This window comes from Rutidosis leptorrhynchoides, chromosome 2 (assembly GCF_046630445.1).
Source record: "Rutidosis leptorrhynchoides isolate AG116_Rl617_1_P2 chromosome 2, CSIRO_AGI_Rlap_v1, whole genome shotgun sequence".
Taxonomy (NCBI): domain Eukaryota; kingdom Viridiplantae; phylum Streptophyta; class Magnoliopsida; order Asterales; family Asteraceae; genus Rutidosis; species Rutidosis leptorrhynchoides.
In genome coordinates, this window is record NC_092334.1 from 667,832,228 (window position 1) to 667,904,316 (window position 72,089).

General features: G+C 32.5%; 3 protein-coding genes across 3 annotated transcripts; 2 read left to right on the top strand and 1 right to left on the bottom strand.

The window, feature by feature from the left end:
- The first annotated feature begins 15,772 nt into the window (after positions 1-15,772).
- LOC139893906 (protein ACCUMULATION AND REPLICATION OF CHLOROPLASTS 6, chloroplastic-like) lies at positions 15,773-21,142 on the top strand. Its single transcript, XM_071877107.1, has 6 exons — positions 15,773-16,329; positions 16,561-16,785; positions 16,866-17,126; positions 17,367-18,324; positions 18,774-18,907; positions 20,576-21,142. Exons 1-6 carry the CDS (start codon positions 15,814-15,816, stop codon positions 20,864-20,866), a joined length of 2,385 nt encoding a protein of 794 aa, XP_071733208.1. The 5' UTR covers positions 15,773-15,813; the 3' UTR covers positions 20,867-21,142.
- Positions 21,143-21,500: 358 nt separating this feature from the next.
- On the bottom strand, positions 21,501-27,448 carry LOC139890244 (kinesin-like protein KIN-7F). The gene is made up of 13 exons (XM_071873139.1): positions 27,241-27,448; positions 26,747-26,836; positions 25,979-26,079; positions 25,569-25,682; positions 25,404-25,485; positions 25,191-25,258; positions 25,041-25,106; positions 24,785-24,909; positions 24,165-24,495; positions 23,773-23,935; positions 23,052-23,737; positions 22,361-22,599; positions 21,501-21,831 (listed from the first exon to the last, which is right to left on the bottom strand). Exons 1-13 carry the CDS (start codon positions 27,446-27,448, stop codon positions 21,501-21,503), a joined length of 2,604 nt encoding a protein of 867 aa, XP_071729240.1.
- Positions 27,449-29,434: 1,986 nt separating this feature from the next.
- Positions 29,435-36,238, top strand: LOC139894647 (coatomer subunit alpha-1-like). Its single transcript, XM_071878051.1, has 5 exons — positions 29,435-29,554; positions 29,651-29,886; positions 30,759-31,253; positions 32,250-35,240; positions 35,876-36,238. The coding sequence occupies exons 2-4, from the start codon at positions 29,796-29,798 to the stop codon at positions 35,195-35,197; spliced, it is 3,534 nt and encodes a 1,177-aa protein (XP_071734152.1). The 5' UTR covers positions 29,435-29,554; positions 29,651-29,795; the 3' UTR covers positions 35,198-35,240; positions 35,876-36,238.
- The last annotated feature ends 35,851 nt before the right edge of the window (positions 36,239-72,089 follow it).

Here is a 72,089-nt window from a genome sequence, read left to right on the forward strand (position 1 = left end):
TCTTTTGAGAACAGAGTGGTATCAATTGTTCCAACTTTAAAACCTATACTAGTGAGATACACATGAAGTGTCTTATACCATGCTCTTGGAGCCTGTTTGAGGCCATAAAGAGCTTTGTCTAGCTTGTAGACATGGTCTGGATATTTACTGCTTACAAAACCAGGAGGCTGTTTGACATAAACTTCTTCTTGCAGCTTCCCATTTAGAAATGTAGATTTAAAATCCATCTGGAATACCCTAAAGTTCATCTTAGCAGCATATGCCAAGAACAATCTGATATCTTCCACCCTAGCCACTGGAGCATATGTCTCTCCATAATCCAATCTTTCTTCCTGTTTGAACCCTTGAGCTACCAACCTAGCTTTGTTTCTGATCACAATTCCATCTTCATCCATCTTGTTCTTGAAAACCCACTTGGTACCAATGATCTTCTTAGTTTCATCATCAGGTTTAGGTACCAATGTCCAAACCTTATTCCTATCAAACTGGGAGATATCTTCTTGCATAGCTCCTGCCCACCTTGGATCTTTGATATCTTCATCAGGACATGTAGGTTCAATGGTAGACACAAAATTTACATGCATACAAAAGTTGCTGGTTGCATGCCTTCTTGTTTTAACACCACTAGCCAGATTACCAATAACTTGCTCAATTGGATGCTCTTTTGTCCATCTAGTGTTATGAACAGGTGAGCTTGTCATGGAACACACAACATCTTGGTCATCAGCTGGTTCAAAGGTATGAGCAGCAGTTGGAGACAGCTGTTCATTATTAATGTAACCAGTACCAGCTTGTGATCCATTAATACACCGGCAAATCTATTCATAAAAGTTTAGAGTAAGGAGCAAGATATTCATTAATAACTTCAGCAGACACTGAATCATTTGGATTCTTTGAAGGCAGGTTTAGTCTTTGTGATTTGTCTACAGCCTCCTTCATAGTTTCGCATAATCCGCTTTTCGGTACCAACTTTTCTGAGTTTTGCTAACATACTATTCTTTATCATCAAACCTCCGACGACTAAGGTCGTTTACGGTTGTCTACAGTTTCTGCTGCTTCTTTCAGCTTTTTCAAAATTTGGAGTATTGATTCGTAGACTGGGTGCTTTTCAAAATTTCAGAATGGAAAAACATAATTCTAAGAGATAAAGGTTATATGTATACATATAACTGTTGATGTAGAAATGCTGCGAGATTCCTAATACTGTTTGCTGATTTTCGGTAATCGGTATGGCAATTCTCGTTACAAAATGCGGATGAGTATATGATAAGGTTTTAATGAACAAATATAATGGTTTTTCAGAGAGACTCAAGCCAATGAGTAATGAAGTTGCTGGTAAATTTACTGCTAATGTGATGGGATATAAATGGTTCCCCGGTAACGACGACGAAAGGCAACTTATATCAAATTTATAATAAAGCTGATCCAAATGAAAGTCGAAGTTGATTTGCTGGAGCTGTGATAAAATTGGCTAGTTTGGATAGGGATTGTAAAGTGATTTTCGGTAATAACAATGCTAAAGAAACTAGCACATATACATGTTAAGCCTTTACTCAGGTTCCGAGTGTTTTCAGGTGCACAACTATATGCATCAATCTTTTCTTCCGTAGATGAAGTGCGATTGGTTCATCCTCTTGATTGAGGTGTTTTCAAGAATCATGAAAGGTTTGAACGCAGATTGTAATCGTCAAGATACAAATGAGGTTTAAGATGAAATCAAGTGGCAAACTTGAAGAATTGTTTAGTTTCATATGTTATAATCAATATTTTAATTCATTTTAATTGTCCAATATTTGTAGTCCACAGTTAGTAATTCAATAATTCATATGTAGTTTAATATATAATATTCGAATTAATTAATACGTATCGTGATCCATTGTATACATGTCTCAGACTTGATCACAACTCAAAGTATATATATTATTTAGAATCAACCTCAACCCTGTATAGCTAACTCGATCATTACCGCATATACAGTGTCTATGATTATTCCAAATAATATATATAGATGCGTCGATATGATATGTCAAAACATTGTATACGTGTCCCGATATTTAAAATGCGTAAATACCAGTATTTAAATGACGATAAATAAAGTGCGTAAAATAAATAATAGTAATTAAATGACGATAAATAAAATTGCGAGAATTAAATTGCGATAATTAAAATGTAATAAGGAATTAACAGTTAGCTAGGAACAGTTAGCTAGGATTTTGTTAGCGTGGATTATTTATAAAATTTCTCATAGTTAATTTGTTTGTTTCTAACAAATTTTTATTTTGTCCAATGTTTTCTTCATTATGCCACTTGTCGGATTCTGATAGGTCAAAATCCAAATATGAAATTGAATGAAAATGGTTATTCTGCGGTGAACGGGTACGTGTATCGGTGGATGTAAGTAGGATAGTAAATAACTGTTGAATCAGATTCGAAGAACGTACAGTGTAACTTATTAATGTAAAATTTAAATATTTCTAGGGTATTACCTACCCGTTAAAATATTTTCCCCATTAACAGTTTGTACAAAAGAATTTTTCATTACAATCTTTATGAAAACATATATACATATATATTTTCTTCAGATGTAATCATGGATTTAATGAGTCAATATGATATTAAACTCATTTGATTTACCATTAGAACAAGAATATATAATCTCTAAAATACTAGAGTTTACATAATCTCCATGTCGAACGAAGATAACTGATGTAGAAAGTCATGTAGAACGAAGATAATCGATGTAGGACATCATGTAGTATGATGATTATGCTAGAGGTGCAGACTGTGAGTTTGAGGCGTGTAGTGTTGAGGCTTGTACTGCGGATGTTGTTGTTGGTGGTACTGGTGTTGCCGGTGCTGTTGTTGAAGCTAGTAGGTTTTGCACCACGTTTTCCAAATTGATTACTCGAGCGCGAAGCTCGTTGACTTCTTCCATTATTCCGGGTTGATTGTCGGTTGGAACGAGTGGATGAATAAGGTTTAGAATTGTGGATAGAATATAATCGTGTCGAGCTACTCTAAAAATGAGGCTGAAAATGGTGTTTCGGATAGGTTCGCCGGTAAGTGCTTCAGGTTCTTTACCAAGAGGTGAATTCGTTTGGTGGAAGGGATCTCCTTCTTCGAGTCTCCATTGATTAAATTGACTACGAACCCATTAGATGAATTGGGGATGGCTGATTGGTTGATTCATTCTGGTGACGCTGCTTCCAGAGCTTAGGTGAACATCCATGTCAGAATAACCGTCGAATTCCGAATAGTGGCGAGTTCCATTTAGTACGATTGAATAAATGATTTTTTGATATGAAATGATTTTTGGCTATCGGATGGTATTCTAATTATATATATATATATATATATATATATATATATATATATATATATATATATATATATATATATATATATATATATATATATATAGAACAAAAGATTTCGTAGATTATGGAGGAATTTACGGAATATGTCAGGCAAGGTTTACAGTAATAGATACGTTAAGATATGAATTTTGTCTATACACTGTTCATGCAATCAATGCAGTAAGATGTGTCTAGACTTTAAGGATGATAAGCAAGTAATTTTTGACACGAAATGATAAGCAAAAATTTTGACATGCAGATACGGTCGAAGTCCAGACCCACTAATGCATCTAAACAACTATCAATTAGACACACTAATGCAAGACCTGGTTCGCTAAGACCACCGCTCTGATACCACCTGTAGTGACCCGTCCAAATCCACATGGACAATTACATTAAATTTGGTTTCATTGCGAGGTATTTGACCTCTATATGATACATTTTACAAACATTGCATTCGTTTTTAAAAGACAAACTTTCATCACATCGAAAGTTAACGGCATGCATACCCTTTCATAATATATCCAACTATAATTGACTTAATAATATTCTTGATGAACTCAACGACTCGAATGCAACGTCTTTTGAAATATGTCATGAATGACTCCAAGTAATATCTTTAAAATGAGCAAATGCACAGCGGAAGATTTCTTTCAAACCTAAGAATAAACATGCTTTAAAGTGTCAACCAAAAGGTTGGTGAGTTCATAGGTTTATCGTAATCAATTATTTCCATAATTTTAATAGACCACAAGATTTTCTTTATTCAATAATCATACACTCGCAAGTGTTTAAAAATCATTCATATGGATTGAACACCTGGTAACCGACATTAACATAATGCATATAGAATATCCCCAAAACATAAATCCATCTGTATAATATAAACTCGAAGTACTAAAGCATACCATTTTCCAGTATGGGGGGAGTTAGTGCCCATAGATCTACCTTTAGGATTCGCGTCAATTAGGGTGTCTGTTCCCTAATTCTTAGGCTACCAAGCTAAAAGGGTGATATTCGATTCGATAATCCAACCATAGAATGTAGTTTCGATTACTCGTGTCTATTTCGTAAAACATTTATAAAAGCAGCGCATGTATTCTCAGTCCCAAAAATATATATTGCAAAAGCATTTAAAAAGGGTGCAAATGAAACTCACTATACTGTATTTTGTAGTAAAAATACATATGACGGCATTGAACAACTGAACAATGCAGGGTTGGCCTCGGATTCACGAACCTATATCATTCGTATATGTATTAAAACGTATAATCGTAATCGAGCAATTATCTATATATATATATATATATGTATATATATATATATATATATATATATTATTACTAATATACTTGTTATTTTATATGTTATTTAGATAAATTTAATATATTTAATTTATATGTTTTATATAACTATAATTCATTATCAATAATGAAACTGTATATTAAGATTTATATATGGTAAAAATATATAAATTGATATCTTTTATATACAGCTTAGTCAATATCTTTTTATTAATAAAAATATAGTGTAATATATTTTTTATATAAAAATATCTATTTGTAAAAATTTTGATAGTTTTAGTGATAACAAAATAATAATCTTAGTAAAAATGATAATAATGATAATAAGTTTAATAATAACAATTCTAATAATCATATTAATAATAATAATGATGATATCAATAATAATACTTATTCATATGACAATAATAATAATAATTATAACATTAATCACAACAATAGTAATAATAATAATCCTAATTGTACTTATACTAATAATAACGATAATGATAATACTCTTAATTTGATTAATGATACTTCTAAATATTAGGATTAATAACAATTATCATGATAATAATAATAATAATAATAATAATAATAATAATAATAATAATAATAATAATAATAATAATAATAATAATAAATAATAATAATGTTAATAATAATAATAATGTTAATAATAAAAATATATATAAAACTACCTTAGAAGCCTATGTTAAAAATATTACACCAAGCCGGGCTCGAACCCGAGACCCCTCGTATAACACCAACAACTCAAACCAGCTGGGCTACTGCCCATAATCCAAAATAATACAGAACTCAAAAATATTTAACCCGAATTTTAGTGTTTCCCTTTTTCTTCTTCCTCATAAATTTCAAACGATCAGGGGTGAATTCCCCATAACACGAATTGATTGTTAACTTGATTCAGGAATTGCATTGATACAGATACGACCTAACTACAATGGGAATTGGGATAAAATAAAGATAAAATTAAAAAAAAATGGAATCTGTCGTGATGAACACTTCAAGAACTTCAAACTTGATTTTTATTTCCCGAACATTTTGACTCATAATTCCAACATGAAAAAGGTTCTAAATCATACCTATAAACTTTCTCAATCATCAATTTGAATGGAGATATCAAAACGATTTCGAATTTCTTCATGAACTAATTTGTTGACTTTTTGAAAATTTACTTTGACTCCCAAATTTGTATTCGATATTAGAAATTAGGACTTGAAACTTTGTAGATAGTTTTAAAACATGATTTCCAACCTATCTGCATTAATACATTTTGAAGAACGATTCAAATTCGAGTTTTTGACAAAAAGTTGAAAGTACAGAGGTTTCGAGCTTGTTTCTATATTTTTGTTTTTATTTCTTACAATGCAGTAGAGGATAGTGGTATTTAAGGATGGTAATCAAATAATTGGAACAACAACATGATTTGATCGAGCATTGTTTTCTTGTGAAAGTTAAGTCGACATGAATGGAAGAATTAACAGATAAAGAAAAAAAATTAAATTTTGATATTGATATCTAACAGATTTCGTAATTAACTATATTTGATTTGTACGATTGAATTTGTCATCTAACAGATTTTTATTTTGTATTAAGGATTTGGGGTCGACAGAATCATAATCGGATTAAAAGCAGTGGTTGAATTCGTCTTTATCTATATTATTACTTTTAATTCATAAATATAAATATATTAATAATAATATTAATAATAATAATTATTATATTAATAATAATAATAATAATAATTTTAACCACTATGATAATAATAATAAAAAATGATATTATCAATGATATTTATAATAAATTGTATTATCTTTATGATAATATTAATAATGATTTAAAAATAATGGTAATTATAATTATAAAAGTAATAATTTTAATCATAATAGTATTAATCATAATAACTAATAATATTTAAATTAAAACTAAATAATAAATTTAATCATTCTTATAGTAATATTTTAAGTATTTATTTTGATAATGATAACCTTAATTTTATAAAAATTTTAATCTTTAATATCTAATATTGATATTAATATTAATAATAATGAAAGTAGTAATGATACCAATAATATTAGTAGTTAAATGTATTCAATTATATATATATATATATATATATATATATATATATATATATATATATATATATATATATATATTATAATAACTACTTCACATAATATTTTTCTACTATATTTGATTTACAATATATAATTATTTACATGTATAGTTATTTACATATACATTTCTATTTACGTTTAAAGGTTCGTGAATCGTCGAAAATAGTCAAAGTTTAACTGAATCCATGTAAACAGTTTAAAAATTTTGAGACTAAACATTACAGACTTTGCTTATCGTGTCGGAATTATATAAAGATTAAGTTTAAATTTGGTCGGAAATTTCCGGGTCGTCACACTTCGTGTGCCAAAAAAGCTTCAACCTTCGTCACACTTTTTCACGTTATGACACAAGATGTCACGTTTGATCCAACTGATATCACCATTGGTGACAATATGTCACCAGATGTGACCATGCTCTATACACTTGTCTTAATTTGCTTCACATCCAACAATTAATAATATAAATCACAATTCTGCTGCTCTCTTCATTATCCCTATTAACTTATTGGTTAATTTATATTTAATTAAAGTTTCTTTTAGTAAATATGAGTGTAAGAATTAATAATATTCTACTGAAGTCTTTATCGCCAATCACTAAGTGGTACGAAATTCTTCCTAGCAAACTTAAACTTAATATGTTTATGTGGCGTTTTGGTTTGGACAAGTTTTTATACTCGATTTCTTGCCTTACTTGTACCATTTGTTGTGACGACCCAAAAATTTTCGACCAAATTTAAACTCAATCTTTATATAGTTTCGACACGATAAGCAAAGTTTATTAAACTGAGTCTCAAAATTTTTGAACTGTTTCATGAAATCTTTTGACCTTCGACTATTCCCGACGATTCACGAACCATTATGTGTGTGTATATATATATATATATATATATATATATATATATATATATATATATATATATATATATATATATATATATATATATTAATTATTATAAATTAAAATATTATATGGGTTAATTAACTATGTAAATAAAATAATATATGATATTAAAATAAATCTATATATATATATGTAAGGTATATTGAATGTATATTTATATGGTTTCGAATTTATTTAGTAAACAATAATAGCACTCGTTTGTCAGTCGATTAATATTAAGCAAGTTAAATTTAAACTTTTATAATTTTAAAATAAACGATGATCCGAAAATGAGTTCTATAAATTTTAGGCTTACTATAAATGTATTTAGGATCTAATTATTAAATTTTAACACTTATATTTCACCCATAATCGAGAGGGACAGTTGATGTAATTTTTATTTAATAAATTAATGATCGAATTTTATACCATAATGACCAAAATAAATAAATATAGTTAATTTAAAAATATGGGATTTTTTCGAAGACTTTTATCCGCCACTGATCAACAACGGAGTACGATAATAGCATTCCGTAAAAACTGTCGGCACAATATTACAAATAAGAGGGCTGCTATGTTTATTTAATATTACTTTATATATAACCCACTTGTGCAATTCATCCGTAAGGTTACTGGTTTATGATTAGAATTATAATTGATTAATGTTTCTAGTATTATCTATCTATGTTTATATATAATTACATATACATAGATTCAAGGAATGACTCAAACATCACCAAAACCTTCACTTTATTTGATTGAATTATTTGTTTGAGATTACTATTTAAAATTTTTGCTTTCAGATTCATATCCCTATCATCTATGTCTATCAATAATATATATATATATATATATATATATATATATATATATATATATATATATATATATATATATATATATATATATATATATATATATATATATATATATATATATATATATAGAGCTTAGATTACATAATGAAAAAAAAAATCAACCATCACAATTATTTCACCACCTCTCTTATTCTATCCTACCATCTCTCTTCCCGAAAACACAACGAACCTCTCTTAATCTTTATATACAATCATACATATATGTATAGGTATCTAGCTGTAAGTGTAACAAAGAAGGAAAATTCAACAAACCAACATTTCCATCATCAAACCATACTCAAAACTACCACATCGCTATTCCGTTTTTGTTACAATCAAACCCACGTGTTTCCATCAATCTTCCAATTTATCCTCAACATCATAACAACAACAATAAAAATATATCAATCTTCCCAACCCCAAAACACCTCTTTAATTCCTGTTCGTGAGCCATTGCTTGTTACCCTTTCTTGTTTTAAACACGAAATAACCATATCACCTTCATTGGTTGACTATCACCATTGACAACCCATACCATCATCAAACTGTCACCATCCACCACTACACAAACCCACCACCATTTTATTTTGATGAAACCCATCACCTTTATCATTACTGCTTTCGATTCACCATAAAACATCATCACCATCAACTGAGAACCCACCTTGCTCCTGCTGCTAGTTAATTTCCAAACAATAAATTCATTTTGATCGACCACTTGATGATGCCATTGTTCACTGTTGATGCTTGCTATTGTTACACAATTAACCATCATGACCACTTGAAGCTTTAAACCACCACTTGGAACTTCTATTTATTTTCTGTCATTGAACAACACATCACACACACACCATCAAAATTACTTTGTTCTATGCTCAACACAAACCACAACCCTGCTGTTCCATGAAAACTCCAGACCTGACATATACCGTACAACCTTTTCCAAATAAGATCTTGACTAGTGTAATTTTTAAAAGAAATGCTTCAGATGTAAATGCTAAGTTTTCAATGAAGTCAAACTAAACTTACTTTAGGTTCTGGCAGTTGCAGTTGCTGCTGCACTATTATTTGCTTTCTGTTTGAACCTGCCCGACCACCAACACAAATATTGTTGCAGGCCTTGTTACTGTGGTAATACTTCCTGTTTCAAACTTTAACCCAAATCAAAACCAAAACCCATTGAAAACCACTCAAAAACGAACGACATTAGCAACCAAAACCCATTTATGCTGATGTTTGATCTTTGTTATTCACTACTGCTGCTATTATTAACCTAAAACACAATTAAATCGTTGATTATAGTCGACTACTACTAAGAACACCATTCATTACTATTCGTTTTCGATTCAATTAAAAGTACGAATTACATATAGGGGGATGAAGAAATTAAAAGAATAATTAATGAATTGATTACTTACTTGAATCAATTGATTGACCGATTAATGGATCGATTGATGAGGGATGAAGACTGATGATGACAATGAACAATGATGATGATGATGAATCGATGACTTACTAAACAGTTATGATTTTTTTTTGATTGATTGCTGATTAATGAATCGAAGAACACTTGAATCTTGATTTTTTTCCTGCGTGTTGTTCTGCTACCTCGATCTGTTTGAGCCGACAACCAAAGCAAATTCCACTCTTTTATTAGGTACAGAGTATATAATTATCAAGTATTATTATTATTATTATTATTATTATTATTATTATTATTATTATTATTATTATTATTATTATTATTATTATTATTATTATTATTATTATTAATGTTATTATTAAGTATTAATATTATTATTGTTGTTAGTATTATTATTAAGTATTATGAATAATATAGTTATTATTATTATTATTATTATCATAATTATTGTTATTATTCTTAGTATTATAATTATTAATATCTTTATTACTTGTATTATAATTATTAATAGTATTAATATTATAAGTATTATTATTCTTATTATTATTATCATAATTACAAATAACAAACTAATGATTTTTTTATACTAATCATAGATATATGTATATATAGATATATTAATATAATTAAACATATAGATATTAATCATTTTAAAAATATATACAAAATAAATATATATAACCTATAATGCAACAATATAATATAAGTATACGTTTTAAATGAAATTTAGTATAAATTCTATATAACTACAACTATATAAACAATATATAAATAAAATTACGTGACTTCCATTATAAGTTTTAATGGTTATACAATTGATATAGGTTCGTGAATCCGAGGCCAACACTACGATGTTCAGTATCGTCGTATGCATATTTTTACTACAAAATATCATATTGTGAGTTCATTTGATTCCCTTTTACTCTTTATATTTTTGGGACTGAGAATACATGCGCTGCTTTATAACTAATTTACAACTGTTTTATTCAATGCTTTTACAATCTATATTTTTGGAATACATGAGATGCTTTTATAAATGTTTGACGAGATAGACACAAGCAAAACATTCCTCGAATGAATTATTATGCAGACAGAAGTTCTGTGGATTATTATTGAATTAGTTGGACGTGATAATTGCCACTAATTATTGTGAATATTTTCCCCCGATTATTATTGCTTGGTAACCTAAGAATTAGAAACGGGTATGGCCCCAATTCACGCGAATCCTAAAGGTAGCTACCGGGTTTAACACCCTCACCCAGAATGTTCACTAGACGGAAGGGATAGTGGGCGTGGTGTTTAGTACTTCGAAGTTTATATATTATACAGACGAGATGTTCTGTTTTGGGGATATTATTGATGCACATTATATGTTAAGGTCAGTTATCATGTTGAGCAATGAAATCAAATTGAATGTTATGTATCAAGAGAATGATTTTTATACACATGTTATGTGTATTAGTTTTGTGCACGAGATATGTGTACGGTTATTTAAAAATCGCGAGGCAACCTACGGGGGAGAAATGGATACGAACCTACTCTGCTAAGCATTATGAAAAATGGTTTTGTACACGAGATAGGTGTACTGTATTTAAATCTTGTGGTCTATCAAAATGATGAATTTTATTGCTTATGATAAACCTATGAACTCACCAACCTTTTGGTTGACACTTGAAAGCATGTTTATTCTCAGATATGAAAGAAATCTTTCGCTGTGCATTTGCTCATTTTAGAGATATTACTTGGAGTCATTCATGGCATATTTCAAAAGATGTTGCATTCAAGTCGTTGAGTTTCATCAAGATTATTATTAAGTCAATTATAGTTGGATGTATTATTAAATGGTATACATGCCGTCAACTTTCGATGTAAAGAAAGTTTGTCTTTTAAAAAACAAATGCAATGTTTGTAAAATGTATCATTTAGAGGTCAAATACCTCGCAATATAATCAACTATTATAATTCGTTTATAATCGATATGAACGGGTTATTAAATTTGTGAGATTGGTTCATGGCTTGAAATATTAAAAGAGATGAAGATTAAGTGGTATATTAGCATCACTACAGTCATATGGATCAATTAAAGGTTTCTTAATAATTTTATCTTTAATTCTGTACAAACTAAGACAAGTAACATTTTTGATTTTATTCACATTTATTGTTTTTGACTTAAGAATAAAGGTAAAGTGAGTACTTGTTTGAATTTTGGTTAGTTGTTGGAATTTTTGAAAGAGTTCAAGTTTCACCTCCACTCATTTCGAGCTTAATACATTATGCTCGAGCTCAACTCGTTTGACATTATACAAATTCAAGTTCATCTCGTCTAAGAATGTATATATAACTGAAAGGCTCCTTTAAACTCGCAAGCTTCAAGCTCCTTTAGCTTTACAATATGTTCGAATTCAGACTTTAAATTGTTTAAGTTGGGTTTAAATCGAACTCTTTACAAGTCAAGCTCAAAAGATTTTTGTGAATAGCACGACTCATTCGATAAGAGGCTTGCCATTTGCATACCTCATTTGCACTTTGCATACCTTAATAAACAAAGAGACTATCTCCAAGAAGGCCAAGGTTAAAAAGTTTCTGCTCAAATGCAAAGGGCGTATTTCGACTTTTAGAAAAATGGGCACGTTTGCTGGGGTTGTCAAATGTGTCGATTTGGATTCGTATTCCAATATTCTTGCGATGGGTTCGGGGTCCGGTTTCGAGATGGTGGTTCCTTTCTCTCCAAAGGCTAATGAGTTTTTAGGTTTGTTTGGGTTGAATTACGAGGTTTTTTGGTCAAGTATACTTATGACGACAATATTAAGAGAGTTGCTAGCAGTGTGGGTACGGTGGTGAAGGTGGCTCAACCCTCGTTCGATTTATCAAGCATTGGATCTTCGTTTGCTTTTATTGAAACTACACGTGTTAAAATCTTCATGAGCTTGTGCCAATGGCGTTAATCTCTTATTCACTTGCTAAAGGACAGATCTGGGTTATCGAGCTCTCCGACGCATCGGTTGTGGAGAGAATACATGTTCTTTTTTTTTCTTGTGATTTTGTACGGGAGTTAAACGCTTATGTTTTAAAGGATGTACATTCGGGTGATCTTCTAGGGGAAACAGGAGTTTGTTTCGGTTCCTCTGCTTTGGGTGGTGTTGGTCGACATGTTGATATGAGTGTATTAGTTGATACGGATATGCCGTCGAGTTATGTGGTTCATTCCGAGATCTTTGCTCGCGGTAATGGCAATTTTGTGTTTGACATTTTTGAAGTTGGGGGTTCTTCTAAGGTGAATACGGGTCCTCATACAAGTAGTAGTAGCATTGGGTGTAAACATATTGATTATGCAGCTTTTGGTTTGGATCACTCTCCCTCGGTTACGTTTTCTGTAGACAAGGCTCAAGCGGATTTAGATTCTCATGGTTTTCGCAGTCGCAAAAGGACTCGTTGTTTAAGTTTAGGGGATGATGATGTGGTTTCGGTGAATGTCAATCTGGATAATGGGCTTTGTGGTTCGGATCGAGTTCCTGATGTAGTGGAGGTGAATGGAGTTTCGGATGTTCATCTGGTTTGCAACGTGGTGATGGTTAAGGATGGTGGTTCTCGGGTATATTTGAGTCAAAAAAGGCAGGGACTTAAGATGGGTCGGGAGGTAGTTGTGGGTTCTGGGAGTCTTGATGGGACTGGTCCTGGTTTGTTGGGCCTAGATGCAGGTAAAACTTTAGGTAATGTGTCTATTTTTTTTTGAGGAGGTGGCGAAAGATCTTGAAGGATGCATTAGTGTGGAGGGTAAACTGCTTAATTCGAAGGCGCTTTCGAAACAAATAGTGAGGAAGGGGTTTAATGTCAAGAAAAGAGGTACTATGAAAGGTTAACGTTGAAGGTTATTCAAGTTTATGTTTCGGGTCTCAGTCTGAGTTTTGTTGGTGTGCTTGTGTTTTAGTTTTTTGATTTCTTAGGTATTTGACGTTATCTTGTTAGATTTCTTGTAATGGTTGTTAATCTTGTTTGGGCCTCATTGCATGAGTTTGTTTCTTTGTTGCGAGTTTTCAGTTTTTTAATAAAGTTCGAGTTTAATAAAGTTAATGTTTTTTGCTAAAAAAAGAAAAAAAAAGACTATCTCCTTAAGATCAAAGTTGCAACATACAGCTTACAACTGCAACGTATATATACACTGTACTCGAATATATATATATATATATATATATATATATATATATATATATATATATATATATATATATATATATATATATATATATATATATATATACATACATACTAGTGAAATGACCTGTGGAACCACGAGTTTGTTTAAATGAAACAGTTTAATGATATGTATTAAATTAACGTAAATGCTAAAGTTATTTAGTTTTATGACCTGTGGAACCACATAATCCGACTAAGAAACTCGTCAGCTGAGCATTTCATCAAATACCTAAAATGCATATTTAACAATCCACATCCAATTATAAGAGATAATATTGGTTGTCATTTTATTTTAAAAGTGTAAATCAAAACATAATTGTAGAATTGGTTTCCATCTGCCTAACTTTTATATGTTCTCGTACTTAATTCAAAATAATTTATTAAAATAATTTAAAAATATTTAATTTTAATAATTAAAATAGTTATTAATAAGATTTAATAATAATAATTAATTAGTAAGATTTAATTTTTAATCAGAATTATTTAGATTAATGACATCACCCACCATGCTTAGATTTTTTTCTTTTTATTTTTTATTTTTTCATAACAAAGGAATTAGCCTAATAATGACATCATCATTTTAGCAATATAATAGAAATTATATATATATATATATATATATATATATATATATATATATATATATATATATATATATAGGCAGGATCAATGGGGAAGTAACCAATCGGGGGGAAGCGGGGGGAAGCAAAATATATTTTTTTTTTTAGTTTTTTTTTTGGAATTTTTTTTTCCGGCATCAAGATCACACGAAAATATGAACATTTAGAAGAGACACTTCGTGATGAATGTTATTATTTACGCCGAAAAACGATCGACAAAAATAACATTCAAGATAATATTGTTCGTGAAGAATATGAACGTTTTTTTCTTCATGTTTTGTGAAGTAAAATTTAGCCCGATTTAGAGTTTAGGGTTTAGGGTTTGGTGTTTTGGGTTTATGGAATAAACCCAAAACACCAAACCCTAAACCCTAAACTCTAAACCGTTCGTGTTAAAAACTCAATCAAAATCCTAAATCTAAACCCTAAATCTAAACCCTAAACCCTAAATTTCTAAACCCTAATATCTAAACCCTATAAACCCTAATATCTAAACCCTATAAACCCTAATATCTAAACCCTAATATCTAAACCCCAATAGCTAAAACCTCAACATACGCTCGAAAAACACGATAATTGTTATATAATACTTTTCGAGCGTTTTCCCGCCAAAATAAAAACATTTATCACAAAGTGTCTCTACTAAATGTTCATATTTTCATCTCATCTATAATGTTCGTGAACAAAGTTTTTTCAAAAAACGAAAAGAAAAAAAAAATTTGCTTCCCCCGCTTCTCCCCGATTGGTTACTTCCCTCTTGATCCTACCAATATATATATATATATATATATATATATATATATATATATATATATATAGTTTGTTTCTTTGTTGCGAGTTTTCAGTTTTTTAATAAAGTTCGAGTTTAATAAAGTTAATGTTTTTTTGCCAAAAAAAAGAAAAAAAGACAAAAAAAAAAAAGAAAAAAAAAAAGACAAAAAAAAAAAAAAAGACTATCTCCTTAAGATCAAGGTTGCAACATACAGCTTACAACTGCAACGTATATATACTGTACTCGAGTATACAACAACACAGACAAAAAGTTATACATTTCCGATGGAAGCACTCAGCCACCTGAGACTCAACGTTTGCGTCCCATTATCCAACCCATTTCCACCATCAAACCCTAAAAAATACCTTAAACCACACGCCGTTACCGGCGGCCCAACCACCACCTTCTCCGCCAGTAAATGGGCCAATCGTCTCCTTGCCGACTTCCAATTCCTACCAACAACCACCAATGCCGCCGACTCATCAGACCAAACAACCTCTACTCTCACGCCGCCGTATCCTCCGACACTCTCCGACCGATTCGTCTCAATGCCGATCGACTTCTATAAAGTGCTCGGAGCGGAACCGCATTTCCTTGGGGATGGAATTAGAAGGTGTTATGAATCTAGGGTTTCGAAATCACCTCAATATGGTTATAGTGATGATGCGTTGATTAGTAGGAGACAGATACTTGAAGCTGCTTGTGAAACCCTAGCTAACCCTAGGTTGAAAAGAGAGTATAATCAAGGACTCTCTGATGATGAATTTGATACTATCCTCACTGATGTTCCATGGGATAATGTAATTCACTGATATCTCCTTTTTTTTAATTTCCCCCTTTTATTAAATGATAGCCTGCTGTGTTTTTAAATTGAATTTAAAGCTAATGTGATTAGATACATGATGCATTATATTATATAGCCTATATAGATATAGATACAGATACAGATAATAGATAGAAATTCACCTATGAATCTTGATTATGGTTTTGGAAGAATGAGATTTTGATTTTATGAAATAAAACTAATATAGGTTCCAGGAGCTTTGTGTGTGTTGCAAGAAAGTGGAGAAGATGAAGTGGTGCTTCAAATTGGGGAGAGTTTACTGAAAGAGAGACTGCCTAAATTGTTTAAGCAGGATGTTGTGTTGGCAATGGCACTGTCTTACGTTGAAATCTCGAGGGACACAATGGCGTTATCTCCTCCTGATTATATCAAGGGTTGTGAATTGTTGGAGAGGGCATTGAATTTACTGCAAGTAAGTCTTCTAATAAATCTTGAAATTTCAAATTATGTGATTAATTAATCTGCAGTTCTTATTCATTTGTTGATGTGCAGGAAGAAGGTGCAAGCAACCTTGCACCGGATTTGCAAGCACAAATTGATGAAACTTTAGAAGAGATAAACCCGCGTTATGTGCTAGAGCTTTTGGCGTTACCTCTTGATGATGAGTACCGAACAAGAAGGATAGAGGGTCTTCAAGGTATGCGTAATATTTTATGGGCTGTCGGAGGTGGTGGTGCCACTGCTATCGCTGGTGGATTTACACGTGAAGAATTTATGAACGAAGCCTTCTTACAGATGACTGCGATGGAGCAAGTGAGAATATTTACATTCGGCACACTACTAAATACTGATATAGAAAAAAGAGTTAATTTTTATATTCAGACATCGTTTTGGGTCACCGCAATACAGAGCAACCTTTAGCAAAAGAAATTACTTATTTCGATCCATTATTTGACCCGCCCATTTTGCCACTCCTACAAATTATCTACTCTCATTTTTGTTTCTAATTATCTTTTTATTTCTCTTTCTGATGTTTGTATCTATGTTTTCAAGGTTGAACTCTTCACCGCGACACCAGATAACATACCGGCTGAAAGTTTTGAAGTTTATGGAGTAGCGTTAGCACTTGTGGCTCAAGCGTTCATGGGTAAAAAGCCTCATCTTATTCAGGATGCTGACAGATTATTTGAACAACTTCAACAAATCAAAATAACATCCTTAGCTAATTCATACAATGCAAGAGAAAGCCGCGAGGTAGACTTCACACTAGAAAGGGGTCTATGTTCACTTCTTGTAGGGGAAGTTGATGAATGCCGTTCATTGTTAGGTTTAAACGATGAAAACTCACCATTTCGTGATCCATCTATTGCAACATTTGTCATTGAAAATTCTATAGATGATCCCGAAAATGATCTCCTTCCTGGTCTTTGTAAGTTGTTGGAAACATGGTTAATGGAGGTTGTTTTTCCTAGATTTAGAGAGACAACAGATGTCCAGTTTAAGCTTGGGGATTATTATGACGATCCTATTGTATTGAGATATTTAGAACGACTAGAGGGTGTTGGTGGTTCACCATTGGCGGCAGCGGCAGCTATTGCAAGAATTGGCGCTGAAGCAACTGCAGTTCTTGATAGTGTAAAGGTCGGTGCAATTGAGGCGTTACGTAAGGTTTTTCCTCTTGGACAAGAAACACAGAGTGTTAGGCGTTCTGATAATGATGAGTTTGGGGATTCTTTTTCTGTTGAGACTGAGTTCGAGTTCGACAAGCATTTAAATGGAAGTGTGCCAATTGATATAACTCATGTTCATGAGCAAAATAGTGTTAATGATAATCAAGAACAAGAAATGATTACTGACCAGATTAAAGATTTGGCTATCAAATTTATGTGTGGCGGGGTGGTGGTTGGTTTGATGACTTTGGCAGCGTTGAAACTTATGCCGATCAAGAAAGGCTCTCCTACTCCTCATACAGAAGTTGTCCCAGTTATGGCATCTGATGTCTCCAATGTGGGTATGATCCAAATTGACACGTTGTTATGTATTATACATACATGACCAGTGATTGTTAATAAATATGGAATTTGAAGGTGGTGTAAGCTGAGTGCCACTTTAGGCTGTTTACAATAGAAGCTAGTAACTAAGAAATTTGTCAATTATGATTGTATTATAATTTAATAATTTGAAAATCTGTGCTTAAAACGATCTAAGAGATTGTATGCTCTAAAAATAGACTGTCGGCAACTCACCTCATTTCCCTGCCAGCTAAATAAATTTTATTTGACTTGTATGAGATAAAAACTTAATCCAACTGGACGTGTTCATAATCAAACACGTTGAAACTGCCACCTCTACAAATTGTTTATAAGATCTTTAGTCAATCTGTTTATATGAAATATCTTTCCTGTCTATGACTTGTCCAAATATATTTCCAGGTTCACATGTGTTTGTTCTTTCTTGCAGCGGATTCTATAGTTGAAGGTACTGAAGAAATTCCTAGAATGGATGCAAGATATGCCGAAGGTCTAGTTCGCAAGTGGCAGAACATTAAATCTCAAGCCCTTGGACCTGATCATTCCCTTGCAAAGTTGTCGGAGGTAACGTATTTTACCATTTATCCGTTTTAAACTGCTCTGTAGTTGGCTAGTCAATTTAACGCTAGGGGACATAGAATAGTTTGAACCAAGTTTTTTTTATTAGGATTTCACTTTGTTATGGGACCGATGATGTCATTTTGTTGGCATAGAGTGAGTAATGGGTATGTTCAAATTGAAAGTACATTATACTTGGAGGTAGTTAAATCAATGGTTTGGATTATGAGTTGGTCAATGAAGGTGGATTTTTTGTGGAGGTAAAATAGGCTGTGCTGACCAAAAATACTTTTTGCTGGTGCATCAAATAGGATTGCAAAGTTATTTTAACAAACAATATCTTGAACATAATTATCACCATGATGGCTTAGTGGTTTGCTTCTTGATATCATCACAAGAGGGCTTTGGTTCAAACCTACTAGCTGCACATCTTGGGATGGCTAGGGTAAGGTGCAAAAATGGTCGCAGGGATACCCCGGTTAGGTCCCGTACATCTGAGTCAAATACTCGCCCTCTAGGGGGTAACCTGAACAAGAAAAAACCTATTTTTAACTTGAATAAAATGATTCATGAGGTCTGTGATTGACTTTTGGCATGTTTCCTTCAAAGCTACTGTGAATACTTTAGAGTTATATCTTAATGACCTGCTAGAGATTAACCTAAACTCTGTATTAGAGATACAAATCATACAAATAATCCATCATATGTCATAGCGCCATATTCCAAAATTGCAACATCTAATATTACTGATTGCCATGGAAATGGTATTCACATGTGCTGTATTCCCATGAAGAAGTTGTATGCCATTTAATGTATCAGAGCTCAAACTTCCGTCAGAACTTGATTACCTAGCACTTTTACTGTTTATTTGAATTAAAATGTTTCTAAACTTGCACACGGTACAATTTAAATAAAATCACTACTTGATCAATGATCACCAAACACTGTTAACACTTGATCACCAAACACTGTTAACACTTAATCACCGAACACTGTTAACACTTGTACACGGTACAATTTAAATCAAATCGCTGTTAACACTTGATCACCAAACACTTGTACTGGTTGTTTCATATAAATGTAGACTTTGAGCTCCTTGTTGTTAAACTCTGATAAACACGTTGATACAGTTGTAAGATCTCTTCTTTGGCCCTTATGAGACAAAAGAGAGAAAACTGAACCTCTAGTAGCCAAATATAAAGGAACACGGTGTGAATCTATTCAAATACCAGATATTCATTTTAATCTATTCAAATACCAGATATTCATTTTAATTATTGATGACGGCCAAATAGGTATTTTAGTTCAGTTAGCTCCCAAAGAAAGAACTAGCTGTTTTTATGGGTCGGATGGTGGGTCGGGTAACAACAGGTTGATCAGATGGAAACGATTACTGTATTTAGCATGGTGGGTTGGGTGCAAACACCTTTATTGATTTCAATTTAGCATTTTGATTTATTATTGTTTATGTTATTAAGTGACTTGGTTATTATATCTACCAAAGCAATAAACTAAACTTTGAATATCATGATTTTGGAGGTTGGATGCATTAAAGTGGCAACTTTTAACGCACAGGATCGGCTTTCCTTTTAGTTAATGCTTAGCTCATTTCAAATGGGTTAAATTGCTTTCTAGTTTACTCTGATAACACTTGAAAACTGTAAAATTTTGTAGGTATTAGATGGTCAAATGCTCAAGATCTGGCAAGAACGAGCAACAGAGATTACTCAACACGGATGGTTCTGGGACTACACTTTGCTAAATATTACCATTGACAGTGTCACAATATCACTTGATGGTCGTTTAGCTGTTGTAGAAGCAACTCTTGAAGAGTCTGCTAAGTTTACCGATTTGGCCAACCCAGAACATAATGACTCATACAGTTCAACTCACACGACTCGTTATGAGATGTCATATGACAAATCAGGATGGAAAATCACAAAGGGGGCTGTCCTCCAATCATAATCTGCGATTGTCTATCATGTAACGTTCTGTCTTCTCTTAGATCACTCAGTTGTTGAATAATATGTTACTCAATTATATTAATCACAAGTGTCGTAACAAAACAGAAGTTTGTATAGATAAGGGTTGTGGATTTCCGTTCTGGAAATAGTTATATATGGTTATTAGAGTTTGAAGTTCCGATAACAAAGAATTAGGGATCAACGAGTTGATAAAATCGAGTTACTTGATAATCTCTTCGGTTAATATAGCTTGTAAAAGTGGCCCAAAAATGCATTGCAGCTGATTTTTATTTTCTAAATAGAAAAAATTATGCGAATAGTCCTTGTGGGTTGTTCAAATTATCACGGATAGTCCCTAAACTTTTTTTTTTACACGGGTAGCCTTGTGGTTTGCAATTTTTGCGTGGATAGTCTCTAGACCTAACGATCGTTAATTTTTTTGTTAAGTCAATACACGTGTAGAGCGTACATACTAACTAGAATATTGGGTAGTTCCATAAGATAGCTGAAAATTTGAACAGATTGGGTAATACTTGTACTTGAATATGACCACTTGACATAATATGTTTAAAACTGTTAGTTATAACAAGGCGATTTTCTTATCTGTATATTTTTGTATGAAGAAACATGGTAAATTAACCTCTTAGCAAGGTGAGGCTGTCTCTCCAGGTAGATAGAAGGCTGCGCGATTCTTGCTTCGGAGCAACACTCAATGCGAACATTTCTTCCTTTGGTGTTTTGCTTGGTTCGATGAGCCCGACCAGTTTTGCAACAACCTCAGCACTTTCGGTAATATGCTCGATGTCATCTGTTTTCGTCCAAAAAAGTTGAGCTAATTGGTACCTTCTGTTTCTTGATTCCAAATCAATGCCCCATTTCTCAAACAAGGTCTCTCTTTCCTTTGCAGTATATTTACTCAAAAGTTTCCTGGCTAGCATCGCCCTTTCTAGATTTAGTGCCCTTGCACTGTTATGAAATAAGATGGTCATAATTGTATCTTTACATGAATAGTTACCATATAAAGCAGTTTATCTCAAGGATTAAAGGTGTCATGAAAACTGTTATGTCGGATCAAAAGGGGCTGGGTCAAGGTTAAGTTACATTTTTGTAAATATTTTCATGAAGATTCTAAAATAGTAAATGCAAACAAAATCGTGCAGTAATGCTACTACAAGTATTTGAACGGACGTAGTTAGGAGATTGGAAAACTGATGCACAACCCAAGTCAACTGTTTGAATTGTTCTTGCAGATTCTGACCCGTTTGATCTGTTTGAGATAACTCACTACTCAAATCGTCTAATTAATAAGTATGTAGGTCAAAAATTGACACTATATGAGCTATTCATTAGAGGAGAAATGGATGTAAAGGTTTTGTCTTTTTTGCAATGGTTGATCCTGGTCTGTTTAAAATTTCGAATTTGCAACATTCTCGCAAGGCTAGTGTTTTGGGCAGTTTCAAACTTTTCATGGGTAGGCATAAGAGAAATTAAGTACCTTCCAATTTGATCTAATGTTTTTTTGAGGAAAAATAGTCGTCGAAGTTCCACCTCAATGTACACAGAATCTGATGGATCTCCTTTAATGAGCAAGAAAAAGTAGGTCCTGTGAAGTAACGGTATGTTGCATTCATTCCAAAGTTCGATTATCTTCTTTCTTTGCTCCTCAAACACCAAAGACCAGTCTTTATCTGAATCGAATCTGCCCGTTCCAAAGTCACCGGCTTTAGGTGTACCCTGCGTATGTCAATGTAAACGGATAAGGTTTTACGTCTCAAAATGTGGACTTTAGACGTACTCGGCCTAACCGGGTTAACGTGTTATTTTTCCCGACCCGGCCATCTAAAGATATAAAGATATGCTGTTAGTGAGGTTTGAACCTGTAACCAGACCTTTTTTAAAAGATATGCTTTTAGTGAGATTTGAACCTAAAACCATCTAAAGACATTTACCTATACATTTACTTCTGACTAACTTGATTTTCTTATGGGTTAAACCAGACATTTTTTCTTTTTCCAATGGGAGATAATTACCATACAAAGTAAAAGTAAAGTTAATTTTATTTAGAAAAACCTGTTGTGGGTCAAATCAACCTGACCCGTACGTGTTTTGACTAGTTAGCCAGCCTGCCCATTTTGCCTATTATGTATATGGAAATCAAAAATAGTGTGAAAGAGCAACACCCTTACCATGTAATTATTATACAATCCTCTAATGTCTTCTTGCATGAGTTTTTCGAGTGTTTTGATTATCTTTTCTTTTTCTGTCTGCTGTTTTTCTTTCTCGTCAACGTTCATGGATGATTTTTGAGAATCTTGTCGACATAACTTTTTTAAATCTGAATCTGATTTTGATTCAACCATCACATTATTTTCGGTTACAAGATTAGCGATACCTTCAACCATCGCCGAACAACTTGTAGTTTTTTTAAAACTCGGGGAACTTTTTCCTTCTTGGTCATCTTCTGCATCATCCACATCTTGATTTTGATTATGCGAATCATCTTCATCATCATCTGCCTCATCATTCTTTGTACGTTCACCTTCATTGCAGGTCTCTCCTAATTTTGTACATGTCCTAGTTTTTTGTGAAGTTGGTTCGGGTCCAAAATATTGATTCATGAACTCACGTGGGGTAATATTATCAAACGAGTAGTGGTCTTCATTTGGATTATGCAGTTTGTGGTTCTTTGGAAAAGCATACGTGTTGACTGAACCAATAGCCTGAGGTGGCTCATCTGATGTGGCGTCAGGAACATCAGCTGCCACCTCAGCTGCTTCTGATGTGGAATGAGTAGCATCAGCTGCCAACTCAGATGTGTCGGAATGTCTATCCCATGAAGTGCTGCGTAGATTGTGAAATACAGAATGTCCATCTGATGACATGGAATCAATCTACATGATAAAAAACATTGTGTGTGAGTTTGTTCTTGTTTAAGGTTATTAGTATATCGGGAAAGATAACGCACCAATGGTACTGAATTTTGATCGACTCCAGCTGCTTTTAATATTTCCTCAAGGTGAGTTCGAGCAAGATCACGTTCTTGGGTCAAATCTTTTATCTCTTTCTCCATCTGTGAGGGACAGTTAAGTAATTTACCGAGTTAGTTGGATCGTTAAGATATGTTTGTTCTCTATAAAAGTTGTGCGTTTAAACTCTGATGATGTGGCAGTTTTGACCCGTTTACTTATGAACAGAAGGTGACATGTCAAATGGGTTAAAAGTCATCTAAAGTTGTAAAACTTAATAAACAATTTATTCAGACTAGCTAGTGCTTTATAAGTAATCATATTTGTGCTGACCTTTTGTATTTGAAGCTCTTTTTCTTGGATTATTGCATCCGACTCAGTAGTTGACCCAGACATATTTCTCAGCTCGTTTTCTAATCGAGCCATTTCTCGTTGCAATTGTTTGACCAATGCCTTCTCCGACATGACAACGTTGACCTGAGCATTAGTCCTTACTTCTTTGGCACAAGCTGCAAACAAAAGGGTGTTTCTTGATTGCTCAAGATGAGCATGTGCAGGGCTCAAAGTGCATATAATGGCTGTTCTTGCATTGCCTCCTAGAGAGTTTTGTAGTATACGTGTTAGCTTCGAGTCTCTGTAAGGTACATGACCATTTCGCCCTTTGCTACATCAAGTCAACTAAAATATGTCAATTAAAATGGCATGTAGAAAAAGTAGTACTTGTGTGTAGAGGTGGCAAAGGTAATGGGTCAAACAGGTCATTTTTGGTCTAGATCCAAACAGGTCTAGTTGGATCTATCCAACATACTGAATTTGCGTTAACAAATTTTGATAAACAATCATATTATTTTATTATGGATTAAATGATTAAATAGGTTTTATGCATTGAAAAAACTCTTCAGGTGGGTCCCAGCCCTTTTGTACCGTTTTTACCTGCGAAACTAAGTACCAACCTTAGTTTGCGGATAACAGTTCCTAGCGTTAGCAAACTGCGATTTATATGACCCCCCTCTTTCAGCCTTGTACCCGCTGATAACGTTTGAGAAGCACGCTCACTTCCTGCTAGATCAACAAAGTTCTACAAAAAAAAAAAAAAAAAAAAAAAAAAACAAAACCGACTTTTACTTTTTTTTCATTTCGTTTAAACAAACAGTCCATAGCAGACAAAGTATTAGAAGATATTTACGATAGTGATATATATATCCCTACCACAGTAGCTGTAAGAGTGCTTGCACTGTCGATCCCTGAGAATTCATTTGCAGTACTTTCAATCGTCTGCAAAAAGGTAAAAGGTCACGGTTCAAGAAAATTCAAGTTTGTTCATGTTGATAAGCATTTAGAATAATAGAAATACAGTACCAGTCGAATGATCTGATGAGATCTCGAGCTCATTTCATTTAAAGATGTCTCCCCAATTCTTCGTTGAGCTGATAGTAAAAGAACAAGATTAGATTACTAAATTTGACCCATCTTGGCATGTTATCCAACTAGCCTGACCCGCCCAGTTTACCACTTCTAATCAGCATACAATCTTGTGCAAAGAATGGCTATAATGAATGCTTTTGTTATTACCTTCACACACAGCAAGTAGTTCCATCAGATGTGTCCAGTCCTCCAAATGGATTTCTGTAAGTTTATCTACAACTGTCCCTTTCTGATCACAAAAAACGATTCGAGAACTTCAAAATTTGGTTTCATAAATTAATACTTTGTGACTAAATAAGAAAAAATGTTCACCTCCGGATCATCAAGGAGTCTAAGCGGAGTAGTATCTGCGCTAAGAAGGTCTCTAACACATTCGTTGTATATTTCTATTGCAGAAAATTTCAACACGAATTCTCTTTCAATTTGCTGAAAACAACATACCCATAGGATTTAGTTCCAAACTAGCGGTCGCTGGGTAAAAGGCAAAACGAAGGGGAAAAAAAATCTAAAAAGTGCAAGGTGGCCCTTGCTTAGGACAATTTGTATATATATTTCGTGGTTAATTCGTGTACTAGCGTGTGTGAATTTGTCTTTAAAAAGAAATTACTAAAATACTCATGTGTATAAAGGTTACTATCCACGGGGGCGTTTTTGTCATTAAACATCGTGCGCTATTAGTATAGTAGGTAAATTGACAATTCCAACTTTTTGGTGAATTGTACCTTGTTTATTTGTTCAAATATATCTGATATCGCGAATTGAGTGATGCCGGTCATTGTGTATGTTTTCCCACTGCTTGTCTGCCCGTATGCAAATATACTCGCTGAAGAAAATAATTTTGGTTACAACATGATAGGTTATATATATATATATATATATATATATATATATATATATATATATATATATATATATATATAGTAAAGGGATCAAATGAGAATTTTTTTTTGTGTTAGATCCCTGAAAACTCATAAATACACTGAAATTCGAGCAAAAAAGGGAAATTCGAGCAAAATGGGACACAGACGAACTAAAAAAGAGCAATTCGATCAAAAAATTGGACAAGAGCGAACAAAAAAGTGATATGCGAACAAAAAAAGGCGGGCGAACAATTTTGTGTTTAACATTTTTGACAGTCGAACAAAAAAATGTAGAACACACGTGTAGTCGAACAAAAATGCTGATATTCGAACAAAAATGTTTTCTACATTTGAAATTCGAACAAAAAATTTTTTTTTTTTTGCTCGACTATGAATTTTTTGTTTGTCCGTGTTTTTGATTTTGCTCGATTTTCTTTTTTTTGCTTGCCCGTGCACTTTTTTTGCTCGAATTTCAGTATATTTGGAGTGTTTTTGGAGTTCCTAGAGTTCTCACACTAAAAAAGTTTTCACTGGATCATCTCCCTATATATATATATATATATATATATATATATATATATATATATAATTAATAGGAAATTTTAATTTTAATTTAATGATATTACTCACAGTTAATGCCATCGAGAACTGATAGAGCTACATGTTTGGCTCCCTCCTCATATACTTCCTTAGTTGTACTGTCCATCCCATATACTCGGTCTGTTCCCCAAAATAACCATCATAATCATAAACAGAAATAAAGATATCAGCAATTATATATATATATATATATATATATATATATATATATATAAAATATATCTATCTACTGTGATCTTAAGTAGTTGGACCCGCCAGTGGCGCGTAACTCGGTTGGTAATGGGTGAGACATTTTGCCACCAAAAAGAAGAATGTCAGGGTTCAAGAACCCTTACAACCTCATAGCCACAATCGCTAAATGAGTCACGTATGTTCCACATAATGGAATTGACAGTCAATTGTGGGTCGATCTAGATAGGTGTGAAGTCCGAGAATACACCACAAAAACAAAAGGATAGATGTTTATTTGGATACGGAATAAAGGCTCGTTCCTCATGGGGGATGTATTCATGTATATTACTCACCAAACGTGTAGGCATTCGGGTGCGTTGATCGTTCTGTTTGAACATTCCTGTATATAATAGTATTGTTATTTACGCATTCCCAATCGCAAAAATCATTCTTTGCGATTTCTTTTGCATTCATAGGCCGCAACCGCACAGAGACGCATATCTTCTCGTCTTGTGCACCTCCGTCGCCAAGATATATCTCTTCGCTACTAAGTGACCTCATTGTATTTCGTTAACAAACGCTAGACGTATAACTTGGTTTAATCACCCCTCTTTACATGGACAAACAGGGAAGAAAAATTAAAAATTTTCAACTTTTCTCCAGCGTAGAAACTTGCATGGCATAATTATTCTTTCAAATAGTATTAGTATTAATATTAATATTAATATTAATATTAATGTATTATTATATCTTTAACAACAGCAAAAAGTTGCATACATGGGGATTTAAATTTGCCAAATAAGAGAGAAATAAACTCAAATGAATTGATTTTAGAGAGAAATGCAAAAATGGAAGATTTTTGTGGTGGTGAAGACTAATGAACGAAAATAGAGGTGAGCCAAAGAAGTTGAAAATAATGATAATGATTAATATTAATATTTAAAATATACTTCAGATGCGGCTTCAACAAATGCTACCAAAAATACCCCAACTTCAATAAATGCTACTAAAAGCAACAAATTAAAACAAATTAAGATGTTAGTTAAACACAAAAACCCCATCACTCTTAAAAAACGATCTATGTTACAAATCTACCATGACTCACCTACTTTTTCTCAAAAGATCAAAAAGACTAGGGCATCTTGTCAAAAGCAAAAACGAACAGTAACTCTACAGAAATCTATAAAACTCAACTGGAAGCGAGTATGTCATGTCTAGCAGTCTTTGGCCTAAACCAGTGGTTCTAAATCTAAGTTGCAAAAGAAAAAAAAGAAAGAACCGCACCGATTGTAAGCTCGGATAACAAAATTAAAGTGTGGCAAGCCGTTAAATGGGTGAACGGGTACTTTATATGAAAGAACCGCAACCAAAAGGTATTCCATAATAATGTATCCTCAAGCCCAAATTTTCTTAGTGAAATACAATCCAAATGTTTTGAAAGGCTTTCCAAACGATCAAAGAAGCTAAAGATTGAATGACATAATTGGATCTCTAATCCTAGTAGCTGCGGTTCTTTAACATCATATAAGCAGTGGCGACTTCACTTGATGTCAAGTGGGGTCAAAGGACCCCATTAATTAAATTTTTTTACATATAAAATACTACTAAAATTGTATAGGACACTACTAAATTCATAGATAGGACTCCATATATTTTTAAAATTGGTGATTTTTTTAGAAAAAATAGCCATTTTTTAGAGAAAAAAATTACAAAGTACCACTTAAATTGTATAGGACCCCATTGAGTATTAATCCTAGAATCGCCACTGCATATAAGGACGTAATTGGTTAAGAAGTGCTTGGAATTACTTGTGTTTTACCTCTTGTATCGTGGTGTGTTTCTTGTATATAGTGTATCTCAAATATAGATGGATACTCACTGTGATACTCACTGGTATCCTAGAGGCTTTGTAATACTGCGCTACTTCTAGTTATAATATACACATATTATTTGCTTTAAAAAAAAAAACAAAAAAAGACAATACGATGGAAAAGGAATGAGATTCGAATTTCAACTCTGCTGCGGAGGGTGATTTGGATACGGATTTCTCGTTTCTGAGTTGCACGGGAAAGCCGTTCGGTTCTCTAAAGAGAACGACAAGCTTTTGAAGCCTATTTCTATGAACAAGAGCGTAAATGTTGAAGTCTAGAAATTTCATAAAAGTATAAATTGTTTATTCAAAGGGGGTTGATCCCTCGGGTTGTTAGTAGTTTTTTTGTTTGTGTGTAGGTCGATATCATTATTACCGTTTTGCTGCATGTGTTGTTGGTTTGTTCATTCGTTTTGTTAGTTTTCTCTGCTTATTGTATGTGTGTATTTGATGAGTATCTTCTTTTATTTATATAAAGTTCATGTTTTGAGGAAAAAAATAATAAAATACATTAATAATTGATTTCACAAAAAAAAAAAAATTAAAAAAAAATGATGTTAATAAACTCTTAAAAATCATCCCAACACACTACATTTTTTACTGTTAAATTGAGATGTAATTTGACTAATAGGTTTGCCATAAACAAATGATACTGTAGTTTCATATCACTATTCACAGATCTAAACACTGTTTTTAATACATACACACACTGGATCCATTTTCTTTTTCTCTCAAATGTTGTCTGATCACAAATTTCATTAATCCATCGCTTCATCAATACAATTCTCAGATCTAAGGTAACAATCATTAATCTCTACGTCTATTTATCTATAGTTAATCTGCAATTACATTCGAAAAGTTCGAATTTACATTTCATTTTATCGATCTTCTAGGGTTAGGGTTTGAAAACAATTGGGGAATATGTTGACGAAATTTGAAACGAAAAGTAATTGAGTGAAAGGATTGAGTTTCCATAGTAAGAGACCTTGGATCTTAGCTAGTCTTCATAGTGGTGTGATCCAGCTATGGGATTATCGTATGGGAACTCTTATTGATCGGTTCGATGAACACGATGGTCCTGTTCGTGGCGTTCATTTTCATCAATCACAGCCTCTTTTTGTTTCTGGAGGTTTGTTTCGTTTGATTCGAATTGATCATATTGATATACTTGAGAATTTTAGGGTTATTTTATTGGTTAACTGATCTATTCAGACTGTCATGTGTGTAATATATCTGTGTTGTGACTTGTGAATTATAGTTTTCGTTGAACTTATATGATTCGTACATACGTAGGAACTTCACTTGTATGCATTTATCAATACATGTGCGTATACATATATATATGTTCTAATGTCCCAGTGGATATCACATTAGATTTGATGTAATGTGTAGGATTAAAGGGTGTTTTAAACATTATGTTTATTGTGGACATTAAGTTATCGGTTAGCTCAAAGCCCTTATCTATGCGTGTAAGAATCTTTATAGAAAATATGTTCGAGGAGCGCACTTTTACCGATCACAACCTCCTTTGTTTCTGGAGATTTATTTGATGTGATTTGCATTGACTTAGATGTTCACCAATATAGGTTTTTTGTTCGTTAATCTATTATCGATAGGAGTAATGTTAAGTGTACCTAAAATATAGGCCTAATTCATATGCTGGATGACATGTGTTCGACTTATTTTCTCTCTGTTTCTTACACCAATCATTTTACCATATCCAGCGATCTAAAATATAGGAACACTTGTAGTTATACCTAGGCACGTGCCACACGAAAAACATTTTCTTTTCTAAATGTTTAAAATCTGTTGACATCTGTACATGCACATTAGATTTTCATGCAATGAATGCGAGAAACTTCTGTTTATAGTTGATGTTAAGCTCTATTAACTATCAGAACCCTTTTTATCTGTTTTCTATATACATGTATACAGTTGTGCCTATGCTTATCTCTTATTTGAGAATACCTTTAGATTTAAAATGTGTAATTGTACATGCAGGAGATGATTACAAGATCAAGGTATGGAACTACAAACTGCATCGGTGTTTATTCACGCTGCTTGGCCATCTTGATTATATCCGGTCAGTTCAATTTCACCATGAAAGCCCTTGGATTGTTAGTGCTAGTGATGATCAAACTATCAGGATATGGAATTGGCAATCTCGTACTTGTATATCAGTTCTGACTGGGCACAACCATTATGTTATGTGTGCTTTGTTTCATCCAAAAGAGGACCTTGTTGTATCAGCATCGTTAGATCAGACTGTTCGTGTTTGGGATATTAGTGCTTTGAAGAAAAAACCAGTTTCCCATACTGATGATATACTTAGGCTGAGTCAGATGAATACAGATTTCTTTGGTGGGGTCGATGCTGTTGTTAAGTATGTTTTGGAGGGACATGATCGAGGAGTCAACTGGGCATCGTTTCATCCTACTCTTCCCCTTATTGTTTCTGGAGCTGATGATCGCCAAGTGAAGATCTGGCGAATGAATGGTACGTGTTAAAATTTTTGACATACAATTAATATTGGTCATTCAGTATGTCCCTTAAGGTAATGTTTGTCACCCTGTCTTGACCTGATATGCCCTTTTAAAGTTGGAAATATTTAGGTCAGTTGCACTAAAAGCTCCGGTATTAGTATTGCTTTCATTACCAACAGTTCTTAAACTAATTTGCCATATAAAAAGTTGTTAAACAGGCCATGTATAGCTTGAATTGAATTGATATTAAACGGATGAGGGAAATTGTTAAACCTGTTATGAGATGCGTCCTATAATGTAATAATGTAAAATAGAGGAAGTAATCAGTAAAGTGATGTGTAGATAGAAATATGCTAGTCAGATGTAACTTAATGTCCAATAAGTGAATCGTTACAATTTCATCAAAAACCAATACCAAAGACCTTTGTGCAGATGTGCACCTTAATTAGTCCTGTTCAATATGCACAATCCAGAAAAAACTTATTATGAAGGCTTAAAATCTGAAGTTCTAAAGAAGTTGATAATTTAATTTTTGCCAATATAAGTGTGTTTGCTATATGAGTTAAGAACATAAGACAAATTATACTAATTGCTACTGATCAATCTGCATGCTTCTTAATTTTACGCTGGTAGGTAAACATGGTTTGTAACTTTATTTTGGCAAACATGTTACTCAAACTACTTGTGCAATCAACTGGAAAATGTGTCGGAGAGAATTGTAATAGAAGACATTTTAGGCAAATGGTTAAAGCTAGTTAGAATAATTGTGTGCTGGCATCTGGTGAATTCTTTCGAGTAAAATTAATTTTTCTCAATTGTCTCTCGTTAAAAAAAAAAAATAATAAAAAAAAAAAATAATAAAAAAAAAAAATAAAAAAATAAAAAAATAAAAAATAAAAAAATTATAATGAAAATCCTTAAAGAATAAAGCGTCTATATGGTTGTGTCATCTGTTTGGTCTGAAAATACAGTCAGATGTTAAAATCTAACTTGCTAAATTTTTGTTCAGATACAAAAGCCTGGGAAGTAGACACGTTAAGAGGTCACATGAATAATGTGTCATGTGTTCTTTTTCATGCTCGTCAAGACATTATAGTATCGAATTCAGAGGATAAAAGTATACGTGTTTGGGATTCTACAAAAAGAACTGGCCTTCAAACATTCCGCAGGGAACACGATAGGTTCTGGATTCTTACTTGTCATCCTGAGATGAACCTTCTGGCAGCTGGCCATGACAGCGGCATGATTGTTTTCAAATTAGAGAGAGAACGTCCCGCTTTTTCTGTAAGTGGTGATTCCCTGTTCTTCGTTAAAGACCGTTTTCTACGGTACTACGAGTACTCTTCTCAAAAAGACACTCAAATACTACCAATCCGTAGACCTGGTTCTGTCAGCTTGAACCAGGGTCCGAGAACACTATCGTACAGTCCAACTGAAAACGCAGTTCTGATATGTTCAGATGTAGATGGTGGATCTTATGAACTGTACATCATCCCTAAAGATAGTTTTACAAGAGGTGATACAGTTCAAGAGGCTAAACGTGGTGTTGGGGGTTCAGCCGTTTTCGTCGCTCGAAACCGATTTGCAGTTCTAGAGAAAAGCACTAATCAAGTTTTAGTCAAAAACTTGAAAAACGAGATCGTGAAGAAAAGTGCTCTTCCTGTTGCCACAGATGCTATATTTTATGCTGGTACAGGTAACTTGTTATGTAGGGCAGAGGATAGAGTATTCATCTTTGACCTTCAACAACGATTGGTTCTAGGAGATCTTCAAACTTCTTTTGTTAGGTATGTTGTTTGGTCAAACGACATGGAAAGTGTTGCTTTGTTAAGCAAACATTCAATAATCATAGCTGATAAGAAGCTTGTTCATCGGTGCACCCTGCACGAGACAATCCGTGTGAAAAGTGGTTCGTGGGCTGATAATGGCGTGTTCATATACACAACCCTGACCCATATCAAATACTGCTTACCTAATGGGGACAGTGGAATCATCAAAACCCTTGATGTTCCGGTTTACATCACAAAAATATTCGGAAACACAATTTTTTGCTTGGACAGAGACGGGAAGAACCGGCCTATAGTTATCGATTCAACTGAATATATATTTAAGTTATCTTTACTAAAAAAGAAATATGATGATGTAATGAGCATGATTAGAAATTCCGAATTATGCGGGCAAGCAATGATTGCCTATCTTCAACAAAAAGGTTTTCCAGAAGTTGCTCTTCATTTTGTTAAGGATGAAAGAACTCGTTTCAGTTTAGCCCTTGAAAGCGGAAACATTCAGATAGCCGTTGCGTCTGCTAAAGAAATCGATGAGAAAGATCACTGGTATAGGTTGGGGCTCGAGGCCCTTCGACAGGGTAACTCTGGTATCGTTGAATATGCATACCAGAGGACGAAAAACTTTGAGAGGCTATCTTTTCTTTATCTGATAACAGGTAATTTGGATAAACTATCCAAAATGATGAAGATCGCTGAGGTGAAAAATGATGTTATGGGTCAGTTCCATAATGCTTTGTATTTGGGTGATGTTCAAGAACGAATCAAGATTTTGATCAGTGCGGGTCATTTACCACTAGCATATGCTACGGCTAAAACCCATGGGTTGATCCATATTGTTGAAGAACTTGCTGATAAACTTGAAGGTAACGTTCCTACTTTGCCCAGCGGTAAGTCGAGTTCTCTTTTGATGCCACCGACTCCAGTTTTATGTGGTGGAGACTGGCCGTTACTGAGGGTCATGAAAGGGATCTTTGAAGGTGGTCTTGATAACGCTGGAAAGGGTGGAAACGAAGAGTATGATGATGCTGCTGATGCTGATTGGGGTGAGGATTTGGATATCGTGGATGTAGACAACATTCAGAATGGTGATGTCAGCATGGTGTTGGATGATGAAGACGCACACGAAGATGAAAACGAAGAGGGTGGTTGGGATCTCGAGGATCTTGAACTTCCTACAGACATTGAAACCCCGAAAGCTACTACTCGTTCGTCTGTTTTTGTGGCACCCACTGTTGGTATGCCCGTGAGTCAGATTTGGGTTCAGAAATCATCTCTTGCTGGTGAACACGCAGCAGCCGGAAACTTTGAAACCGCCATGCGGTTATTAAGCCGCCAGCTGGGAATAAAGAATTTCACCCCGTTGAAATCATTGTTTATCGATCTTCACATGGGAAGTCATACTTACTTGCGCGCTTTCTCATCTGCTCCTTTGATCTCCATGGCAATCGAAAAAGGTTGGAGCGAGTCAGCAAGTCCTAATGTCCGGGCCCCACCTGCACTCGTTTTCAATTTCTCTCAGTTAGAAGAAAAGCTTAAATCTGGTTACAAAGCCACCACCACTGGGAAATTTACCGAAGCGTTACGGGTTTTTCTTAATATTCTTCATACCATTCCCTTAATTGTTGTTGAGTCAAGACGAGAAGTGGATGAGGTTAAAGAATTAATTATTATTGTTAAAGAATATGTTTTGGGCTTACAGATGGAACTTAAAAGAAGAGAACTTAAAGATGACCCGGTTCGTCAACAAGAACTAGCAGCTTATTTTACTCACTGTAACCTTCAGTTACCGCACTTGAGACTCGCATTGATGAATGCTATGACTGTGTGTTACAAGGCACGTAATCTGATCACCGCGTCGAACTTTGCCAGGAGGCTCTTGGAGACTAACCCAACTGCTGAAAACCAAACCAAAACTGCCCGTTCTGTTATGCAAGCTGCTGAGAGGAACATGAAGGATGCCACACAGTTGAATTATGATTTTAGAAATCCATTTGTTGTTTGTGGGGCCACTTATGTTCCTATATACCGGGGACAGAAAGATGTAGTATGCGCGTATTGTAATTCACACTTTGTTGTTTCCCAGGAAGGGAAGCTTTGTACTGTTTGTGACCTTGCAATGGTTGGATCAGATGCTTCTGGTTTACTATGTTCTCCAGCACAGATTCGATAACTCAACTAGTTTTCCGACTGTCCTGCATGCCTTATTTCTTTCGGTAATTCTTTTCCTATTGGGTTTATTCTATTGCTGGACGTATTTTAATAGTTTACTGGGCTAATTCTCATGGTGTCTCTTAAGTTATATTGGGCCATTTGCATGATCGTGTTTTGTAACCAGACAAATTGGGTAATTTTGACCAAATGCTTTATGTACGAACTCAAGCATCCATCTTTTAACATTCGTAAAGTAATCAACAATGTTTACCTGTTATGCTGTGTTACCGGAGTCATCTGACCCATCCAGTTGCCACCTAAAGGGAAAATGACATGGAATATTTGATTTGATTTTTTTGTAGTACAAACTTGGTAACTAAATAGCTCGTTGTGAGATTAATATCCTGTTTGGTGCACAAAGTTTAATGAAATTCATTGAAATTGGAATGTTAGATTCCCATTCATTTGATTAACTTCAGTTCCTCCTAAAACATTTCACAAACCTAACTCAACATTGAATTACTTGATGACATTCATGACACCGAATATCTGTCTATTCAACCAGAATATTAGTACAGTTTATATGAGCTCTGTAGCTTTTGACTTGATACAAACTTGTGAGATATGTGGAGACATATACTTTTAATGCAGTTTGTTTTATTAGAGAATTAATTAATCTCTCGTCCCATTTTTGCAGTCTAAACGTGTCAGGATTTTCAAGGAGAGTGGAATATTTTTGCCTCGTAGCTAATGCTTTATGCTGCAATATCAGGGATCCTGTCACAGTAAACTGTAGAGTAGATGATTTAGTTGGAGGTTCATGTGGGTTGCTGGTCTTATAGAATATGGCAAATATACAAGCAGAAAGTTTCTTGGTTCATGAAAAAGGTATGACGGTCGTTTACTAGTATTAAACTTTCCTAAGATTCAATATTCAGACATTTTGATTTTTTTTTTTTTAAATATTGATGTTGGAAATTTGCTGAATCGGGTCTGTTTAATATGTAGGCATATGGTTGTACGTAGTTGTTTTTGTAATAATATTTTGGGACTTGATGTATTTTACAGTTTTTACCATCTTAGCTGGCTGTTGTGTGATTTTCTATAGTTGAATGCAGAGGTTTTACAGTAGTGTGACTTTAGTAACCCGCCTTGGTCCTTCATTGTATTCAGGCGTATTTACTTTGGATCTTAACGCTATTTGTGGTCTATAATGTCTAGGTCTCGTTTGGTTTTGGCATACAGAGTTGGTTAGCTGGTCCTAGGATGGTCTGGTCTCAGACTCAGTTCAACTGTATCCGTTAATACTCCGTACGAAATATTAAGAAGGAAGTTGCATTACGCATGAAAATAATCATTTGATCCTCTCCTAGTTATCAAACTTTATTCGGTAAATACTACAATAAATAGTATAAACCAAGTTTTTGTAACTTTCAGGTTTTGACTTATGACCAAGTTCATCTGACTTACAGTGTTTTGGTTTGTCGTTTAACATAACATAGTTTAACGACTTCTGAAATTATGTGTGAATCAAATGTGGCAAAATGGGTGAATCAGGTAACGGGTCAAAGTCAATTTGGGTTGAAAGGGGTAGAATATTAAAGGCTTATTCGGGTCTAGACGTCTAGTTTGGTCTACTTGTGTTTTGACTATATATATATATATATATATATATATATATATATATATATATATATATATATATATATATATATATATATATAGGGGCAAGATCAATGGGGAATTAACCAATCGGGGGAAGGGGGTAGCAAATTTTTTTTTTTTTTCCGTTTTTTTTGGATTTTTTTTTCCGGCATCAAGATCACACGAAAATATGAACATTTAGAAGAGACACTTCGTGATGAATATTATTATTTAGGCGGGAAAACGATCAACAAAAATAACATTCAAGATAATATTGTTCGTGAAGAATATGAACGTTTTTTTTTTATATTTTGTGAAGTAAAATTTAGCCCGATTTAGAGTTTAGGGTTTGGTGTTTTGAGTTTATTCCATAAACTCAAAACACCAAACCCAAAACCCAAAACCCTAAACCCTAAACTCTAAACCGTTCGTGTTAAAAACTTAATCTAAATTCTAAATCTAAATCCTAAATCTAAACCCTAAACCCTAAATTTCTAAATCCTAAATTTCCGAACCCTATAAACCCTAATATCTAAACCCCAATAGCTAAAATCTCAACATACGCTCGAAAAACTTGATAATTGTTATATATTACTTCTTCGAGCGTTTTTCCGCCAAAATAAAAACATTTATCACAAAGTGTCTCTACTAAATGTTCATATTTTCATCTCATCTATAATGTTCGTGAACAAAGTTTTTTCAAAAAACAAAAAAGTTTTTGCTTCCCCCCGATTGGTTACTTCCCTCTCGATCCTACCACTATATATATATATATATATATATATATATATATATATATATATATATATATATATATATATATATATATATATATATATATATATATATATATATATATATATATATATTTGGAGGAAGCGGGGGAAAGATTTTTTTTTTTTTTTTTTTTTTCGTTTTTTCAAAAATCTTTGTTTACGAACATTATAGATGAGATGAAAATATGAACATTTAATAAAGACACTTTGTGATCAATGTTTTTATTTTGGCGGGAAAACGCTCGAAGAAATAATATATAACAATTATCGTGTTTTTCGAGCGTATGTTGAGGTTTTAGCTATTAGGGTTTAGATATTAGGGTTTAGATATTAGGGTTTAGATATTAGGGTTTAGAAATTTAGGGTTTAGGGTTTAGATTTAGGATTTAGATTGAGTTTTTAACACGAACTGTTTAGAGTTTAGGGTTTGATGTTTTGGGTTTATTCCATAAACCCAAAACACCAAACCCTAAACCTTAAACTCTAAATCGGGCTAAATTTTACTTCACAAAACATGAAAAAAAATTCACATTCTTCACGAACAATATTATCTTGAGTGTTATTTTTGTCGATCGTTTTCCCGCCTAAATAATAACATTCATCACGAAATGTCTTTTCTAAATTTTTATATTTTCGTGTGATCTTGATGCTGGAAAAAAAATTCCAAAAAAAACGAAATAAATAAAAATTTTGCTTCCCCCGATTGGTTACTTCCCCATTGATCATGCCTATATATATATATATATATATATATATATATATATATATATATATATATATATATATATATATATATATATATAGATGATCCAGTGAGAACTTTTTTAGTGTGAGAACTCTATGAACTCCAAAATACACTGAAATTCGAGAAAAAAAGTGGCGGGCGAGCAAAAAACAAGGAATTTGAGAAAAAAAAAGAAAAAACGGGCGAGCAAATTTTTTTTTTGTGTTCGAATTACCAAAATGTAGAACACAAATTTGTTCGAATTTCAATTTTTTTGTTCGAATTCCTTGTCTTCTACATTTTTTAGTTCGAATTTAAAAAATGTAGAACACAAAATTGTTCGAATTTCACCATTTTTGTTCGCCCGCTTTTTTTTTGTTCGAATTTCACCTTTTTTGTTCGCCCGCCCAATTTTTTATTCGAATTTCCTTTTTTTGTTCGAATTTCAGTGTATTTTTGAGTTCTCAGGGTTATCAGGGTCAAAAAATTCTCATTTGATCCCTTTAATATATATATATATATATATATATATATATATATATATATATATATATATATATATATATATAACTTTCCCTCACTTCCCTAAAAAAAGTGCCTCCTTCTTGATTAAATCTATATTTAATAAAGAGGGAAGTACTTTTTTGGGGTGAAGTAATTTTTTTCTCGTTTTTTTCGAATTTTTTTTCAGGCATCAAGATCACATGAAAATAAGAACATTTAAAAAATACACTTTGCGATGAATGTTATTATTTTGGCGATAAAACGTTCGAAGAAAAAAATGAAAACATTCAATGCATTGAATGTTTTGATTCTGAGTTTTTTTTTTAAGGGGTTAAAAATTAGGGTTTAGAAATTAGGGGGTTAAAAATTAGAGTATAGCAATTAGGGTTTTGGGTTTAGAAATTTAGGGTTTAGAAATTAGGGTTTAGATTGAATATTTTAACACGAACGGTTTAGGGTTTAGGGACTAAACACAAAACACTAAATCGGGCTAAATTAAAAAAAAAACACTTCACACAAGATGAAAACAAAACGATTCAAATAAACTCAGAATCAAAACATTCAATGCATTGAATGTTTTCATTTTTTTTTCTTCGAGCGTTTTACCGCCAAAATAATAATATTCGTCACAAAGTGTCTTTTTTAAATATTCATATTTTTACCTAATTTTGATGTCTAAAAAAAAGACATCAAGATCACATGAAAATATGAAGATTTAAAAAAGACATTTCGTGATAATGTTATTTTTTTTGGCGGGAAAGCACTCGGAGAAATAAATTATAACATTAATTGAAATGAATGTTTTGCTTCTGAGTTTGTTTTTAGGGTTTAAAAATTATGGTTTAGAGATTGAGGTTTAGAAATTAGGGGTTAAAAATTAGGGTTTAGCTATTAGGGTTTAAAAATTAGGATTTTGGATTTAGAAATTAGGGTTTAGGGTTTAGAAATTAGGGTTTAGATTGAATTTTTAACACGAACGGTTTAGAGTTTAGGGTTTAGGATTTAGGGTTTAGGTTTTAAGGTTTAGGGTTTTGGGTTTAGCCTTAAACCCTAAACCTTAAACTCTAAATCGGGCTAGATCATATGAAAAAAACGCTGGAAGAATAACATTCAAGAATAACATTATGCATGCTGCATGTTATCAGTTTTTCTTCGAGCATTTTTCCACCAAAATAATAACATTTATCACAAAATGTCTTTTTTAAATGTTCATATTTTCATGTGCTCTTAATTTTGGAAAAAAAAAAAATTCGAAAAATACGTAAAAATAAAAAAATAAATTTTACTATCCTTTCCCCCCAAAAAAGTGCTTCCCTCTAGATTATGAGGCGTGACCCATTACTAAGCTTAAAAACGGTTAAAAATAGATAAGCAAAATTTCAAAAAAATAAATAAATAAATAAATAAATAAATAAATAAATAAAAATTATCTTTTTATGGTCTCTTAATATGCAGATTGAAGAAAACGCAAAAATTACAACAACAAAATAACGAAATTGTAAAAAAATCGATGACGAATGATAATAATCGTGATGAATGATTAATTTATCATTCATCTGAATAGTGATGATGATAAAATCACTATTTAGATGAATGATAAATTAATCATTCATCACGATTATTATCATTCATCATCGATTTTTTAATGATTTCGAATGTTTTTGGCTTATAAAAATATAGATTAGGAGAGCATTTTGATGCAGATTTATGAATCTAAAAAAAATATCTTTAAAAACATTTCTGATTTTGCTTATCCTCACTTAGCCACTAAAGTTGTTTAGCCATGGAATAAACCAATATATATATATATATATATATATATATATATATATATATATATATATATATATATATATATATATATATATATATATATATATATATATATATATATATAATCAAGATGGAAGCACTTTTTTGGGGGGAAGTAAATCTTTTTTTTTTCCAGGCGTCAAGATCACATTAAAATATGTAGATTTTAAAAAGACACTTCGTGATGAATGTTATTATTTTGGCGGGAAAATGTTCGAAGAAATAAATGATAACATTCATTGCAATGAATGTTTTGCTTCTGAGTTTGTTTTTTAGGGTTTAAAACTTATGGTTTAGAAATTAGGATTTATAAATTAGGGGTTACAAATTAGGGTTTAGCTATTAGGGTTAGAAATTAGGATATTAGGTTTAAAAATTAGGGTTTAGGGTTTAGAAATTAAGGTTTAGATTAAATTTTTAACACGAACGATTTGGAGTTTAGGGTTTAGGGTTTAGGGCTTAGGGTTTAGGGTTTTAGGTTTTGGGACTAAGCCCTAAACCCTAAACTCTAAAATCTAAATCGGGCTAGATCTTAAAAACAAATTCACATATTATGGAAACAAAACGCTCGATGAATAACATTCATGAATAACATTACGCATGCTGCATGTTATCAGTTTTTTCACCGAGCGTTTTTCCCGTCAAAATAATAACATTTATTATCACAAAGTGTCTTTTTTAAATGTTCATATTTTCATGTGCTCTTTACGTTGGAATTTTTTTTCGAAAAAACGAAAAATAAAAAAATAAATTTTACTTCCTACTTTTCCCATATATATATATATATATATATATATATATATATATATATATATATATATATATATATATATATATATATATATATATATATATATATATATATATATATATAAGTGAAAGGATTAAGAGAGAACTTATGGTGGAGAGAACCCACATGATTGAGCTCAATCTGCACACATACTAGCTCAATCAGCACACAGATTGAGTCAATCTGCACCATAGATTGAGTTTAGTATGTGAGTTCTCTGAATTCTCCCATACCTTTGGTTACTCTGGATCCATACACACACACACACGCACGCACGCACGCACGCACGCACGCACACACACACACACACACACACACACACACACACACACACACACACACACACACATATATATATATATATATATATATATATATATATATATATATATATATATATATATATATATATATATATATATATATATATATATATATATATATATAGTGGCGTGATCCATGGCTAAGCTTAAAAACGACTAAGAATGGATAAACAAAATTTTAGAATTTTTTTTTTTAAAAGAACTATCTTTTTATGGTATCTTAATATGCAGATTTAAGAAACGCAAAAGTTACAAAAAAAAAAAAAAATAATGAAATCGTTAAAAACGATTTGAATAATAATAATCGTGATGAATGATTAATTTATTATTCATTTGAAAATTGATGATTGATAAATTAATCATTCATCACTATTCACATGAATGATAAACTAATTATTCATCACTATTCACATGAATGATAAATTAATCATTCATCACGATTATTATTATTTATCATCGATTTTTTTTTAACAATTTTGAATCTTTTTGGCTCATAAAAATATAAATTAGGAGACCATTTTGATGCAGATTTATGAATCTAAAATAAAATAAAAAAAATTGATTTTGCTTATCTTCACTTAGCCACTAAAGTTGATTAGCCATGGATTAAATCACTATATATATATATATATATATATATATATATATATATATATATATATATATATATATATAGTCATAATCAAGAGGAAAACACTTTTTTGGGGGAAGTAATTTTTTTTTTAAATTTTGGTTTTTCTCAAAAAAAAAAAAAATTTCAGACATCAAAATTAGGTAAAAATATGAACATTTAAAAAAGACACTTTGTGACGAATATTATTATTTTGGCGGTAAAACGTTCGAAGAAAAAAAATAAAAACATTCAATGCATTGAATGTTTTGATTATGAGTTTATTTGCATCATTTTGTTTTCATCTTGTGTGAAGTGTTTTTTTAAAAATTTAGCCCGATTTAGAGTTTAGGGTTTAGTGTTTTGAGTTTAGTCCCTAAACCAAAAACCCTAAACCCTAAACCATAAACTCTAAACCGTTCGTGTTAAAATATTCAATCTAAACCCTAATTTCTAAACCCTAAACCTTAATTTCTAAACCCTACACCTTAATTTCTAAACCCTACACCTTTATTTCTAAACCTAAAATCATAATTTCTAAACCCTAATTTTTAACCCCCTAATTTCTAAATCCTCATTTCTAAACTCTAATTTCTAACCCCTTAAAAAAAACTCAGAATCAAAACATTCAATGCATTGAATATTTTCATTTTTTCCTTCGAGCGTTTTACCGCCAAAATAATAACTTTCGACACAAAGTGTCTTTTTTAAATGTTCATATTTTCATGTGATCTTGATGCCTGAAATTTTTTTTTCAAAAAAACGAAAAAAATAACTTCCCCCTAAAAAAGTACTTCCCTCTTGATTAAATCTATATATATATATATATATATATATATATATATATAGGGGCAGGATCAATGAGGAAGTAACCAATCGGGGGGAAGCGGGGGGAAGTAAAAAAAAAAAAATTTCGTTTTTTGAAAAAATTTTGTTCACGAACATTATAGATTGGATGAAAATAAGAACATTTAGAAAAGACACTTCGTGATGAATGTTATTATTTTGGCGGGAAAACGATCGACAAAAATAACATTCAAGATAATATTGTTCGTGAAGAATGTTAACGTTTTTTTTCTCCATGTTTTGTGAAGTAAAATTTAGCCCGATTTAGAGTTTAGGGTTTAGGGTTTAGGGTTTAGTGTTTTGGGTTTATTCCATAAACTCAAAACACCAAACCCTAAACCCTAAACGCTAAACCGTTCGTGTTAAAAACTCAATCTAAATCCTAAATCTAAACCCTAAATCTAAACCCTAAACCCTAAATTTCTAAACCCTAATATCTAAACCCTATAAACCCTAATATCTAAACCCTAATGTCTAAAACCTCAACATACGCTCGAAAAACACGATAATTGTTATATATTACTTCTTCGAGCGTTTTTCCGCCAAAATAATAACATTCATCACGAAGTATCTTTTCTAAATATTCTTATTTTCATCCAATCTATAATGTTCGTGAACAAAGTTTTTTCAAAAAACGAAAAAGAAAATTTGCTTCCCCCCGCTTCCCCCCGATTGGGTACTTCTCTCTTGATCCTACCACTATATATATATATATATATATATATATATATATATATATATATATATATATATATATATATATATATATATATATATATATATATATATATATATATAATGTTTTAATAGAGAAGGAACACTTTTTAGAGGGGAAGTGGAGGGAACACTTTGTAATAAATGTTATTATTTTTGCGGGAAAACGCTCGAAGAAATAAATGATGACATGCATCATATGTAATGTTTTAATTAAAATATTTTTTAAGGGGATTAGAAATTAGGGTTTAGAAAATAGGGTTCTGAAATTAGGGTTTAGATTGAATTTTTAACTCGGACGATTTGGGGTTTAGAGTTTTGGGTTTAGGGACATGTTGATCGAAAGCATTTTGCATACTCTTGGCCTGTTTCGTGAATCATCTGGTTTATCTATAAATGTCTCAAAGTTATCATATTGGAGCTAGAAAATTTTCTATGGGTGTGTCAATGCAAAGGATCGGTTATTGGAAAGTGTTGATTGATAAATTCAAAAAGAATTTAGTGGGTTGGAAAGCGAACATGTTATCCATAGGCAGTAGGCTAACACTTACTAAGTCGGTGTTGGGTTCATTAGGCATTTATTTTTGTCATTATATAAATGCCCGGAAATAATATTGAACGAGTTAGAAAGCCTACGTCCAGGATTTTTATGGGGATCCACTTCGTATAAAAAGAAAATGCATTGGCTACGTTGGGATCAGGTTTTGGCTCCGCATGACTTTACAAGTATTTTAAAAATGTTTATCTTTGCCGTTAAAAAAATAATAATAATATTACACCGTATTATTCCAAGTATAACAAAGAAGGTTTAATTGTTTAACACTTAATTTGTTTTTGACATCTTAAAATTTGAATAATTTGACATGTTTTAATACAATGAGTGTCATAACCCGTCCTTAACCATAAGAACGAGTTAGATAACGTATGATTTCATTGCGAGGTATTGACCTCTATATGCGACATTTTTAAAATAACAACTGCATTTATTTTACATTACAAACCATAACTCTTATTTTAATACAAGCTTTAGACAATAAAAAGATGATTATCGTTTAGCGATAATCTTAGACTTACAAACTTTACATGTGATGATAACAATACGATTTCTAGCATATTTTACATTACAAATCCTCCGATATGCAGTTTTATTTTTGACACAAATATGCATACTCAAGATCTTGTTTAAATTCAACATGTTGCAGCGGAAGCTTCTAATTATCACCTGAGAATAGACATGCTTAAAACGTCAACATAAAGCTGGTGAGATATAGGTTTAATGCCGGCAGCAATATATATATATATAGACCACAAGATTTCATATATAAATATTTTAATAAAAATATTCTAAGTGGTTGAGCACTTGGTAACCATACTTAACATTTAATCACGTCGCATATTCCATTTATTATGAAATCTTACTACACCGTACCAAGTGTAGTCACAAAACGAAGTACTGTGCAACCGTTGAATACTGGTCGTCCAGTCCGGTTGGGGTTGTCAGGCCCGATAGATCTATCAACAGGATTCGCGTTTACAATACCGCTGTAAATAACAGTTACCAAGCTACAGGGAAGTATGCCAGTGGTACAACTCAACGTAGAATATATTTTTCAGTTACTTGTGTCCATAACGTAAAACATAAAATACATGTATTCTCATCCCGAAATATTTAGAGTTTAAAAGTGGGACTATATACTCACTTTCGTCTTGAAGATATATATAATTTGACTTGGTCTCCGGTTGATATCACGAACCTATCCATACATAATATATCAAAACCTTTTCTTTTTAAACAAACGTCACATATATATACTTATAATACTTTTAATACTTTCAATATTTCCTTAGTCCGTAGTTAGCAGTTCGTTGTTAGTAATTCAATTTTAATGGTTCATATTTAGATGTTTAATAAACCCGCAATGAAATAAATAAAACCCCCATCGTATATGTATTGGTCGAGATTAATCTTGACCCACGGTACCGGTGTTGTCAAATGACGTGTTGCGTACATTAAGTACCGGTGTTGTCAAATGACGTGTTGCGTACAATCATGGGATCTTATGATTAATCTTCTCGTGTTGTTTACGGGTGATCCTGAACCATATAAAATTGGATTATAAGTACATATATATAAAATATCATGTTATCTTAAAAAGATGTGATTTATTTAATTTTTCCCAATTATTTTCGTGGCTAAACTAGTCTTGGATATCCGATTTTGTTTCGGTCATAGTTTCTTCGTTACAACTCCGTTTTCGTTGATTCAACTTGCCACTTCCTTGGATCGAGTCCCTCTTTAAGAATATGAACTGTAAATACCTTAGTTTGTATTCTAAATCACAGGTCATAGGTCAAACTTTGGTGAAACTTATGAAGTTAATCATTTTCCATCATGTAAACAATCCTTAAATGATTATTTTTCTAAAAATACTTATACTTTGAGTTAAATCATAAAATTTTTATGCGTTAACATATTCATAGTAAAAATCATTTTTCCAGAAAATAAACCTCCAATTCAAAGTTTAAGATGGTTTTTAATTATCCAACCCAAAACAGCACCCGGTTACACTCCGACGTCGTAAAAACAGTTTTTAAGGTGTTCTTTGAAAAACCAAGTTAAACCTTGTTAAATTAGCATATATTTAAGATATATTACAGGTCTTGAAGTATTTTAAAAGTTAAGTTAGAAGGATCTATTTAGTTTGCAAACAAGTTTGAAAACATTCAAACTATGTTCTTGTTGTTAAAATCTTATACCACAAAATAAGATAGCTATATATATATGAATCGAATAAGGTTATGAACATAGTTACTACCTCAAGTTCCTTGGACAAGGTTGATGTAAAAGAGGAGTAAGAACCTAGAACCAAAAGGGTGATGGAATTGGATGAAAGATTGGAAGTAAGTTTGTGTTCTTGGAAGAATTCTTGAAGTGTTTTTGTAAGGGTTTTCTTATGGTGTTTAAAGCTTGTTTCTATGGCTAGATCTTCAAGGTTTCTTGCTGAATGATTATGGAGTTCTTAGAACTTGTAAGTAGGTGAATTAGAGAGTGGTTTAAGAGTAAGAATGGTGAGCTAAAAATGGTTTGGTGTTGGTCCTTAAAAACGTGATAAAGGGGGGAGCAAGGACAAAATTTTTAAGCTTGTAATCTTGTGTATTTGTCAAACAATCATACAAAAGCAATTACCTCTACCTTAGGGCAGTAACAAGGGCTAGTTAGGTGGTGATTTGATGTGTATATACCAATAGTAAATACGTATAGAAGTTAGGTATGATACGAGTACATATACTCTAGATATACGTATAGAAATCTTGTGAAAAATAGAATGAGGATTCAAATATAGCTATCTTTTGTGAATACACTTATATGATTTTATGTATTTAAGTCCTTAAAAGTGATTAAATACATTACTTATACGATATATGTATAAACATTATAGATTATAAGTATTTATGTCAAATAACGTTACGTATGGTTATCGTTTTGAAAACTTAAGTTAGTAGTTTCAAAACATACTTATAACTTATTGTTATTAATACAAAATGAGGTATTAAAACATTCATTAATCATGTTAAATATGTATATATACATATATATACACAAACGTATAATTATCATATATTGTATAGTTCGTGATATCATCGGTCAAACTAGACGGTCAAACGTTGTGTAAAACTCATTTCAAAAACATAAGTCTCAACAATTTGGATTGCTTATCATGTTGGTAGGGTTTAATTTATGTAAATATTAATCTTATAAGTATAGAACGATCGAAAAAGTGCGGGTCATTACAGTACCTACCCGTTAAATAAATTTCGTCCCGAAATTTTAAAATTGTACCTAATTTGCGTCATCGAGAAACAAGTGTGGATACTTTTGTTTCATCTGATCCTCTCGTTCCCAAGTAAACTCGGGACCCCTTCGAGCATTCCAACAAACCTTAACGATCGGTATGTTGCTCTGCTTGAGCTGTTTAACTTCACGGTCCATGATTTCGATTGGTTCTTCGACGAATTGTAGTTTCTCGTCGACATGGATTTCTTCAAGAGGAATGGTGAAATATTCCTTTGCAAGACACTTCTTAAGGTTTGAGACGTGAAAGGTATTATGTACTCCGGCGAGTTGTTGCGGTAACTCGAGTCGATAAGCTACCGGTCCAATGCGTTCGATGATCTTGAACGGGCCTACGTACCTTGGGTTCAGTTTACCCCTTTTTACAAAACGTATCACACCTTTCCAAGGTGACACCTTTAGCATAACCATGTCACCGATCTGAAACTCTAATGGTTTCCTTCGGACATCGGCGTAGCTCTTTTGGCGACTACGGGCTGTTTTCAATCTCTCCTTAATTTGTACTATCTTCTCAGTCGTTTCGTGTATGATCTCGGGACCAGTTAATTGTCGATCTCCTACTTCATTCCAACAGATAGGAGATCTACACTTCCTTCCATACAATGCTTCGAATGGTGCAGCTTTAATGCTCGCATGATAACTATTATTATACGAGAATTCTGCTAACGGTAAATACTTATCCCATCCGTTTCCAAAATCGATCACACATGCCCTGAGCATGTCTTCAAGAGTCTGAATTATTCTTTCACTCTGCCCGTCCGTTTGCGGATGATATGCGGTACTCATATCCAAACGAGTTCCTAGTGCCTCCTGTAGTGATTGCCAGAACTTTGAGGTAAATCTACTATCACGATCGGATATAATGGAAATAGGTATTCCATGCCTTGAAACAATTTCCTTTATATATAATCGTAACAGTTTCTCCATTCTATCCGTTTCCTTTATAGGCAAGAAATGTGCAGACTTGGTGAGACGATCAACAATTACCCAAATGGTGTCGTATCCCCAGGCAGTCTTTGGTAACTTCGTGATGAAATCCATGGTAATACCATCCCATTTCCATTCTGGGATTTCTGGTTGTTGAAGTAACCCTGACGGCTTTTGGTGTTCTGCTTTGACTTTGAAACAAGTTAAACACTCCCCAACATATGTTGCTACGTCTGTCTTTAAATTAGGCCACCAATAACGTGTCTTAAGATCTTGATACATCTTTCCAACTCCAGGATGTATCGAGTATCTTGTCTTATGTGCCTCGTTCAATATCAACTTCCTTAATCCACCCAACTTCGGTACCCAAATACGATTTGCAAAATATCGAATTCCATCCTCCCGTATAACGAGTTGCTTCTCATACTTCTTCATTATTTCATTTCTTATGTTTTCTTTAGTAAGTGCTTCTCGTTGAACTTCTTTGATTTGTGAGTTGAGGTTCATGCGAATTTTTATGTTCATTGCTCGAATTCGAATTGGTTCTCGTTCCTTTCTGCTTAAAGCATCGGCCACCACGTTCGCTTTCCCGGGATGATAATGAATTTCACAATCATAGTCGTTTATTAACTCGACCCACCTACGTTGCCTCATATTCAGCTGTTTCTGATCAAAAATATGTTGAAGGCTTTTATGATCAGTAAACACAGTGAATTTAACCCCATACAAGTAGTGTCTCCACATCTTCAATGCAAACACGACTGCTCCCAGTTCTAGATCATGTGTCGTATAATTTCGCTCGTGAATCTTCAATTGTCGGGATGCGTATGCAATCACTTTCTTCCGTTGCATAAGAACACAACCAAAACCTTGTCGCAAAGCGTCACAATATATTTCAAAATCATCGTTCCCTTCTGGTAATGATAATATAGGCGCGGTAGTTAACTTCTTCTTCAGTAATTGAAATGCGTTCTCCTGTTCCGAGGTCCATTCGTATTTCTTCCCTTTTTGCGTTAATGCTGTCAACGGCTTAGCTATTCGGGAAAAATCTTGAATAAACCTTCTATAATAACCGGCTAAACCCAAAAATTGGCGTATCTGCATTGGTGTTTTAGGAGTCTCCCATTTTTCAATGGCCTCAATTTTAGCTGGATCAACCTGAATTCCTTTGCTACTAACAACGTGACCAAGAAATTGCACTTCTTTCAACCAGAAAGCACATTTAGAAAATTTAGCATATAGCTGTTCTTTTCTCAACAACTCTAATATCAACCTTAAATGCTGCTCATGCTCTTGCTCACTCTTGGAATAGATAAGAATATCATCAATGAAAACGATAACAAACTTATCTAAATATGGACTACAAACTCGATTCATGAGGTCCATGAATACAGCTGGCGCATTCGTCAATCCAAACGGCATGACCAAAAATTCGTAATGACCATAACGTGTCCGAAAAGCAGTTTTCGGAATGTCCTCTTCTTTGACACGTAATTGATGATAACCCGATCTTAGGTCGATTTTCGAATAAACACATGATCCTTGCAGTTGATCAAATAAGTCATCAATTCTCGGTAGTGGATACCGATTCTTGATAGTTAACTTATTTAATTCACGATAATCTATACACATCCTAAAAGATCCATCTTTCTTCTTAACAAATAAAATTGGAGCTCCCCACGGTGAAGTGCTTGGTCGTATGAATCCACGGTCCAGTAATTCTTTTAACTGACTTTGAAGTTCTTTTAATTCGGACGGTGCAAGTCTATATGGAGCACGGGCAACCGGTGCAGCTCCTGGTACAAGATCTATTTGAAATTCTACAGATCTAAATGGAGGTAATCCCGGCAACTCTTTCGGAAATACTTCAGGAAAATCTCTTGCCACAGGCACGTCATTGATGCACTTCTCTTTTTCTTTCTTTTCGACTTTATTAACATGTGCTAGAATAGCATAACATCCCTTTTCTAAAAACTTCTTGGCTTTCAAACAGCTAATGAGTTTTAGCTTTGAATTACCCTTCTCTCCATAAATCATCACCGGCATTTTATCCTTACTAGGAATGCGAATTGCCTTCTTGGCACACACAACTTCAGCTCCTACTTTGGACATCCAGTCCATGCCGACTGTTACATCAAAACTTCCTAATTTTACGGGTATTAAGTCAATTTTAAACGTTTCTCCGGCTAAATTTATTTCACAATCACGACAAATTTTATCGGCTTTAATTAGTTTACCATTAGCTAACTCAATCATGTACTTAGCATCTAGAGGTAATGATGAACAATTCAATTTAGTGTAAAAATTTCTACACACGTAACTTCTATCGGCACCAGTATCAAATATAATAGATGCTGATAAGTTATTAATGGTAAACGTACCCGTAACAAGCTCCGGGTCTTCACGTGCCTCTCTAGCATTAATAATAAATGCTCTCCCACGTGCAGGTCCGACATTCTTCTCTGGATTCGGGCACTGGCTCTTATAGTGACCTTGTTTTCCACACCCAAAACAAGTAACGGTAGCCAAAGCAGTTCTATTTGCATTGGTGGCAGGAGTCTTGGTACCATTTGTATTTGTAACGAGAGCCCTACAATCTTCAGCAAGATGACCCTGTCGATTACACTTGTTGCATACCACACTACAGTAACCAAAATGATGTTTGTGGCATCGGTTGCATAAAGGACTTTGTCCTTTGTAACCAAAACCTGAACCACTACCCGCACCTTTCGTGGTTTCTTGTTTCTTAGAAGATTGTTGTTGGTTACCTCGATCATAATTTCCATTCCACTTTCTTTTGTTACCCAATACCTTCACATCAGTATTGGATGATTTCTTATCCAAGATGACCTGATCCATTAGCTCGTTGGCCATGGTTATAGCTTCATGAATTGTCTTAGGTCTCGATGCTGTAACGTTTGCCTTGACCTTTGTGGGCAAACCATCTTTGTACATTTCAATCTTCCGTTCTTCGGTTGGAACCAATTCAGGACATAGCAAAACTAATTCCATGAATCGCTGATTGTAGTTGGTGATTTCAGTACCAACAACCTTCAGACTTCGTAATTCATCTTCCAACTTCCTAACCTCGTTCCTTGGACAATATTCGTTGATTAACATTGTTTTGAATTCTTCCCATGGAGTATCATAAGCTACATCTCCTCCTACAGCCTTCACATAATTTTTCCACCACGTGAGTGCACTATCTTGTAAAGTGCACGATGCATACTTGGTCATGTCCTTTTCAACACAACCACTGATTTTAAACACAGTCTCCATCTTTTCTATCCACCGGGTTAAACCGATCGGTCCTTCCGTTCCACTGAATGATGAGGGCTTGCAAGCTTGAAACGTCTTGTAGGTGCATCCTACACGAGGATTTGGGTTAACTGCAGCAGCTCTTGCAGCTTCGACCCATAACATTCTGTCATTGACTCGCTGATTGATGAATTCCTTGACTTCTTGTTCTGTCATTCGATTCAATCGCGCCATTTCCTAATGAAAGAAAATAATTATTCACATGGAATATTATAGATGTAGTGTGTATTTATAGTACATTATAGCTTGTTAATAATATGAACTAGGTATTATTATAAAAGCCTTTTCTTCTTATTAGCGTTTTATAATTATATCTAGGGTAGTACCTACCCGTTAATGTCCATACTTAATAGCTTAGTACAGAATCAATTACTACCATCTAAATAATACTTAACCATGAAAAATTATTGCATTTCACACTTCACTATTTTACATATGCTTATCTTACATCGAACATTAAACAAACCACACTAATAATATTATACAAAACATTATATGATCCCATGGTTTAATACGGCAGCGCATCGTTTGGTCTATTTTCTAGGACGTTTAGGTTCAAAGAATCGCTTAACGCTTATCCTGGCTGTCTGCCTATATTTTGGCTGTGGGACTGAAGAACTGGATGCCGGGATAGAACGAATAGGAATAGCGGGAATAGGGGTGGTAGTGTCTAGTGGAGTTGGTGCCACATCATCCTTACTAAACTCGGGATTTGAATTTTCTAATTCATTAGCCTTTCGTTTCTTTCCTAGTTCGAACTCGTCTTTTGTAATTTCCTGTATTTCTTCCTCGGGTTCACTTTCCTCCTCGGGTTCACTTTCCTCCTCGGGTTCACTTTCCGGGTTCTCTATAGTCGGTTCATCCGGAATTTGTGAGTCTTCCCCAAAGATATTATTTTCGTCATCGGATAGGTTAATGACTGGAACACCATCTGAAGATTCTGGTTCAGAGTCGCTGAACGTGATGACAAGTTTTGAGCCCGACATCTATCACACAACAACTAACCCATTAGTACTACATAATATTTACATATAAATTTTAACCAACAATGATAAGCAATGGTTTTTAAATCAGACCCGGTCAAAGTCCAGACTTACTAATGTATCCTAACGACTTATCAGTTAGACACACTAATGCAAACCTGGTTCGCTAAGACCACCGCTCTGATACCACATGTCATAACCCGTCCTTAACCATAAGAACGAGTTAGATAACGTATGATTTCATTGCGAGGTATTGACCTCTATATGCGACATTTTTAAAAGAACAACTGCATTTATTTTACATTACAAACCATAACTCTTATTTTAATACAAGCTTTAGACAATAAAAAGATGATTATCGTTTAGCGATAATCTTAGACTTACAAACTTTACATGTGATGATAACAATACGATTTCTAGCATATTTTACATTACAAATCCTCCGATATGCAGTTTTATTTTTGACACAAATATGCATACTCAAGATCTTGTTTAAATTCAACATGTTGCAGCGGAAGCTTCTAATTATCACCTGAGAATAGACATGCTTAAAACGTCAACATAAAGCTGGTGAGATATAGGTTTAATGCCGGCAGCAATATATATATATATAGACCACAAGATTTCATATATAAACGTTTTAATAAAAATATTCTAAGTGGTTGAGCACTTGGTAACCATACTTAACATTTAATCACGTCGCATATTCCCTTTATTATGAAATCTTACTACACCGTACCAAGTGTAGTCACAAAACGAAGTACTGTGCAACCGTTGAATACTGGTCGTCCAGTCCGGTTGGGGTTGTCAGGCTCGATAGATCTATCAACAGGATTCGCGTTTACAATACCGCTGTAAATAACAGTTACCAAGCTACAGGGAAGTATGCCAGTGGTACAACTCAACGTAGAATATATTTTTCAGTTACTTGTGTCCATAACGTAAAACATAAAATACATGTATTCTCATCCCGAAATATTTAGAGTTTAAAAGTGGGACTATATACTCACTTTCGTCTTGAAGATATATATAATTTGACTTGGTCTCCGGTTGATATCACGAACCTATCCATACATAATATATCAAAACCTTTTCTTTTTAAACAAACGTCACATATATATACTTATAATACTTTTAATACTTTCAATATTTCCTTAGTCCGTAGTTAGCAGTTCGTTGTTAGTAATTCAATTTTAATGGTTCATATTTAGATGTTTAATAAACCCGCAATGAAATAAATAAAACCCCCATCGTATATGTATTGGTCGAGATTAATCTTGACCCACGGTACCGGTGTTGTCAAATGACGTGTTGCGTACATAAAGTACCGGTGTTGTCAAATGACGTGTTGCGTACAATCATGGGATCTTATGATTAATCTTCTCGTGTTGTTTACGGGTGATCCTGAACCATATAAAATTGGATTATAAGTACATATATATAAAATATCATGTTATCTTAAAAAGATGTGATTTATTTAATTTTTCCCAATTATTTTCGTGGCTAAACTAGTCTTGGATATCCAATTTTGTTTCGGTCATAGTTTCTTCGTTACAACTCCGTTTTCGTTGATTCAACTTGCCACTTCCTTGGATCGAGTCCCTCTTTAAGAATATGAACTGTAAATACCTTAGCTTGTATTCGAAATCACAGGTCATAGGTCAAACTTTGGTGAAACTTATGAAGTTAATCATTTTCCATCATGTAAACAATCCTTAAATGATTATTTTTCTAAAAATACTTATACTTTGAGTTAAATCATAAAATTTTTATGCGTTAACATATTCATAGTAAAAATCATTTTTCCAGAAAATAAACCTCCAATTCAAAGTTTAAGATGGTTTTTAATTATCCAACCCAAAACAGCCACCGGTTACACTCCGACGTCGTAAAAACAGTTTTTAAGATGTTCTTTGAAAAACCAAGTTAAACCTTGTTAAATTAGCATATATTTAAGATATATTACAGGTCTTGAAGTATTTTAAAAGTTAAGTTAGAAGGATCTATTTAGTTTGCAAACAAGTTTGAAAACATTCAAACTATGTTCTTGTTGTTAAAATCTTATACCACAAAATAAGATAGCTATATATATATGAATCGAATAAGGTTATGAACATAGTTACTACCTCAAGTTCCTTGGACAAGGTTGCTGTAAAAGAGGAGTAAGAACCTAGAACCAAAAGGGTGATGGAATTGGATGAAAGATTGGAAGTAAGTTTGTGTTCTTGGAAGAATTCTTGAAGTGTTTTTGTAAGGGTTTTCTTATGGTGTTTAAAGCTTGTTTCTATGGCTAGATCTTCAAGGTTTCTTGCTGAATGATTATGGAGTTCTTAGAACTTGTAAGTAGGTGAATTAGAGAGTGGTTTAAGAGTAAGAATGGTGAGCTAAAAATGGTTTGGTGTTGGTCCTTAAAAACGTGACAAAGGGGGGAGCAAGGACAAAATTTTTAAGCTTGTAATCTTGTGTATTTGTCAAACAATCATACAAAAGCAATTACCTCTACCTTAGGGCAGTAACAAGGGCTAGTTAGGTGGTGATTTGATGTGTATATACCAATAGTAAATACGTATAGAAGTTAGGTATGATACGAGTACATATACTCTAGATATACGTATAGAAATCTTGTGAAAAATAGAATGAGGATTCAAATATAGCTATCTTTTGTGAATACACTTATATGATTTTATGTATTTAAGTCCTTAAAAGTGATTAAATACATTACTTATACGATATATGTATAAACATTATAGATTATAAGTATTTATGTCAAATAACGTTACGTATGGTTATCGTTTTGAAAACTTAAGTTAGTAGTTTCAAAACATACTTATAACTTATTGTTATTAATACAAAATGAGGTATTAAAACATTCATTAATCATGTTAAATATGTATATATACATATATATACACAAACGTATAATTATCATATATTGTATAGTTCGTGATATCATCGGTCAAACTAGACGGTCAAACGTTGTGTAAAACTCATTTCAAAAACATAAGTCTCAACAATTTGGATTGCTTATCATGTTGGTAGGGTTTAATTTATGTAAATATTAATCTTATAAGTATAGAACGATCGAAAAAGTGCGGGTCATTACAATGAGTGTCACAAAGTTTTTGACATTTTAAAACGTTAAAAAGAAAAACTCATTGACACTTAAAAGTGTCAAAACGTTAATAGCATTGAAAAGTTTTTGCCTTTTTGGACACCATATTTTTTCACATTTAAAATTTTTGACACCATATTTTTTCACATTTCGAACTTTGTGACACTTATAGGTGTTATAAACATGTCAAGTTATTCATATGTCTTAGAGTCAAAAATTATAAAAGCAAAAATAATACATTTATTTGTAGTGATAAGTCACGGTATAATTGTAAGTTAGGTGTGTATCGATAAAAAATGATGTGTGAGAATCACCTCCCTAAATACTTTGGTTTTTTAGAGTGTGTTGGGATGACCTATTTCAAGAGCTTATAGGAACTTAAATTAGTAGAGTTTATGGTTTCGAGAAGCTTATGGTTTTGAGGAGCTTATGATTTTTTATGTCACGACCCGGAAAATTTCGACTAATTTTAAACAAAACTCTCGATACGATTTAATATTCTTAACACGATAAGAGAAATCTGTTAGGTTGAGTCTCAAAATTTTTAAACTGTTTCATATATTCATTTGACCTTCGACTGTTCTCAACGATTCACGAACAACTATTTGTAAATAGATACATATATATATATATATATATATATATATATATATATATATATATATATATATATATATATATATATATATATATATATATAACTTGAAATATTAATTGATATAATATATGATTTAATTTTAGGAAATGAATATGTAAAATAATATGCGATGTAATGAAAACTACTATTATAAATATATAGATATGTATATATATATATATATATACATATATATATATATATATGTATATATATATATATGTGTATATATATATGTATATATATGTATATCAAAATGTTTCTTGTAAATATATCAAATTATATTAAATCTAATTGTTTAAAGATATATAATATATTTATTTTAGTAGTTAAAACTTGCTAGTTAAAACTGTTTGTATATAGAAAGAGAATATATTAAAAGAAATTAATCTCGAGCCTAATTAGTAATCGTCAGTGACACTCGGTTGACGTTTCATTAGTTTTAATATAAATACAATACATGTTTATGAAAGATTAAAATAAAATTAGAATGTAAATTGATTATGAAGATTCTAGATTTGTTAAAAAATATTTTTAACCTTTTAGTTTAAATTTTAGTACTCCGTACATATTAATTGGTACATAAAATAAATAATTACCGACCCTTTTTGATTAGGTTTTAAGCAGTAAATGAGTGAAATAATTAAATATGTTTAATCTAAAAATTTGAGATTTTTAGGGACACTTTTAAACGTTAACTGTTTAGCAATGGACACGATACCCTCTCCGTTAAAAACTGTCGGCAAAATAGTAATTAGATATTTCTTTTCATCCTATCCTGTTTACTTTCTATTCCTCTTGTGATTAAGAATTATTAATTTACTATTATTATTAATAATTAATTATACTACGTAATTGATTGTATTAGTATATATATATCCCTACATTTATGCATAAAGGGATCCCTTCCTTCATTCTATTTCTACCGACACATAGCAACCCCCAGACCACCGCCAATCGCCGCCATGGCAACACCACCCCACTCGACATTTGATCACCATAATCACCTTCGCATATATATATATATATAAATATTTTTTTTGTTTGTTTCCTTCTTTCTCTCTTTCTCGCGACAGTCACAATCAACCTTGAACCATCATTTTTCTTTACAATCGGAGAACCACCATAAACCACTGGTTAACCGTCTTCACCTTGAAAACATTCACCACCTTTTATGATCAAACCCGTTACATTCGAACAAGTTGTTGTTGCAACCCGCGACTACCATTATTCTTCATGAGAACCCACCACCCTTACGGCCAACTCATCAATCCACCACACTGCCACCTTATCATCTTCCATCACCACCACAACGAACCATCGTGTATTTTGTTTATGTTTACTTAATCACCACCTTTCCTTCCTTTTCTTTTCTTTACTGTCAACGCCAAACAATTACCAGACATCACCTGCACGACACCACCTTCTAACACCATACCGCCACCACCTTTGATCTCACAGTCACCGCCACCATCGAACCACTACACCCATGAAACCCATTAAATTTACGATTACTTATTGATGCGTGCTGTTTTAACCCGTCGCCAACTAAACCCACCACAATCGACTTTTGTTTGTGTTCTAAACCCGGCTTCACTAAACCACCATCACAACCCCCGTATATTTTTCTTTTCCTTTTTCTGTTCGACCTCGGCTAACAGCTTGTTATATTTATATATTTTTTTTTCTCGCTGCAACATGATTCTGATGTAAATTATTCATTAGATGATAATGATGCTGTATTTTTTTTTTTTAATAAAGTAGTGGAGAAGATGACAACTTTGTTGTTTCTTTTTTTTTTTTTTTTTTCCGTTGATGGCTCCCATCACAGATTCATTAAACGAATCATTTTCTAGTGGATTAACAACTCTTCTAGTGGGCTTTTGAATTATAAATTACTGGACTTTGAAATTATAATCGGGCTTTCCTTAAATTGGGTCACTAGATTGGGCTTTTGGAATTGGGCTGCTGCCACCTTATTACCATTGAGAACCAGCGGTCTATATATGCTATATATTTATATACGCGAATTAATTCAAGAAAATAAGAAACAGAGGAACGGTTGTGCGTGTGGTTGATGAACGGGAGATCACGGGTTCGAGCCCTGTCAGAGACATTTTATTTTTAAGAAAGCTTTAAAGGTAGTTATTATTATTATTATTATTCTTATTGTTATTATTATTATTATTATTATTATTATTATTATTATTATTATTATTATTATTATTATTATTATTATTATTATTACTAATTAGTGTTATTACGATAATTATTATTATTACTATCATTAATACAATTAATTTTATTATCATTATTATTATTATTAGTATTATCATTATTATTATTATTCTTATTTTATCATTATTATTACTATTATTATATAAAGATACAACTTGCTATTATTATTTTAACAAATAAATATTAGTTATATAAAAATTTATTTAATACCTATAAGATAATTATATAACCTAACTATATTAACGTTTTCATAGTAAATATTAATTATTTATTTAAAGTGTATAAGATAAATATAGTTAATTAAATTATTAATGAAACATATAGTTTACTAAAATAACAATTAACAATAATATAATATAAATTTGTTCGATTACAAGAATATATTTTAATATATATATATATATATATATATATATATATATATATATATATATATGATATAGGTTCGTGAATCCGAGACCAACCCTACACTTATTCAATGACGTCATATGTATTTTTACTACAAAATACATTATGGTGAGTTTCATTACTCCCTTTTTATATATATTTTTGGGCTGAGAATACATGCGCTGTTTTATAAATGTTTTACGAAATAGGCACAAGCACTAAAACTAATTCTATGTGGGTTTAAACCAGAAATATACCCTTAGCTTGGTAACATTAAACACTTGTCTATGTACGGTAGGCGCGAATCCTAAAGATAGATCTATTGGGCCTGACAAACCCCATCCTGACTATGGGATGCTTTAGTACTTCGAGGTTATCTTAAACACACCTGATCTGGTGTACTTCAGAGGGTAAAACATGAACGTTAAGGCTTGTTACCGGGTGCCTACAACTTATAGAATACTTTTATACACTTGCGAGTGTACATATATTTATGAAACTAAAATCTTGTGGTCTATCAAAATTACTAAATTCTATGATTGTATATGATAAACCTATGAACTCACCAACCTTTTGGTTGACACTTTTAAGCATGTTTATTCTCAGGTATGAAAGAAGTCTTTCGCTGTTTGCTCATCTTAAAGATATTATATGGAGTCGTACATGACATATTTAGGTCAGTACCTCGCAATGGGACCAAATGTTGATGACTTCATCCAGGTGGATTAGGACGGGTCGTCACATTTTAGCTTTGTTTACGGTGTGTTTAGATGACAACTTATGGAAGCTTATTGGAGCTTTTGAGAACTTGAGTTTATGATTTTTATAAGCTTGAGTATAATCTTTGTTTGTCTTGTAATAAAAAGTAGAGCTCATGGATTTCATAAACTCTAGAAAGTTAAGCTCATGGAACAAACTTCTTAAAAAAAATAAGCCGCTTTCATTTGTAAAATTACCATGTTACCCTTTAATTTATATAATTAATGTTTTACATATGAATAATTATTTCCTTTAATGTAATTTTATATTGTTCAGCTCCAGTCATAAGCTCCAGCTCCAGCTCCAGCTCCAGCTAGTTTCGTCCAAAAACACTCTTAGTAATAAAAAAATGTAGAGCTTTTAAAAGTAGAGCTTAAAAAGTAAGCTCGTTACAAGAAGCTTATGGAACAAAATAGAGCTTATGATGTGTAAAATTACTAAAAAATTATCATTCACATATTATTATTATTATTATTATTATTATTATTATTATTATTATTATTATTATTATTATTATTATTATTATTATTATTATTATTATTATTATTATTATTATATTATTAATGTCTTCTTTAGTCAATTTGCAACAATAAGCTCCAGCTACTTTATCAAACACTTACGAAATTAATAAGCTCCGGCTATAAGCTCCAACTTCAGATAATTTCATCCAAACACATCCTAAAGCTACAAATAAGTTATATACTTGCAGTTTTATTTCAGTGTGGGCTATATACCTCAGAAAATACGATTATAAGTCGTAAACTTTCAAAATGTATATTAATGTAAATAAAATATGACTGGTTACCTGATGAACCGGGAAAACTAATTAGTTAACATTTTTTGAATTAAAAATATTACACGAACAACCCTTGTAGTTTTCTTGTTTTGCGTGTGCAGTCCCTGAGCTTAAGAGACGTTAAAATATGTCCGTTAAGTCAAATCACATGCCAATATCTCCATATTCTTACACATTTTCATCGTTTCTTCTAAACATTCTGAATCAGATTAAAGAAGAATAGCAGCAGATTAAAGAAGAATATCAGATAAAATAAACCATGAAATGTAATCGTAACACAACTGAGACGACCCGTCAAGTACCCTTAACAGCTCCCGGATCCAGAACATAAGAGGGAGATATGAACGTATATGAATCGGTATACAACTATAGGAGACAAACAATCACATATAATATTACTCTAAAGCTATAGGTCGGGCTGTAGACTAGACTCACTAATGCACCCTATTGACTCGGGTAATGACATCAATGCAGCATAATTCCCTACAACCTGGCTCTGATACCAACTGAGACGACCCGTCAAGTACCCTTAACGGCTCCGTCACTTGGTCCCACAGCTTGATCATAACTATAAATGAATTTATTAAACAACATTGCATTCTTTATTTAAAAATGATTTCCTGTAAAGGAAATCTACCAAAATATGTAGTTTTAGAAAAACCCAACATATATATAAAATAACCAAAGTTGACAAAAAACAAGTCAACCAAACACCTACAATGTAATAAACCAAAATAGAATGCAAAGATTAATGTTTAACAAAAAATCTGCCAACACGCATGCAGACTCTCTAGCACAACGGAAGCCACATAATCAAGTATCTGAGAAAACATGCGAGTAAACTGTCAACAAAAATGTTGAGTGAATTATAGGTTTTAAAATAATGAATAAACTTTAGACCACAAGATTTCAAATGTTAGAAAACATAAAACTATTATTCCATTAATCCATGAGTCACCTGGTAACCACTTAACAATTTCCATACCCTTACCAAACAACAATATACACTGAACATGTGTATCTTCAAAAATAACGAAGTGCTAATACATTTTGATTATAAATTGCTAGCGCTACTAGCTCGAAATAGGACTGTCAAGCCCGATAGATCTATCCATAGGATTCGCGTTCACCAGTAGAAACCAGTGATTACAGTTACTAGACTAGGGAATATTTTCGTTCAACTCATATTGAATAATTTAAATTTATTTCCACTTGTGTCTAAACGTAAAACAAAATGCATGTAATCTCATCCCAAAAATACTTTAAAATAGTATGAAAACGGGACTATAACTCACCTTAAAGTAAACGAAGCAACAACACAGTAACGCGAATAGCAAAAGGTAAAGTGATCAAGAATGACCACAACACCGACCTATAAATAAAGCAGGTCGATATAAATAACTAACTTAGGTCAAGTCTTAGTATGATAACTATATTACTTGTTGCAAATAAGCATTGAACAACACTCAGTATGTTTCGGTATGATCAGGACAACGTATAACACGTACTTTCTATTTTTAGAAAGCTTCTATTTTTAGAAGGTTTCCATTTTTGGAAAGTTTCTATTTTTGGAAAGTTTCTATTTTTGGAAAGTTTCTATTTTTAGAAAGTTTCTATTTTAGAAAAGTTTCTATTTTTGGAAAGTTTTTATTTTTAGAAAGTTTCTATTTTAGGAAAGTTTTCTTAATTAGAAAAGTCAACAAAAGTCAACTGAAAGTCAAAGTCAATCAAAAGTCAACTCAAAAGTCAACCTTGGTCAAACTTAGTCAACATTGAAATTAAAGTGTAATTTATATTAATAATATAAGTTAAAATGTTATTTAAAGTCATACTTGTATAATCATGTCATATCATAAGTTTAATTAAATTAAATTAAATTATAAAGTTAACATAAGTTTAAATGATATAATTAATATTACCTAAGTATTTAATTAATTAATTAAATATTAATATAAGATAAGTATTATTAATTAATAATAAATTTTTTTTATCATATCATAAGTATTATTAATTAATACTGAATTATTAATCATATCATAAGTATTTTAATATAATTATTAAACCATAAGTATTTAATAATTAAATCGTATTATAATTAAATAATACTACGTAGCTAAGTCTTATAATAAATAAATAAATAAATAAATAATCTTTATTATAAGTTTTGATATAATAATCTCATAACATAAGTTTAATACTTATCATAAGTATTTTCATTAATAATAAGAGTATTATTAATCATAAATTTAATTATAAGAATAATTAAATCATAATAATTATTAAATGATATAATTAATATATATCATAAGTCTTAATTAAAAATAATTACTTTTATATCATAAGTAATTTAAATATAATGCAAATCATTATTTATAACCTAAGTTTAAATTTTATAACCATAAGTTTAATTAAAAGTTCGCTGGGTCATAACTTGAAACGACCCCAAATCCGTTTACCAAAAACGAAGCACTATATTTTTTTTTTTAAAAGTTAGGTCTCAATATAGCATTCATAATACATAACATTTCCAACTCTGTTTTAACCAAAAGCATAATATCATAACGTTACGTTTAACAACTTATAATGACCCTTGGTACATAAAGGACACATTACAAAAGCAATTGTAATAATGACCCAATTACACAAAATACGAGTTAAGATTCAATAACCCAACCCGATATCAAGAGCATAATCCCGGGGACTACCAAATCCCCAATCTGCGTCCAAAAAAGCTACCCCATCGAGCCCAAGCGCTCCTATGTATCTAGTCTATAAACTAGCTAGCTTCACAATCACAATACCTGTAAAAAGGTAAACAACGAGAGGGGTAAGCATAAAGCTTAGTGAATGCAATAATTATACAAATACATATATAATCTATCTACTTGCAATCACCTACACAATTACCGCATACACGCTAGCAATCTAATTAGCATACCGTTACAAAGTAAAATGCTAAAACTCCAATATCACAAGCTAGCACGAAATAATAGCATATAGTCCAAACAATATAATATGCTACACTACAACACATAACCATGGTTAACCAAAATCCAAAGGGAACGATTCTCGTGAATGAACCGTTAGCCACACAGACGCCACTAGTATGCATCACTAGCCCCTTGAGTGGTATCGAACAGCCAAACTTATGACCACTCGTCACGCTCAATGTGGTATCGATCGCCCGAACTTAAAACCCACATTTCACGCCACACACACACATGAGGATAGGGTATCGAACGCCCGAACTTAAAACCCGTATCCCACGCATTACTCATGATAATAAGGTATCGACGCTCGAACTTTAAACCCTTATCACATGAAAGGTACAATGTGGTATCGATCGCCCGAACATTAAACCCACATTCCACCCCCGCACACAAGCAAATAAATTATATATATACACGTATAATTATTCCACTCACCTTGGAATGTCCGCACAAGTAGTGTATTATGATCTCCGTCCTCATATCCGAGCAAATAGTTACCTATATCCCACATAGGCACAATATACACATAAATATACATTCTCTAAAAGAGAATCCGACACAATTATCCCTTAGCCGAGGGATCACACCTTGCTCACCACAACCTGCCCATTTAGTTCTCGCGAGTAATTACATCCAAAAACATAATTTAACACTTAACAAAAGTGTTTAACATCCATTTAATCCAAAGTTAGTGTAATCATGAAATTTGACCCAATTCAATTTATCCATTTTGACAAAAGTCACAAAAACGCCCAAAATCACTAACGGTTAGTGATTATATTTTCAAAACATCAATTAACACATAAACCAAGTATTTACATACTTGATTCACCAAAACTTGACTCAAAACTCATTTTGACACCAAACCAAGTCAACACCCATTTTGACTAGCAAATTTTATTCTTAAGAACATCAAAATCACCAACACACTTACAATCTAGTGATTAACACCTAAACTCATGACAAATCTAGCTAATTTCATCATTAAACACTAAACCCACAATAATATGGTCTACTCACACTAACCATACCCAAAACCCCTAAATATCACAATAAATGGGGTTTATAACCCTAACAAGCATAAACCCTAAACACAAACAAGAATCAAACACTATAATTCAGATTAGGGTTTACCTCAAGTATCAAAACGAGCTCTAGTAGCTAGAAACACCAACAAGCACCAAGAACCACTCCAATTTGGGCAGGAATCACCATCTTCATCACTATTTGAAGCTTCCTCTCTAGAACTCTCCCCTCTCTCTCTCTAAGATGTTTGGTGGGAGAGAAATGAGTGTGAAATGAGCTCATGATAAGGTTGGATCAGTTTTGTGGCCAAAAATCCGACTCCAAAGTGAAAGGACCAAAACACCCTCCAAAATCCCCTTAAAAACGAGTTCAAGACATCAGGTCTGCCACATTGTCGCGTTTCACGACTACCTGACGCGTTTCGCGACACCCCAAAAGTGATACACCTGACCAAATCGTGACGAATTGACCAGGACCGGGTTTTTAAGGCTGTCGCGTTTCGACCATGTTTGTCGCGTTCCACGATGTTCCAGGACACGACACATGTGCTCAAAACGCGATATCAGCAGCTCTTCAACACAATTTCAGTTTCCAGCTTCAATTTAAAAGTTCAGTGACTGAAGTTGTCTAATTCTGATTCTGATGTAAATTCTGAAAATACATAAGTGTTAGGTTGACTTTCAGTGACACTTTCTAATGCACACTTTTAGTGACACTTTCTGATGCACACTTCTGATGTATAAAATTAAGAGTGTTACATAACTTGAGCCTCGGGTATCGATTTTTTACGAATTATATATATATCCTCGTCTAACTAATCAACCCGACACATTAGTACACTCAAGAACACCCTAAGATTAGTTCATAAGTTGTGACACACAGCCATGTACCAAACATTTTCATTAATCCGATTTAAAACTTGTTTTAGCCATTCTGGGTGATCCGTGGCTCGGATTTCGATGACCCAAACATGAATGTTCATCCAATCATCAATCCTAACCCAACGGGACACTCTAGAGACTCCAAAAGTGGCATAAAGTTGGACCCCAACTGATCATACAAGCTTTTACATTTTAATTTCATCAAAACCCTAAATCGGGCATAACTTTTGATCCGAAACTCAAAACAACATGAATCCAAAGCCTAAAATTATTGTCTTGATGATAGAAACTCATCTATACACTTTATTTAATCAAAAACACATGTTAAGTTTACTGATTTTAATAAAAAGTCTGCTGTCCAAAATTGATCAAACTAAAAAATAGTAAATCGAGCATTTCTACGCATAATAACAACAATACAATCATACACAAGTACTATAACATCATCATACATATAAAAATCAGTAAAATAATCAAAATTGAAAAAGTTAGGGTTTATACCCTAATCAAGAAATGATTAGTATAGATGTGTAGAGAATGATGCAGTGAATCCGATTATGTTGAAAGCTTCTTGAACTGAGTAACAAATTGATGAAGATGATGAGTGATGGTGGTGTTGACGACTCTAAAAGAAAAAATAGAGGAAGGAGAGAAATGAGGAAATTAGGTTTAGGTGGAAAATGGAAGTAGTGAGAAAATGAAATAAAATGTAAATGGGAAAAATAAAGTTCAAAATTATCATATGGTGGTGGTGTGGTGTATTCGGCCAAACCAAGGGAAAGGGTGGGCCCCTTGTGGCCCAATTTTATGCTAAGAGTAATTGCTTATGGTCCGAATGCCCGAAAAGCGAAAACACCACTACGCGATTAAATCTCCGGAGGAATAACGCACACGCGAAAAATAAAATATATAAATACTATATATAATTATATGATATAAAAATATCGTAATTAAAATAGTTTGGATTCAAAAATCTCAAAAGTCTGACCGTTGGTTTAAAAACCGAAATGATTCGCCGGATAGAAATCCACGACACGTAGAAACTTACAATTTTAAATACGAATACAAATATTCATATAACATATAATAAGGAATATATTATTACTAAATAAATAATATAAGTCATAAAAATAACGTGGCACGAATACCAAATAACGGACGTTAACTACAAACGATAAAAGTTAACGGAAAAAGTAGGGTCGTGACAGTACCTTCCCCTTACGGAAATTTCGTCCCAAAATTTAAGCAGGTGCAGAGGTTGACTCGTCATCTGGGAACAAATGCGGGTACTTCTGCCTTATCTGATATTCACATTCCCAAGTGAACTCGGGCCCGCATCCGGCATTCCATCTAACTCGGACGATAGGAATTTTACTCTGCTTGAGCGTCTTAACTTCTCGATCCATAATCTCAACAGGTTCCTCAATAAGCTGGAGTTGTTTATCAACATGAAGTTCATCAATAGGAATGGTCTCATCGGCCTCAGCCAAACACTTCTTCAAATCAGATACATGAAAAATGTCATGAACAGCGCTAAGTTCTTGTGGCAATTTCAAACGATAAGTCACAGGTCCAATTCTCTTCGTAATCTCAAACGGTCCAATAAATAGAGGATTCAACTTTCCCCTCTTACCAAATCGTACCACACCCTTCCAAGGTGATACCTTCAATATAACACGGTCACCGACTTGAAATTCTAAATCTTTTGTTCTAATATCGGCGTAACTCTTTTGCCGACTCCTGGCGGCTCTCAATCTTTCTTTAATTTATACGATCTTCTCGGTAGTCTCATGAATAATCTCTAGGCCTGTGAGTTGAGCATCCCCAATCTCATTCCAACAGATAGGAGACCTACACTTCCTACCATAGAGAGCCTCAAATGGTGCGGCTTTAATACTTGGATGATAGCTGTTATTATAAGAAAATTCAGCCAGTGGCAGGTATCTATCCCACCCATTACCAAAATCAATAACGCATGCTCGTAACATGTCTTCCAACGTTTGAATGGTCCTTTCACTCTGACCATCCGTTTGTGGATGATAAGCAGTTCTCATATCTAACTTAGTTCCCAAAGCTTCCTGTAAGGATTGTCAAAACCTCGAAGTGAATCGACTGTCTCGGTCTGAAATTGTAGATACGGGATCCCCATGTCTCGAAACAATCTCCTTCAAATACAAACGAGTAAGTTTTTCCATCGAATCTGTTTTCTTAATCGGTAGGAAATGGGATGACTTTGTGAGCCGGTCTACAATAACCCAAATAGTATCATAACCACCCACAACCCTCGGTAACTTCGTAATAAAATCCATTGTAATCCCTTCCCACTTCCACTCGGGAATTTCAGGTTGCACCAAAAGTTCAGATGGTTTCTGATGTTCAGCTTTAACCTTGACACAAGTCAAACACTTAGTCACATAAGTAGCCACATCAGTTTTCAAATTAGGCCACCAATATAGCTCCTTAAGATCATGATACATCTTCCCTGAACCAGGGTGAATAGAGTATCTTGACTTATGAGCTTCATATAGAACAAGTTGTTGCAAATCACCAAATTTCGGAACCTAAACACGTCCCGCAAAATACCGAGTACTGATATCGGCCAAAAAGTCACGTTTTTACCCCCGATATTGAGCCTTAAAACCATAAAGTTCCAAACTTTATCGTCAAAATAATCACTTTGTTGGTTAATTTGGTAGATTTAGTAATTACAAAGGCTATGTTTCAAGAATCACTAAGAACAGATAAGAAATGAGGAAAAGCGAGCAAAACCGGCTAAGACGATTAACTCGCGTTTAAATAACTTATTTTACAATTTTTGGAAAAGTTTAATTACTTAATCTCATGTTGTAGGATATTCAATTATGAATGCGTGGACACAAGAATCGTAAAAAACGGAGCTAAAACGAAGATTCTAGAGCGAAAACGGTGAAAGATCCAGCAAACCCTTTGCCAAACGGCTTGCCATAATGGAAAATGGCCTGCCAGCAAACGGGCACCAAAAACGGCTTGCCCGAGCAAACGGGCATCAAAAACGGTCTTGGCAAACGGCTTGCCAAACGGCCTGCCAGGGGTTTTTCAGCAATTTAATTACAATTTTACCACCAAGCATTTTCTATAAATGGGGGCTTCATCCCACCATTTCAACACACCAATTCTTCACTTCTCTCTCTCAAATATCTCTCTATAGTCGCTCTCTAGTGATCTATAGGAGATTAGTTCTCTCTCTACTTTCTCTCTCTAGATTCTAGATAGAGAAAAGTACAGAGATTAGGAAAATAATTATCTCTCTATTGTCGCTCTCTAGTGATCAATGGGAGAATAGTATGTAGTTAGTAGTAGAAGCTATCAAGCATTATAACGCTATGGATATTATGAAGAAATACAAGTGTTATTCTGCCGACATTATTCGGTAATATCTATCCTTTCTTTTATTAATTTATTATAATATTCTTGTTCGATGTTTGTGATTTATTAATATTAAAAATGCTTGTTGCCATGATGTGTGAGTAATTGCTTGATTGTTTGCCATATAATAATGTTAGTTAGGGATGATTATCGTTTCGTACTCACTTTCTGTCTATGATATTAAACCTCGTTATTATCGTCCTTCCGCCAATAAACGTGATTAAAACCTTTTATAAAGTCGACAATTATAAGGTAATTAATTATTTGTGTTTATACATTGGTCAAGGTATGAACCCATCGGAGATACTATAAAGTACATGGGGAATTATCGTGGGACCAGATCAAGACATTGGTCAAGAGTATAAGACTCGAGGAAATACTGTTGCAACAGTAGAGTACAGTGTTGATGTAATATAGGACCACTTGAGTATGGTCAAGATTATAAACTATGGAACCACTATAAGTCTAGTACATGGTGGATAACTAAGGGATTTATTTAAGTAAGGGCTGGTTTAAATCATAAATGGAAATTTAACGCACTACAATACAAACTAAGCTTATAAATCTTTAAGGATAACTGAGAACCATTAGAGGTTCTAATTTGTCTACAAACCCTTATATTTTACCAAACCATTGATAGAAAGGAATTCGAAACACAACCACAACCAACCATTTGGGTGATACACTAAGGTGTTAAGAAAGGTTGGATATTATATGTGATGACCCGGGAATTTCCGACCAAATTTAAACTTAAACTTTATATGATTTCGATACGATAAGCAAAGTCTATTAAACCGAGTCTCAAAATGTTGGAACTATTATTCATAAATGCATTTGACCTTGATTATTTCCGACGATTCACGAACAATTGTGTGTAACTAAATATGTAAACATATATATATAAATATAAGTGTATAGATATATTCTTAAATAAATACATTAATCAATTGGAATTAAAAATGTAAAATACTAAATAAAATAGCTAAGTATTATTAAAATGAATATATATATATATATATATATATATATATATATACACATATACATATATGATATTACTATGGTATTTATGATTGCTAATAACAATTTTATTGTATATATGTAAAATGTATAGATATTAAATATTCAATAAATGTTAAATATTACGCAATTGATATAATGTAATATTAATATATTAAATGTAATTAAAAGCTTAATTATAGCTAGTATATTATCGTGTTCATTAATATTAATATCAGTATTACTAATATTATTAAATTATAAATATGAAATTGATACATTTGATTTGTTATCCATACTATTGTTATCATTGTTAACATCATCTTTATATTAACTAGTAACTATAATTTTAGTAATTATGAATAATGTTAGTATTATTAGTAAATATTATCATTACCATTATCATTAATAATTATTGTTATAAATTATTATTACTATCATTATTATTATAGTACAATCTATTATTATCATTAATAATAAAATTGCTATCGTTTCTATATCATTATTATCATTACTATAGTGATCATATTTTGTATTAATATAAACATAATACAATTTATTATTATTATTAGAATTTTTGTATTAGTAATTATTATCACTATTATTATTTAAACTTATTATCATTAATATAGTTTATATTATTATCATTATTATTATTTTTGTTAGTATTATTATCATTAAATAAAATGGTACTTATTAATATTAATTAAAATTAATAACAGATATATATAGATATAAATACACGCTATATATATATAAAAATTACAGAAAACATATATAGATATAGATACAAACATGTTTGGTTTGCTATCACAATCTCACTGTTTTAGAAATCTGTTTTTCCTATCTCTAATAGTGATTTCAGTCGACTACAATCCAAGAATTTGTAGGAAGTCATACACTTTTATTTATTTATTTTTTCTCTGTACCTGATTTTAATGGTGCCTAAATCATTTGAGCTATCAAACAAGATTTATGAGCTGTAATATTATCTTTTAGACTTTACATAATACTCTGTGATTTCAATCCATTTGATTACAGCAAAAATCAAATAAATTTTAAAACATACAACTCGATACCTCTGTACTTCTACTTTTTCACCAAATCACGATTTAGAATGAAACTTAAAAATCTAATAATGCAGTTTTATTAGCAATCTTGCATTCATACTATCTGGAAAGTTTTAGATTCCAATTCTTCGAATTGAAACCGAATTTTCGAGTCAAACTTGAATTTTAAAAAGTCAACAAATTCGTTCATGAAGAAATTCGTAAGTGTTTTGATGTATTAGCTTCAATTGACGATTCTAATAGATTATATGAGTGATTTGAAACGTATTTTGTGTTGTAACATTTGTCCAAAACGTACTCGAAATCATAGTTTATTTTTTTTTTCATTCATTCAGCGACGCTGTTTTTTTTTTTTTTTTTCGTTTTTTCTTGTTTTTAAATAATATCATTTTGTTTCTTGTTGTTTATAAGTTTTTTTAACAAAACTATAAGAACATTATTTAAATCTTTGAGTAATTCTGGTGCTCTGAATTCGTGAGGAAGGTGAAGGAAAAGGAAGAACACAAAATACGATTTAAATATAATTGGTTTATAAGTAATACAGAAAAGAAGCTGCAGCGAAATGGTTGGGTGTGATTGTGTTAACCGAGAGGTCTCGGGTTCGAACCTAGAACAAGACAGTTCAGTTCTTTTTAAGCCTTTTCCCTTAAGGTAGTTCCCCTTATTATTATTATTATTATTATTATTTTTATTTTTATTAGAATTATGATTATTGTTATTATAATCTTTATTATTATTATTATTATTATTATTATTATTATTATTATTATTATTATTATTATTATTA

Excerpts from the sequence above, each read along its gene's own strand:
- LOC139893906 (XM_071877107.1), top strand. The coding sequence starts at position 15,814 with ATGGAAGCACTCAGCCACCTGAGACTCAACGTTTGCGTCCCATTATCC. Across the intron at positions 16,786-16,865 it reads GGGCATTGAATTTACTGCAA|GAAGAAGGTGCAAGCAACCT; the intron begins GTAAGTCTTCTA and ends GTTGATGTGCAG. Across the intron at positions 18,325-18,773 it reads ATCTGATGTCTCCAATGTGG|CGGATTCTATAGTTGAAGGT; the intron begins GTATGATCCAAA and ends TCTTTCTTGCAG.
- LOC139894647 (XM_071878051.1), top strand. The coding sequence starts at position 29,796 with ATGGGAACTCTTATTGATCGGTTCGATGAACACGATGGTCCTGTTCGT. Across the intron at positions 29,887-30,758 it reads GCCTCTTTTTGTTTCTGGAG|GAGATGATTACAAGATCAAG; the intron begins GTTTGTTTCGTT and ends TTGTACATGCAG. Across the intron at positions 31,254-32,249 it reads GAAGATCTGGCGAATGAATG|ATACAAAAGCCTGGGAAGTA; the intron begins GTACGTGTTAAA and ends ATTTTTGTTCAG.
- LOC139890244 (XM_071873139.1), bottom strand. The coding sequence starts at position 27,448 with ATGAGGTCACTTAGTAGCGAAGAGATATATCTTGGCGACGGAGGTGCA. Across the intron at positions 25,683-25,978 it reads TATTTGAACAAATAAACAAG|CAAATTGAAAGAGAATTCGT; the intron begins GTACAATTCACC and ends TGTTGTTTTCAG. Across the intron at positions 21,832-22,360 it reads ACATTAGATCAAATTGGAAG|TGCAAGGGCACTAAATCTAG; the intron begins GTACTTAATTTC and ends ATTTCATAACAG.